We start from the raw sequence: 72089 nt of genomic DNA, 5'->3' as shown, positions 1-72089 counted from the left end.
TGACAATAATTAAACACACACACAATACAGCTACTCTCTATATTTTATGCAACATGACGTCTACACAGATATATCGAATGTAGATTCAAAGGTTAAATAATGAATATACTAGAGTGGTAAGGAAAGGAAGGGAATTAGGAGTGGAAATGGAGGAGGAACCACATTGAATAGCCAGTGATATTGTCCCACGTTGGAGCCTGTGGGCAGTATTACTGACCATGTCTCATCAGGCAGGGCCACTGCCCATGGGGCTCCAAGGCACAAGTACTTTGTAAGTGTAGGCTGCCTCTTCTTGATTCAAATGAATCTGTAGCCTAGTGTGCTCCTCTGTAATCCCATGTATCAGTGAAAAGCAGTGAGGTATCTGGGTTGCCAATGCAATTCTCTGAAAGCAGGAGGGTGAGCCTAGAACATGCTTTTATAATATCAAAATGTATGCTAAATTCTAATTTTTAATGGTAGCTCTCTAGTGGGCATCCCTTTTTCTGGTGATCAAGGAGAGGCTGCAAGGAAGATCAGACAGGCTCTGGAAAACCCTGCTAGACCCCTTCCATTTAGCACTTTGCAAATGATCTACACTGCAGGGACCTCTGTAGAGGATGATGGTGAGAAAATACACTGGGCTTCAGCTCCAAAATTCCTCAGGGACCCATAAGGCCAAGATTATGTAGCTGAAGCAAAGAGCAAGATTCAACAATTATACAGGTTTTTGTTTTCCTGGTAGTTTAGGAAGTCTAGGTGAATATTTTAAACAAAATATATGCGTTGATCTTTTTCTATGATCGAAAGAATCTTACATCAACCAAACCTTTATCTAACCCTTTTTAAAGATGAGAATTTGTCCCTGTGTTGATCATTTCTCAGCCTCCTACTTTTCCTTCAGTGTGGAAAACAATAGCATAGAGCAGTTAAATATGCAGGCTCTGAAGCCACACTGCTTGGGTGAGACCCCCAACAAAGACTATTAGCCCAATACCATGGTAGCAGAGAAGTGACTACTTGAAAGAAAAATAATAAAAGGAGAGGTGTCTTAGTCCATTTGGGAAGGCTGCTATTATAGAACCCAATAGAAAGAGTGGTGTAAAAACAACAGAAATTTATTTCTCACAGTTCTGAAGCCTGGGAGGTCCAAGATCAAGATGCTGGCAGATTTAGGGTCTGGTGAGAGTCTATGTTCTGATTCACAGACACTGCCTTCTCACCGTTTCCTCACGTGGTGGAGGGCTCAAGTAAGCTCTCTGGAATCTCTCTTAGAAGCAAACTCTAGTTGAACAATATGGATTGGAATTTTGTGGGTTCAAATCACTCATGCACAATTTTTTTTTCAATAAATACATACTACAGTGCTACACAACCTGTGGTTGGTTAAATACTTAGTTGTGGAACTATTGATATAGAGAGATAACTGTAAATTTATATACATATTTTCAGTTTCTAATAAATTCTCTGGACTCATTCTTTCATCTTTATTTCACTAAGTTGTGAGCAAGTCCATATAACTACCATGTAAAACAATTCAAATCCAAGGGCTGGTTTTTCTTGATCGCAGACTTGGGTGGCAAATTACAGCTGTGAATGTGATATTTTATTTCCCATACCAAATCCTTCCTCTTGACCTCATGTAGCTGAGTATTTCTCTAACATCTCTCTTGATACTTGCTTCCTCTGATTTTTTGTGGTCTTTTACAGTAGAGTACCTAGGAGAATGGTCTTTTAGAGTTATAATTTAACTATTAAATTTAAAACAAGGTGATAAACTTGTGTGGTTCATATTCAAAACGTGTAAAATAATAGGCAGTGAAAATTGTCTCTCTATTCCTATTCCATCCCCTAGTTACCCATTTACCTCCTGAAGGAAGCATGAAGCAGTATTATTGAGTTTCTTATGTATATTTAAAATATAAAGGATGCATATACAAGTAAAGAAGTCACACACACATATACACACATATGCAGATGCACATATTCTTTGTTATTTTTTTTACATAAATAGTAGATACCATACGCCCTCTTCTGATCTCTTATTTTCTTCCTTAACTAAATATCTAGGAAATTATACCATAACAATACATAAAGATTTCATTTTATTTCTACTTTTTAAACAGAAGTAAAATATACATGCTATGTATGTACGTATATATGCACAAATATCATAATTATACAGTTCAGTGAATCTTAGTGTGAATGCATATGTGCTATCAAAATTTGGATCAGGAAATAGGATATTATTGATGTTAACACACTAGAAGGCCCTATTAGCAGGTATCCCAATTACTGCTATCTCTTCTACCACTGTATCTGTTAGATACACTCCAAAACTAAGTGGCTTCAGACAACAGTCACTTAAAATTCTGTGGGTTGGCAATTTGGGTTCAGCTCAGCTGGGAAGTTCTCTTGATCTGGATATGGCTCAGATAATCTTAAAGGGGCCATGGAGATTTGTTTCTGCACCAGAAGGTGGCTGCTAGATTGCCTGGGGGCTGGTTGGCTAGCATGTCAAGGTTCTCCTCCATATAATCCCCACAACAAGCCAACTGAGGCTTGTTCTCCTAGTAGCAGAATTGCAACAATAGCAGGAATAGAAGTTGCAGGATTTCTTCAGGCCTCAGCTCAATACTATGGGCTTCCCCAAAAGCTCAGCAGGTAAAGAATCTGCCTGCACACAGGAGAATTGGAGATGCCAGTTTGGTCAGTGGGTCAGGCAGATCCCTGGAGGAGGAAATGGCAATCCACTCCAGTATTCTTGCTTGGAGAATCCCATGGACAGAGGAGCCTGGTGGGCTACAGTCCAAAGGGTTGAAAGAGTCAGATACGACTGAGCAACTAACACACACAGGCTCAATACTGATACCACTTTGTCACATTTTATTCATCAAAGCAAGTCACAAAGCCAGTCTGGTTTCAAGGGGTGAGACTCTACCTCATAATGCAAGGGTCTTCAAAGTACTGAAGTCATTTATTTTACTATTTTTTACATTGGAGGATAATTGCTTTACAATAGTGTTGGTCTCTGCCAAACATCAACATGAATCAGCCATAAGTATACTTGTGATCTTCCTCTTGAACCTCCTTTTCCCATCTCCTACCCCATCCCACTCATCTAGGTTGTCACAGAGCACCAATTTGAACTCCTTGCATCATACAGAAAATTTCCACTGTAAAGCTATTTCTATAATCAACCAAAATCACCATTAATAGGTTTTGCCGGTTTTTTAATTTTATATAAATGAAATCATATATTATGTACTTTTTTTTGTTTTTTTTTCATTCAATATTTTCAGTTGTTGCGTGTAGCATTAATTTGTTATTTTTTATTGCTGTGTAGTATTTTTAAAGAATATACTATAGTATATCCAATCTACTATTGCTGGACATTTGATATATTTACCTACTTTAGCTTATTAAGAATAGTACCAATATAATATTTTTGTCCATGTCTTTTCGGGAACACATATACACATATTAAGAAGCCATTTTCTCTGTGTAATAACTCCTTTGTATACTTCAGATCAATTCATGAAACAAAACAATGTAGTTTTCTCAAGCGACGAAGCAGGATTTGGTTACTAATTAAAATGCACAGAGTAAGTTTTGTCTGGCACTGTTAATAGAGGAAGAACCCTCACACACATGGCTTCATGCTCTATAGTATTGTACTGTTGGTGGTTGACAGAATTCAGCAGAAACAATTACCTGCTCAAAGTTTTATAATTTGCCTTTTAGGGAGAAAGGTGCCAGGTTGAAATGAAGACATTGAGTATTTTCTCCTCTTGCCAAAAATTTCTTGATTGGATCTTCTTCACTCCCCTCACTACTCATTCATTACTTTTCACCAAGCACCCCTCTCTTAATGCATGCTTTCTCTCAAAAAAAAAAAAAAAAAACCAAAAACCCAGGCAAGACTCTGCCAAACTCCCCTTATCTGAATGCATTATGGCGCGTATACTTTACAGGTAACTCTGACAAAGGCCAGGGAGCGAGATGACGAATAAACAAATTGGCTGAAAAATCAGAGTTGTTGTAAAATTGGCAGCAGTAACATAAGCAAGCAGCAAAAACTGGCAGTGGTTAAGTAAGCAAACAGTCGTGTCGAAATGGCTGGGCTCAAACTGGCCTCCTTAGAACTTTCTGGCTTTGTGGACAAAACCAAATGAAGGACACTTCTTGTGGGATTTAGTCGTAGGACTAATGTCAGGGAAAGTTTCATGTGTTTCTTGGTTGGGTTTTGTCGTGTCTTTGCGTAGGTCCTACCCACATTTTTTAATAGCACTCACTGATTTTGCATATGGTAAAAGTTAAATAAATGGTCAGTCAGAGAGTCCCTGAAAGAAAGATTGTCATTCCTCGTGTCAGTCGCTCCATAGTCCTCCTTGTTCTTCTTCAAGTGTACAAAGCACTTTCCCATCTTAGTTTGAACATTTTTTTCTCTCTGCCTAAAATAACCTTCCCAAAATACTTAGAGTGTTTTTACCCCTCATTTATTTGAGTTTCTGTTCAGAGAGGTCTTCCCTACTGCCCTTTTCGAAACTATTTCACAAAACTTACTATCCCATTACCCCACTTATTCTTCTTCATGGTTCTTGATTTTTGCTGCTGCTGCTGCTGCTGCTAAGTTGCTTCAGTCGTGTCCGAGTCTGTGCGACCCCATAGATGGCAGCCCACCAGGCTCCCCCGTCCCTGGGATTCTCCAGGCAAGAACACTGGAGTGGGTTGCCATTTCCTTCTCCAATGCATGAAAGTGAAAAGTGAAAGTGAAGCCGCTCAGTCATGTCTGACTTGATTCTTGGCACTATGTTAAATGTTTATTGATATATTTATCTGTTCACCAAACTTTGTTTCAAGTTGGGAGTCTTATCTTTATGCTTTGTTAGCACCTCTCTGGTGCTACTTGCGGAGAAGGCAATGGCACCCCACTCCAGTACTCTTGTCTAGAAAATCCCATGGATGGAGGAGCCTGGTGGGCTGCCGTCTATGGGGTCGCACAGAGTCAGACACGACTGAGGTGACTTAGCAGCAGCAGGTGCTACTTGAAACAATCAGGACATAGTATGTTAAGCCTCTAAAGTTTCAAATGCCAGACACTGGCTTGTGAGGAAGGCACTGAACTCTTGACTGTTGCATCTCAGATACACATGGAGCCCCTTCTGTGGGCCAAGAACAACTCAGGGTGTTGGAAACAAGCTGCACCTCCCTTCTCTGCTTTGGTTTTCTTCATAGCACTCCTTACTTTCTAGCATATGTTATGGTTTGTTTACTGTCTGTCTCTTTCCCTATCTCCCAGAATGTAAATTCCACTAAGGCAGATATTTTTCTCTCTTTTGTCTGCTGTCATCTCCCAGAATCTAGAATTGTGCCTGGTATGGAGAAAATGCTTCAGTTCAGTTTGTTTCAGTCGCTCAGTCGTCTCTGACTCTTTGTGACACCATGGACTGCAGCACACCAGGCTTCCCTGTCCATCACCAACTCCTAGAGCTTGCTCAAACTCATGTCCATTGAGTCGGTGATGCCATCCAACCATCTCATCCTCTGTCACCCCTTCTCCTCTTGCCTTCAATCTTTCCCAGCATCAGGGTCTTTTCCAATGAGTCAATTCTTAGCATCAGGTGGCCAAAGTATTGGAGTTTCAGCTTCAGCATCAATTCTTCCAATGCATACTCAGAACTGATTTCCTTTAGGATTCACTGGTTTGATTTCCTTGCAGTCCAAGGGACTCTTAAGAATCTTCTCCAACACAACAGTTCAAAAGCATCAATTCTTCGGCACTCAGCTCTCTTTATAGTCCAACTCTCACATCCATACATGACTACTGGAAAAACCATAGCTTTGACTAGATAGATGGACCATTGTCAGCTAAGTAACGCCTCTGGTTTTTAATATGCTGTCTAGGCTGGTCATAGCTTTTCTTCCAAGGAGCAAGCGTCTTTTAATTTCATGGCTGCAGTCACCATCTGCAGTGATTTTGGAGCCCAAGAAAATAAAGTCTCTCTCTGTTTCCTCATCTATTTGCCATAAAGTGATGGGACCTGATGCCATGATCTTAGTTTTCTGAATGTTGAGTTTTAAGCCAACTTTTTCACTTTCCTCTTTCACTTTCATCAAGAGGCTCTTTAGTTCTTCACTTTCTGACATAAAGGTGGTGTCATCTGTATATCTGAAGTTATTGATATTTCTCCTGGCAATCTCAAGAAAACACTTGGTAAATATTTATTGAAGAAATGAATGGGGATGAGTTGAACCTCTGTGCTTTTTTAAAAAGATACTTCTCTATATTCAATAAGTTAATATTATTCCATCTGGTATATTTTTCTCATTCCTTCACAAAATTTAATTTTTTTTGCTTTTATACTCATTTCTTATAGTTTTTAGCTTCTCTTCTGTTCAAAAGAAAAGAGCTGTTACCTAAAAATGTGTTTTAATTATCTTCTGATATTGTTTGTAGCTAAACCAGCTTCATTAAACCACACATGGGTATGCGCGCACGTGCACACACACACACACACACACACACACCCCACCATCACCAAGCAATGCACTGGAGTTTTATAGCAATTTTTGTAGTTTGTGCCAGGAAAATAACAAACCCCTGTGATCAGAGCTTTTTTTTTTTTTAATGCTCAGCCGTCATTAACATAAAGGTCTCCTGATTAGTTTTGTCAGTTTAGTATTAGATAAGGAAAAAGAAGAATGGGATCCAATTTCAACTTATGTAAAAATTAGACATTTAAATTAAATCAAATTGAATTTTTTTCGTGCGTGTGTATAATCAGTGGCTAGTTGTGGTTTTACCAGAGATCCCAGTATTTGGGCTTGGCGGACTAGGAGATCTGTCTGTCATGCATATTGTTCCCTTTACAGGTCCCAAATGAGAACTGGAGCTCCCTTTACTTTACCCTTATTTCCTTTTCTAATTTATGACATGTTTTCTTACTCCTCCATGCACTTCTCTCCAGAAACCTGGAATGCTGCCTACTTTTCAGCAAGAAAAGTTATGTAGCAATGTCCTATTTCTCTTTTTGTCATGGCTGCCAAATTAGAATTCCCAAGTTGAGTTTAGAGTTTGTGAGTTTATGCATATCAATGTTTTTGCAGTTTCCTTTTTTCTGTAGTCTTAGTTTTATTCTTTTTTTCAGTGATTTTAGTTACATACTAATGTAAAGTCAAAGGAAAAGACACAAGTTATAAATAAGCAAAGTGGGCTCCAAAATTACTGTGGACCATGACTGTAACCATGAAATTAAAAGACGCTTGCTCCTTAGAAGAAAAGCTATGACAAACCTAGACAGCATATTAAAAACCAGAGACATTACTTTGCCGACCAAGGTCCATATAGTCAAAGCTATGGTTTTTCCAGTAGTCATGTATGGATGTGAGAGTTGAGCCATAAAGTAGGTTGAGTGCCAAAGAATTGATGCTTTCAAACTGTGGTGCTGGAGAAGACTCTTGAGAGTCCCTTGGACTGCAAGTAAATCAAACCAGTCCATCCTAAAGGAAATCAGCCCTGAATATTCATTGGGAGGATTGATACTGAAGCTGAAGCTGAAGCTCTAATACTTTGGCCACCTTATGCAAAGAGCAGACTCATTGGAAAAGACTCTGATGCTGGGAAAGATTGAAGGCAGGAGAAGGGGGTGACAGAGGATGAGATGGTTGGATGGCATCACTGACTTAATGGACATGAGTTTAAGCAAACTCTGGGAGATTGTGAAGGACAGGGAAACCTGGAGTGCTGCAGTTCATGGGGTCGCAAAGGGTAGGACACAACTAAATGAACAACAACGACAGGAAATTATAAAATTTGAGAGTACATGTATGGGCTTGTCACTGTAATATTCACAAGGGGTGAGGAGGAGGATCCAAGTAAAATATAAGACCTTTGGTGCTTTTGAAGCATTTACACTAATATTTGTTGAGTGGAACCAATGTGAACCCAAGGAGCATGAATGTACTCTTGATCATTCATTCCCTGTCTTAGGATTTCAGAAGCCATAATGGCTGTCAGCTACTCTGAAAATGAGAAGCTTACAGCCTTTTCAAATATGAGAAGTTACTTTTCATGTCATATTTTCATACTGTTCATGGCAAGAATACTGAAGTGGTTTGCCATTCCCTTCTCCAATGGGCCACATTTTGTCAGAATTCTCCACCATGACCCGTCCATCTTGGGTGGCCCTATACAGCATGGTTCATAGTTTCATTGAGTTAGACAAGGCTGTGGTCCATGTGATCAGATTGGTTAGTTTTCTGTGATTGTGGTTTTCAGTTTGTCTGCCCTCTGATGGAGAAGGATAAGAGGCTCATGGAAGCTTCCTGATGGGAGAGACTGACTGAGGGGGATACTGGGTCTTGTTCTATGGGTGGGGCCATGCTCAGTAAATCTTTAATCCAATTTTCTGTTGATGGGTGGAGCTATGTTCCCTCCCTGCTATCTATCTGGGGCCAAACTATGGTGGAGGTAATGAAGATAATGGTGACCTCCTTCAAAAGATCCCACGTATGTATGGCTACACTCAATACCCCTAACCCTACAGCAGGCCACCACCAACCCACACCTCTGCCAGAGACTCCCGGATACCCACAGGCAAGTCCAGTGCTGTCTCCTGTAGGGTCACTGCTCCTTTCTCCTGGGTGCTGGTGCACAAGGTTTTGTTTGTGCCCTCCAAGAGTCTATTTCCCAGTCCTGTGTAAGTTCTGGCAGCTCTATGGTGGGGTTAATGGTGACCTCCTCCAAGAAGGCTTATGCCATACCCAAGTCTGCTGCACCCAAAGCCCCTGTTCCTGTGGCAGTCCACTGCTGACCCAAACCTCCACAGGAGACACTCAAACACAGTTCTGTCTCAGTCTCTGTGGGGTCCCTGGGTTCTGGTGCACACAAGGTTTGTCTGAGCCCTCTGATCATCTCTGGCAGGAACGGGGTTTGATTCTAAACAAGAATTCACCCCTCTTACCATCTTGCTGGGGTTCCTCCTTTGCCTTTGGACATGGGGTATCTTCTCATAGCTGCTCCTGCGCCTACCGTCTTGTTGGGGTTTCTCTGACCTTGGACGTGGGGTATCTCTCACGACTGGTTCAGCAAAGCTCAGCTGCCACTCCTGACCTTGGATGTGGGGTATCTCCTCTCAGCCACTGGCTGCTCCAGCACCGCAATTGTGATTGCCGGGAGAAATAGAAATAGCCTCATATATGCAGATGACATCACCCTTATGGCAGAAACTAAAGAAGAACTAAGAGCCTCTTGATGAAAGTGAAAGAGGAGAGTGAAAAAGTTGGCTTAAACCTCAACATTCAGAAAACTAAGATCATGGCATCTGGTCCCATCACTTCATGGCAAATAGATGGGGGAACAGTGGAAACAGTGACAGACTATTTTCTTGGGCTCCAAAATCACTGCAGATGGTGATTGCAGCCATGAAATTAAAAGACGCTTACTCCTTGGAAGGAAAGTTATGACCAACCTAGATAGCATATTAAAAAGCAGAGACATTACTTTACCAACAAAGGTCCATCTAGTCAAGGCTATGGTTTTTCCAGTAGTCATGTATGGATGTGAGAGTTGGACCATAAGGAAAGCTGAGCGGTGAAGAATTGATGGTTTTAAACTGTGGTGTTGGAGAAGACTCTTGAGAGTCCCTTGGACTACAAGGAGATCCAACCAGTCCATCCTAAAGGAGATCAGTCCTGGTTGTTCATTGGAAGGACTGATGTTGAAGCTGAAACTCCAATACTTTGGCCACCTTATGCTAAGAGCTGACTCATTGGAAAAGACCCAGATGCTGGGGAAGATTGAAGGTGGGAGGAGAAGAGGACAACAGAAGATGAGATGGTTGGATGGCATCACCAGCTCAATGGACATGAATTTGAGTAAACTCTGGGAGTTGGTGACAGACAGGGAGGCCTGGCATGCTGCAGTCCATGGGTCGCAAAGAGTCGGACATGACTGAATGACTGAACTGAACTGACTTGTCATGCCAAAAGATGCTGGAGACTCTGTGCTAATCAGCATAGGCTAGGGTAAGTGATAATAACAAACAACTTTAGAATGTTAACAGCTTAAAGCCACCAATTTTATTTCTGGATCAGGTCATCCAGAAAGATCATTCTGAATCCATGATGGCCTCTGATCATCAGGGTCACCCTGGCTGACAGGCTGATAGAGCAGCCATCATCTCTGATTACAGAAGCAGAGGGAAGAGTAGAGCTCTGGAAGGTGTCCCACTGGCCATTAAAGCCTGGTTCAGAAGTGACAATCATTATTTCCTTTCATTCACTAGAACTAGTCATATGCCACCACAAGATTTGCAAACCTAGTGTGGGCTGAGGAGAGAACTGGAAATATTGGTAAATAGCACTAATGATTGCCACAGATGTGCCTGTACAACAAGGTTGTCAATTTTTAATATTTGTTGTTTGTAAAAATGCATAATGATAAAAAGTTGGTATGCATTTGAGTAACACTTTAAAATTAATTTGTATTACATTAATCTTATTAATATCTAAGGAAATGTAGCAAGACCGAGACACTTTTATCTAAGAGTTAGGCTAGGAACAAATAGCATTAATATCAAGATTATTTCTAGGGAGACAATTCTCTTTGGGAAAAGAGCCTGATATGTATGTGGGGACAAAGGTGGAATGTGGAGGACAGGAGAATAGGTTGGTGTGAGAAGTTTGGAGTTCTGGGAGGCAATACAAGAGGATGAAAAGAAGGAGGGATGTAGGAAAGAAGGCAGAGGTGGAGGGGTAGGCTAGCAAATGGGGAAATGGATTTGTTCCCTGCAATGACTCTCTCCCTTGGACCTTCACCCACTCATCCACAAATTTCAATAGTTTAATAAACTCAGAAATGCATGATGTGAAGGAATTTTGGTTGCAAACATTGAAGAAAGAAGTTTCATGCTGGATTGAAGCCTTAAACATCTTAGACAGTTAGGATGCAGGAGAAGACTAGAGAATGCAACCTGCTCAGAAGTTTGCAGAAGTCTTAGAGAGAGGTCCAGGTGGCCTGGCCAATTTTATGTACTTCTTGAAGGTTCCTGGCTGACATTTTTGTTAGCTAATACTATTATAGTTAATTGATACTATTTTTAAATGCACTAATCCACTTGTACCTTGATTTATTCATTTAATAATATGTGTTGAGTACAAACAAGATAATGAATAACATCATAAACAAGGTTCCTGTTACCCATAGAGATTACTGTCATTCAGGAGTGGCAGAAATTAAACAAATACGTATGGAAATAAACCTGTTTATTCAGTCTAAGACAATGGTTACAGATACATAGAATCCCTATGGATTATAGGGTCTGTGAGTTGAGAGCAATAGTACTAGGAGTTCAGGATATTCTTTAACATGGAAAGAACTTAACTACAACAAATTTAAATACTTCTTTTTTTTCTGAAAGTGTGCAGAGATTTCTTAATTTTTAATGCCATAACTGATCCATGCTAGAAAGTTAGCAGATATATTAGAGAGAATTTACATTTGAGGAACTAAAGAAAGTATCTCAATTAGAATCAGGAGGAAGAGGAGACTCGAACAATCATAAAATTGATTAGAGAGTTAATTAGATGAATATTTACCATTTAAAGTATCATAACCCAGATAGCATAGACTTTGAAGAACATATTGCTTCACAATCATTTATCTGCTGCTATGTCGCTTCAGTTGTGTCCAACTCTGTGTGACCCCATAGATGGCAGCTCACCAGGCTCAAATGAAAGAACAAAAACTTCCTAAGTCATTTTCATAAACTAACACAATATTGATATTGAAATCTGATAAGATAGACTGAATAGGAAAACTAATGAATTAGTGCACTTAAATGTCAATGAAATCAATTATGAGACTTCCCAAATGGGAAGTGATAAAGAATTCACTTGCCAATGCAGGAGATACAGTTAGATCCCTGGATGAGGAAGATCCCCTGGAAGAGGAAATGGCAACCCATTCCAGTATTCTTGCCTGGGAAATCCCATGGACAGAAGAGCCTGGCAGGCTACAGTCCATGGGGTCTCAAACAGTCGGACATGACTGAGTGACTGAGTACGCATGCACACAAGCAACTATACACTGGTTCTTAGCCAAAAGGCCAAGAAGTGATCACACAAGCAATTATAATTAAAATATTTCCAAATCAAGTAGAGCAATCCATCACAGTAATAATACAGCATAGTTAGGCTTTATTCCAGAAAGAATAGCTTAGGTTAGAATAGTTATTAATTCCCTTAATCAACAGATCAGAGCAAAAAAACCCATCACCATAGATGCTTTATGTAAGCATTTTAAAATATTCAACATCACTGATTAAAAAATTCTTAGAAAAATTAGAAATAGTGGCAAGCTTCTTTTACCTCATTAAGAATATTTAAAATCAATAATAAGACAAAAATTCTTATTTCTACGGTGGTGCAAGTGTCATTGCAGTTTTTGCATTGTGAAATTTGCCATTTGATATTGGAATACATTCTTAATAAATATGACTGTTATACATAATTTTAATGTGCATTTCTTGTTTTATATATATTTTTGCTAATGATTTATTACATGCTGTTTAACTTATGTTTATTTTAGACTCTAGAAATGATGCTAGACAAAAAGCAAATTCAAGCAATCTTTTTATTTGGGTTCAAAATGGATTATAAAGCAGCAGAGACAACCTGCAACATCAGCAATGCATTTGGCCCAGGAACTTCTAACAATCATACAGTGCAGTGGTGGTTCAAGAAGTTTGACAAAGGAGATGAGAGCCTTGAAGATGAGAAGTGCAGTGGTTGGGCATAGGAAGTCAACAAGGACTAATTGAGAGCAATCATTGAAGCTGATCTTCTTACAATTACATGAGAAGTTGCCAAAGAACTCAATGTTGAGCAGTCTATGGTCGTTCAGCATTTGAAGCAAATTGGAAGGGTGAAAAAGCTTGATAAGTGGGTGCCTCATGAGCTAGCCAAAAATCAAAAAAAATTGTTTTGAAGTGTCATCTTCTCATTCTATGCAACAAGAATGAGCCATTTCTTCACTGAATTATGACGTGCAATGAAAAGTAGATGTTATATGACAACTGGCAATGACCAGCTCAGTGGCTGGACTGAGAAGCTCCAAAGCCAAACTTTCCCCCCAAAAAGGTCATGGTCACTGTTTAGGGGTCCACTACAGCTTTCTGAATCTCGGAGAAACCATTACATCTGAGAAGTATGCTCAGCAAATCAGTGAGATGCACCAAAAACTGCAATGTCTGCACCCAGCTCTGGTCAACAGAAAGGGCCCAGTTCTTCTCCAGAACAAAGCCCAACCACACTTTGCACAACCAAAGCTTTGAAAGTTGAAGGAGCTGGACTAAAAAGTTTTGCCTCATCCACCACATTCACCTGACCTATTGCCAACTGACTACAACTTCTTCAAGCATCTCAACAACTTTTTATAGGGAAAATGCTTCCACAACCAGCAGGATTCAGAAAATGTTTTCCAAGAGTTCACTGAATCCCAAAACACAGTTCACTGAATCCCGAAGTACATAACATTCCTGATTATGCTACAGGAATAAACCAACTTACTTCTCATTGGCAAAAATGTGTTGATTGTAATAGTTCCTATTTTTACTAATAAAGATGTGTTTGAGCCTAGTTATAACAACTTAAAATTCACAGTCTGAAACCACAATTACTTTTGCATCAACCTAACTATTATCTAGCAGTTTTGGGGAAGTCTAATCAATCAGTAGATATGAAATAGAAATAAGATTATTACAAGAGAGGATATAGAATACTCCTTATTTGTAGATAATATGAACTTCTACCATCAGAATTGATGAGATCATTCTGAACCAATATATTTAAATAATACAACAAGTGAAGAAAATAATTATAGTAACTTTCCTCTGTACCATCAATTGTCAGTAGAATATATATGGGGAAAATGGCCCTGTTTAAAATAGTGGAAATGAAAATTACCTAGGGAAAACACTAAGAAAATATTTAGGACTTTTGTGGGGAAAATCATCTGAATTGAGTCTACTTCTCCAAGGTATAAGAAGGACTTTTTGAAACAATCAGGGAAACCTGAATGTTAAAGACAGAAACATCTCTCAAAGCAAGGTGTAAGTTTACTGCAACATCAAATGAAACTTACTATGAAATTTAGGGGAGTGGTATCTGGGTAGGACCAATAAAATTATTTTTAAGATAGCGTAGAGGAATTAATAAGTACTAGCTGTCAATAGCATTTCTGGGTTAAGCATTTTTATATATTACTTTATCCTCACAAAATTTTAACTTTAGACTTAGGCTCATAAAGGTTAAATAATTTTCGAAGGGTTACACAGCTGAGTGGAATCGGGACTCCAACACAGGTCTAATGGCCTTATTCCAGAAGCTGAGATCTTTAATACCCATGTTATATATTGTAAGAGCAACAGCCATTTAAGTTTTTTGTGTAATGAATCATGTCTAGCCTATTTGAGGAAGAAGCAGTTTCCACTAAATAGTGTTACTCACATTCCATTTACAGATTATTCAAAAAGGGATATTCAAAGTCTTTCCTTACCTACACTTAAAATAGTAGTCTTATGGAAAGCTGTTCAAGATATATGTTTAAATGAAAAAAAAATCTCAAACCCCAAAGTACATTGCAGTGAAGAATGATCCACTTTAGCACAAAATATCCTTTTATATATATATACATATACATATACATATATATATATATATATATATATATATATAGAGAGAGAGAGAGAGAGAGAGAGAGAGAGATCAAACCAGTCAACATTAAGGGAAATGAACCCTGAATACTCACTGAAAGCACTGATGCTGAAACTCCAGTATTTTGGTCATCTGATGCAAATAGCAGGTTCATTGGAAAAGTCTCTGAAGCTGCAAAAGATTGAGGGCAGAAGAAGAAGAGGGCATCAGAGGATGAGATGGCTGGATGGCATCACCGAAGTAATGGACATGAACTTGGGCAAACTTTGGGAAATGGTGAGCGACAGGGAGGCCTGGCGTGCCGCAGTCCATGGGGTTGCAAAGAGTTGGACACGACTGGGCCACTGAACAACAACAGCCAAATGCATATATTCCTTTTATATAAATGACACGATATTATTATTCTAAAATGTTAGCAAAGACTAACTCAGAATAATTTTTCTTCTTTTTGTCTGTATTTTTTACAGTCAGTTCTTTTAAAAGTTGTAACACTTCCCAAAACAAAACAAATAAACACCCCCCACTCTCCAACCCCAGCTTTTTTAAAGTGGGAGAATGCAGGGAACTAAATTCATTCCCTAATCTAGGTTCACAATGATCAATAGTCAGTATTTTTTACCTTCAGTCTAAAAATAGTAGTATTAATAAAGTTATTCTGGGGGTTTTATTTGTGAAAACTGTCAAGTCCAATTAGCTTGATCTTTACCCATTACCTAAGTATAAGGTGAAAATAAATAACAATTTTAGTATGATAATCAGGTGAAATTATACTGTGTGTTTATCTGAGAAATGGGTCTCGTCAACTTCCAAGGCAGTTATCACAAATCCTGGTTTTTGTGCTAACATCAGATTGTGGTCCTGTGATCCCAGGGTTTCCGAGCCCCTCCCTTTTCCCCTTTGCAATGCCTGCTGACTGGTGTACCCAGGGACACTGCATCGCTCCACTAATAAGCAGTATCCCTCTCACAGTCATGTTCTGCTTGGTTGTTTGCAAATGTCCAATGACTCTTGTTCTCACCATGCAATTCTACATGTTAACATGCATCTTAGCAAGACCTTTAATACTGACTTTCTAGCAGCCGCATTTCAGCTTGCACTCTCAGTGTTTCCTTTTTGTTTGTTAGATATAAAACTGAGCAAATGGGACTGAGGGACTCTGGCACAGTTCCAAATCAGAGTGAAACGCATCCTGAATTGGCCCTTTGCCCAAAGGTATAATTTTCAGCTGTGAGTTGTCGTTAATTTTGAAAATCATTTTTGTAGCTTCAGATTTTTCAGAGGAGTAGAAACATTGTGTCTGCTCTCCAGGCAACCAGCATTCAAAAATCAAACCAAAATCGCAGTATTTTGCCTTCAGATAAGACTTCTTTAGCTAAAGGATTCAACAGCATTCAAGTGTAAATTATATAAGTATCTTGTGCTTGCCAGCCATACACACCTCCATAATGTGCAGATTTCTTTAGGTTATTTCATCTTGGAACAGATCATTCTTTTAAGTTTGATACCTGAGGTATTTTAAAACTATATTTCTCTGCCTTTATACACAGTAAAATTACTTAGCATCAGTTTCAATTATGTTAGTGTAAATAACAAATTATTCTGTGATTAAGGATAACAATTGACAATACATGTATTTAATAAACATGAGTGCCAGTGTGTATAAAATATCTACAATATGCTAATACTATAGAGCATAGGGACTTGCCAAACAGCAAGTTGATATTTATTTCTTTTGTTCTATAGATAATGTCTTCTAACATGTCTTAAACTCCATCAGGCATGAATTTGTTGTCCTACTCAATAGAGATCTTTCCTTCTTTGAAAAGATCATGCCTGTAAGAACTTGAAGAATTTTTGTAGCTGCCATTTTGCTTTTTGTTATCTGTCAGAAGTAAGATGTGTTATTTTTCTATTTTAACAAATGCAGCTTACAAAGTTCAGGTTTTAAAAAAAATCTATTGAACTACATCACCTGATCTTCTATATCTTTTACCTCCCAAATTGAAAACTAAATGCACAAAAAATAAAAAGAATTGTATGCTATTTCTATCATTAGTTCTGCGACAAATACAAACCACAGTCTTTGGAATCAGACACGCCTGATTTTCTAATACTCCAGTAAAAGAATTAAACCTGTGCAGAAGATACCAGTTGCTGCCAACGATCTGACTCTTATTCTTTTTTTGAATCAAGGCTTCAATTTCCTTAACTAAAAACATAAGAAATTATGCCTTTTTTGTAAGACTGTTGTGAGGAGTCAGGAGATAATATGTGAATAGATTTAGCACAGAACCTGACAAAATTTAAGAGTTTGATTACTGTGTGTGTGTATGTGTAGATGTGTTGTTTTAGATTATGAAAGGACTTTAAGTGTATTATATAAAATAAGAAATCAACATTACCACACCATCCAGTTTTTTGCTGGCCTTTTCCCTACCATTGTTTTGTAGTTGAAGTAATACTCACTATAAAATTTTAGATTCTGCCTCTTAATTCAATGTACTTTATAACACCAACATTTTCTCATGTTATTACAAGCTCCTCATAAATATCAGTTTTAGTCTCTGCATAGTATTCCATCATGTTGTTTATTAACATTTTCCTATCACCAGATAGGTTATTTCCAATGCCTTGTATTGTGAATAGTGCCATGATAAACACCTTTGCTTCTAACTTTTGTATTTCAGATTATTCCTTCAGTATAGATTATATTTATCTGTACTTTGTTCCATGTTTTTACCTTTTCTGTCTTCATGTGATTAGTTTTTCTGTGATTCCACTTTATCTCTTTTATTAGCTCAGTAAGTCTTCCCTGGTATCTCAGTGATAAAGAATCTGCCTGTCAATGCAGGGAACACCAGAGATGTAGGTTGGATCCCTCGGTTGAGAAGATCCCCTAGAGAAGAAAATGGCAACCCACTCCAGTATTCTTGCCTGGGAAATCCCATGGACAGCAGAGCCTGGCGGGCTACAGGCTGTGGGGTCGTGAAGGAGTCAGACAGAGTTAACAACTAAACAACAAAAAATAATACTCTGAATTGCCTTGCGGTAAAACTCTGCAAAGTATTGGATGGTATAAACCCAACCCACCACTGCTACTCCTACTGCTACTTCTCCTCCTTCTTCTTCTTTTTAAATATCCATTTTTAATTGAAAAGTGTTACATGTGTGTTTGGTAAAAAGCATTTGATTAACATGAAAAGTTCAAAGACACACTTCAAAACCCACTACCCAGAATCACGTGTTATCATTTGAACATCACTCAGTTTCTCTAAGGACACACAGAAGAATGAGTAGAAATACTTTTATAGCGTTTTTGTTATCTAGCTTTGTAAGTATTCTGTATTATATATCATTATATGATAATATAAATGTTGTAATATAAATGTTATCAGATCTTTTAAAAAGTGTAAACAATTTCAGCAGTTTGACATTAAACTAGTGTGTGCTCTGAAAAACTCTGACATTATGTTTCTAGGTCCTTCTCATACGTGCTTTCCATCTCAGCCTAGGGAGTATGGACATAATTGTAGATGCCCTGTTTCATGCTTCTCTGTATTCTTGGATATACCTAAATAGTTCCTTATTATTATAGATAATCTGAGTATATTTTCCACAACCTAAGAGCATGGAAAATGAACCTAATTTACTATACCTATTTGCCTCTTGTTAAACCCTATCTAGCCACCTTTGTGTAGTTTTCTTATACAAAAAGTAGTCATTCATGATTTATCACATATACTGAATACATATTTATTACAAGGTATTTAAGAAAACTTCTTAAAAATCGTGAAGATAGTTTTATCTGGAACTAATCTGGATAGTTATAGTAAAGGGGAAATGATAAAAGTATTCTCCATTTTATTAAGAAACAATAATATTATCTATTGTCATCATTATTTTCTAAACTTTCTGAAGGTTCAAGCAAATGTCACAATACAAAAAATAAAGTAAGCAGTAAAAATATTGGAATATAAAAGAAATTATTAAAATATTAGTAGTTGATATGATTATATAGCTACAAATACAAGAACATCAGTTATGAAATTATTAATAAAGCTAAAAGATTTATTAAATTAATAGAGTACACAAACACACACAAAACCAAAGCTCTCCCATTTTCTAGCTATAACTAGCAAAGACTGAGATGAAAGAATAAGATTTTATTCATAATGAGTATAGAAACTATAAACTACTTGGGAATATATTTAATAACAAAAATCTACATAAATAGAAATATAGTAGAATCATATCATATGCCTGTTAATCATACATGAATTTTAAATTAAACTTACTCCATGCTGCACATACTTCATTTTTCTAAGTTATGTCTATTTCATGCAAGTCCTATACTGGGTGTTCAACTTAAGAAACAGCAATCTGTTTCAATACGGGGGGAAAAGCTGACTGTGTTGAATTTATTGTAAGATGTTACATCTATATAGTGGTTTTCAGGGAGCAATTTAAAGGCTTTTTAAGGATAATTTTTGACTATAAGCAATAGTCACCTTGAGTGCTGGTTTTGGAAACCAACCCTTGTGTACGAGGAGTTGCCACTGTGGTATGCAAGTTTTCTAAAGGAGGTAAAGTAAGACCAGAATAAATGGAGTTTGAGGTTATAATAGTATTAAACATTTGGTTAAAATGTACAGAAAAATCAAAAGAATCAGGAAACTGTCAAACTGTGCTCCCTCCCCCAACTCATTCTTGGAGGCCAAATGCTTTGAACTACTAGACATCTGCCTTTGTTTGATGCTTTTCTTCCTGGCTGAGTTAGAGAATCTCCATTACTAAGGAAACAAGGCTGCCTGCAGACTTTCAAACCATTGCATACCTCCATAAATAAGACTTCAGGTAGTAAACGTGAAGCATGCTCGATTTCCTTGAACTAGTTATGTCTATTGAGAATAGTAGAAGCTAGGTCTGAGTTCCATAATGGCTGCTAATGTGTGGATTCGTTGATGTATGAGTTATGAGATCATGAAGGTGTAACGGCTCACAAAATTGGAGAACTCCTAGGATGAAGTGTTGAAGAAAGTCAAAGTTCTCCTGAGACACAGCTCCGCTGTTCTGCCTCCTTTTGTGGAATATTCGTGTATTATACTGGGAGAGGGGTGCTACCTGATTCCCTCTGTCTTACTGACTCATTGGAAAAGACCCTGACGCTGGGAAAGATTGAAAGCAGGAGAAGGGGCAATAGAGGATGAGATGGTTGAATGGCATCACCAACTTGATGGACATGAGTTTGAACAAGCTCCAGGAGTTGGTGATGGACAGGAAAGCCTGGCATGCTGCAGTCCATGGGGTCGCAAAGAGTCGGACATGGCTGAATGACTGAATTGAACTGAACCTCTCCCATGAGTATAACCAAAGCCCCTAAAATTTGTCAATCAGCTGAATTAGCCTGGGGAGGGTACCATAGCAGGCAAAAATGCAGTGACTATGACTGGAAACAATGTAATTCAAATGCTGATCTTTCCCAGATGAATATTGACGTATAATGCAATTACAATCAGAGTCCCAACTGCATTTTCTATTTCCTTGTCTCTGGATCTGGACAAGCTGGTTCAAAATATATGACAATTGTCAAGAGAATTTTAAAGAAGAGCTAGTGGGAAGCATTTACTCTATCAGCCATAAATAGACACTAAAAATACTGCAATAAAAATCCTGTGGTACTGAAACAGAAATAGTTAATAAGTTGTGAAAACATAATAGTAAAGACCTAATTGCAATCATTCAACAACAAATAATTTATTGGACATGTACTAAGTGCCAGAGGCTATGGCTGTGAACAATATTCAGCCACTTGCCCTCATTATAAACTGAATATTCCCAAAGTCTGAGAAATGTCAGGGAGAATAAAAGGTGCTATGAAACATAGAACTGAGTGATGGATCCCAGTTGAGATCCAAGGGAAACCTCCTTGAGACTGAAATTCTGTTGAGTCTTGAAGGATCATCCAAGTTAGCTATGTTAGGGGGGCTGTGGCAGGAGGATATGGCTTGGCGAAAAGTACCCCATGTGGGAGCATTCTGGCATGTCTGAACATAGGGAAAGCTTGTGACTGGCATGGAAGAGGGCATCAAAAATGAGTCTAAGAGCACATCATGCACAAGACTTCCCTGGCTGCCCAGGGGTTAAGACTTCACCTTCCAATCCAGGAAGTACAGCTTCTACCCCTGGTTAGGGAACTAGATCTCACAAGCCTTGTGGCCAAAACACCAAACCACAAAACAGAAGCAATATTGCAATAAAAACTTTAAAAATGGTCCACATTAAAGAACAAACAAAGAAACAAAGAATCTAAAAAAACAGATAATGCAGAGCCAAGGAGAGGTTGAAAAAACTTCTAATTTTACCTTAAGAACAATGGAAAACCCTTGAAGGTTTTATATAAATTTTTTTGTTTTTCAACTCAAGAGGCTATATATATTTCAATACAATATTGATTGGTAAATGATATCTCTGTATCTCTAATACAGAATAACACTTTAATATAAATATCAATAAATATTGCTTATCAAGTAGAAATGAACTAGTATCTTTATTATCAATGAAAAACATACATTTTCTTTGATTTTTTTCCTTCTTTTCTTTTTTTGAGCTAGCTCTTGGGCTATAGTTTGTTGATTTGATTTTAGTTTTGTACCAAATGTATTGGAATTTAGCTTCGTCTTTGAGCAACCAGAATTTAATAGTGTTTATAACACACCTTCAAAAATAAAAGAACATGACTATGCTTTTACTTACCTTCTAATTGCATTCTCCCAATTATTTTAATAACCTAGAGTTCTAGTTTCAGTTTATTTTGACATGGTATCTTTGACATTAAGTTTTTCTATATTTTAAAATAATTTTTTGTTGTGGGCCAGTTTTTAAAACTCTTTATTGAGTTTCTTACAATAATAATATTTCTTCTGTTTATGTTTTGGCTTTTTTGGCCACGAGGCATATGGGATCTTAGCTCCCTGACCAAGGTCTTAACCACTGAACCAGCAGGGAAATCCCTAAGTTTCTTTTCTAAATGACACCATTAAACTTTACAATTCCATTAACTGCAATTGTTTAGGCTTAGTATTAAATAGTTAAGTAGTTACATTGCCTGTCTCTGTATTTTTCTTTTTCTTCTCTTGAGCTCTGCAGAGTCATTTTTGTTGTTGCTGTTGTCGGAGTGATTGAATATATTATTTTCCTTAAGACTTGATGTTTTTTCCAGAAAATGAACATAGGTGGTACATATTCAATCTTTAAATGCCCACAAATGTCATACTCTCCCTCTTGTTTGAACAGCAGCCTGTCTGAGCACAGAATTCTAACAGAAAACTCCTGTTTCCCTATAACTCTGTGAACATTTCTTCATCATCTAGTATTTAGTCCAGTGCTCTTCTGGTTCACTTGTCATTTATCTTTGGTATTTGGAAATGTCATTATGATATGACTAATGTGTGGTTTCAATATTCCTGTCCAGGACCTTTTAGATCTGATGACTCAAGTCTTTTTCTATCTTTCTATTTTTGAACTTTGTTTCCCCTTTATGCACTCAAATTCATCTTTCTAGAACTCCACTTACAGGGATTGTATAGGATCCAGTGTGTAGTTAAAGGCTTTGGAGATGCCACTCCTTTTGTGGGTCTTCCATGGCCATGTCTGTGTTTTCTGGCCTGGATCTGCCCTGGTTATCCAAGGTTGGTCACTTGACCCCAGCTGGACCAATCAACATCTTTCTCTAGGATTTTTCTTTTCAACCAGAATGAAGGGGAGTATGTTAGTTCTCCTGAGTAGTAAGAGAAGCAAACTGTAAAGTTTTTGGCTTGTAACTGAACTACTTTCTGCCATGAGGAATATCCCTATTTGCAGTGAGAAAGAGTGAAGTTCCAAGAAAAAAGGAAAACAGATGGTGGTATTTGGAAACCTGGTTCCTGATGTTTCACTTTTAAGAAGAGTGTCATTGATTTTAAATGACCAAACTGGCACCAAGTAGAGGGACCAAGAGAAAGGAGGCAAGGAAACCAGTTGAGATGATATATTAATAGTTCCCATGAGAGGTGATTATAACCTTTTTTGAGTCTTTATTTACAGAGATGAATTGAAAAATGTCACCGGGAGTTATAGTTCATAGACCTGTTCATAGGTTAGATGTGAGAGTGAAAAGAAAGGTGGGGGGCTAGGATGTGCTAAGCTTTCTTGTTGTGTGCTCGACAAATACAAGGAGGAAGTAGACACACATGTAACAACCAGATATAAAGAAGCACATACTGTATGATTCAGGCTATATAAGCACAGTGCTAGGCAAAACCAATCTATGGTGTCTGAAACCAGTTTGGTAGATGGAGGGTAGCAAGATGGGCCATGAAGTGGCTTTGGAGGCCACTGGTGATGTTCTGTTTCCTAACCTTGATGCTGGTTAAACACGAGTGTTTATTTTATGAAAAACAATATTGAATGGTATATGGACATGTTTCTGTATGAACTTATTACTGCAGAAAAAAATGTTAAAAGCAAAGGTAAGGGAGATTGGGAGTGAAGAGGATGATTACTGTTTGAAATATTCTGAATGTGAGGTATCTGTGGGACAGTGGTTCTCAAAGTGTGGTTCCCAGGGCAATGGCAGCATCACTTAGGAACTTGCTAGGAAAGCAAATCCTTGGGCTTAATATCAGTTGTATTAGGAGTCAAACCTGCTGGTGGCAGTGGGAGAAATCTGTGTTTGAACAAGCTTCCGGGTGATTCTAACATACACTAACACTGGAGAAAGGATACTCTAGGATATCCAGATGGATCTGTTAGGTGTATAGTTAAGTATGAGTCTGAAGTTAAGTAGAAAATGGTTTGGGCTAGTGGTATAGTTTTGCCATTGCATCATTTTTTAATTTTATATTGGAGTATAATTGATTAAAAATGTTGTGTTAGTTTCAAGTGTACAGCAGAGTGATTCAGTTATACATATATATGTATCTTTTGAGCAATTCTTAAAGTCATGAGAATAGATGAATTTCCTCAAGGACAATACATACAGTGAAAAAAAAAAGAAAGAGAGAGAGAGAGAACCATAGGGAACTGAAGAATTTTAGGGGTAAATAGGAAAATAAGATACTGCTTGAAATGATAGCATATACATGCAAATAGTACTCAGCTTTAAAAGACAATGGAAAAACACATTCACATGGAAAGATTTTTGTGATGTATTTTAAGTGAAAGAAAATCGACAATAAAAGGGCTCAAAACTTACATCCCATTGGCATACATTGATTATCTTTGAAGTGTGCAATTAAAACTCTTTTTATTTTCTTCATTTTGCCTATCCTTTCTAATTTTTCCTAATGTGATGACGTCTTGCCTTTTGTAAATAAGGAAAAACAGACAATAAAATTGTTTTCAAAAGAGAAAAGATATCTTGTACACATGGAACTAGATAAAACAGACACAAAGAAAATGCAATTTTAAGACTTGAGAAGTCTATATGAAGATGAAAATCGCAATTGCAAAACTGTAATACAGGCAGAGAATTGGGTGCTTCAGAAAATTGAATTACATTAGATGAGTTCAGTGAATTCTTTTGGAATGCAGAAGAAAAGAATATGGAGGAGAATGTAATGAGTAAGATATATAAAGTATAGACCCAAGAGAGAGCTATGCCCCTGCTTCCATTGCTGTTTCTCCCAACAGTTTTCTACACAGTAGCTTAGAATGATCTATTTATAGTAAAAATCAGACTTAAATCCCCTCAGAGTCTTTCCATTGCATTTCAAATGAAATACAACATTCTCCACTGGCTACAGAACTGTCTGCTCTCCTCTTTAGCTATCTTCTATCTTCATGCTCCCAACACTTCAGCTACACTGACCACCTTTCTGTTCTATTGAGACCAAGTTCTTTCTCATCTAAAGGGCTTTGGGAATGCTGCTGCCCTCACTAGAAATATTCTCATTTTCATTCATTCTTCAGGTCACAGCTTAAATTAAACTTCCTAAGTGGTCCTCCTATGCTATACTTTTCCATGAAAGTGTTAGTCACTCTTTCATGTCTAACTCTTTGCAACCTCATAGACTGTAGCCTGCTAGGCAACTCGGTTCATTAAATTCTCCAGGCAAGAATACTGGAGTGGGTAGCCATTCCATTCTCCAGGGCATCATCCCAACCCAGGGATTGAACCCAGGTCTCCTACATTGCAGGCAGATTATTCACCATCTGAGCCACCAGGGAAGCCCCATCTGTCATAATACATAGTTATATTATTTCTACATCTTCTAGTATAAGATAAACTTAGTAAGAGCAGGATCCACATCTAATTTATTCACCTTTGTTAGGCTGCGCATAACAGGGTCTCTAACACACAGTAGGTGCTCAATAAATATTTGTTAATAAAGGTCCATATAGCTTTGAGCTATGGTTTTTCTGGTAGTCATGTATGGATGTGAGAGTTGGATCATAAAGAAGGCTGAGCACCAAAGAATTTATGCTTTCGAACTGTGGTGCTGGAGAAGACTCTTGAGAGGCCCTTGGACAGCCAGATCAAACCAATCAGTCCTAAAGGAAATCAATCCTGAATATTCACTGGAAGGATTGATGCTGAAGCTGAAGCTTGAATACTTTGGCCACATGATGTGAAGAGCTGACCCGTTGGAAAAGACCCTGATGCTGGGAAAGATCGAAGGCAGGAGGAGAAGAGGGTACAGAGAGTGAGATGGTTGGATGGTATCACAGACTCAACAGACATGAGTTTGAGAAAACTCAGGAAAATAGTGAAGGACAGGAAAGCTTGGCATGCTGCGGTCTATGGGGGTCGCAAAGAGTTAAACATGACTGACTGACTGAACAAAGCAACAACAAACTGATGGTTGCATAAGTTCTGCTATTGGTGTGCTTTCAGGCTGTTTAAAAGAGAAGTTTGAAAATGCATCCACTCGCATCCATGTTTATGCTGTCATCTTATACAGACATTGCAATTTGTGAGTATTTAACTGCAGTTCCATCTATAATATAAACTGATTTCTAGAAGCAAGCTAACTAAATCTTAGAAGCTATGTTGTCCATTTGGAGTTTCCATGTGAGGTGTCCAGATGGCCTGGAAGAATGAAAATGGCTTCAAAATCTGCCTAGCATAATCTCAGTGAGTAGTTTATGCATCAATAGACTCTAGTTCAATAAATGGTAGGGGCAATCTTTTAATTATGTTGTTTTCATTCTGTCATCTAAAGTAGTATTGCACAAATTGTACGTATCTTATACATGCTTATTGATTTAATCTTAAGTCAATAACTGTGTTTTCTTGCACAATGATAACTTAGTATTTCTTAATGTAGTGATCATTTCCTATTGCCAAATGGAACTCCCTTTCCTACCAAACTGATTAACTCCCGAAATAGGAAGATCTAACTCCTTGTTGAAAACAGTAATTGAAATCATGATGTTTCCAAATATTTCTAGCAATATTATGTGTTTAGCTTCTTTTCTTCTCATAAAATTTATGTTAATTATTTATTGCTATATACCAAATTACCCCCAAGTTTAACAGCTTAAAATAAAAAATTTGTACCATATCATAGTTTCTATAGGTCAGGAAGCCAGAGCAGCTCAGCTAGTCCTCTGGATCAGAGTCTCTCACAAGGCTGTGGTCATCTCGAAACCTGATTTAGAGAAGATTCCTATTCCAGGTTTACTCATGGCTATTGGCAGATCTCGGATCCTCCCAGGCTGTTGGCTGAAGACATCATTCCTTGCCATTGGGCCTCTCCATAGGGCAGCTGACAACCTGGCAGCTGGCTATTCCCAGAGGGAGAGCAACAAGAGAAAAGAGAGAGAAACAAGTGATAGTGAGTCAAAAGTCTCTATGTTCCCTAAACTCAGAAGTGATCTGCCATCACTTTTGCCCTATTCTGTTCATTAGAAGTAAGTCACTAGGTTCAGCCTACACTCAAGGGGAAGGGAACACAAAGGTGCAGGTACCAGGAGTCAGGGATATTTGGAGCATTTTTAGGAGTTGCCTAGAATAGCATTTTCTCTTATTACTTAATACCTGAAATTGTGTCTTATTTTCTTATGAAAATTGTAAGAGTATAGAATAAGGTGTCTTATTTTCTTATGGGAAATAGTAAGTGTATAATAAGCAATCATATATCCAGAACCTAACTTTAACAATTATTAACATTTTGTCATACTCACTTCATTAATTTTCTTGTTTCTAATTAAGTACTTTTTGTTAGTTATGGACATCATGACATTTCACCTAGAAAAACTTCAATAGTCATCAATGAAAAAGGGGTCTATGTTCCTATGTAATTTTTGACAAAATCATCAATAATTCTCTACTATAATACTCAGCCCATTTTCAAATTTCCCAAAATGTCTTTTATAGCTGTTTTGTCTAAGTCAAGTTTCTGTGACCCTCACTCCTCTTTGAACTGAGATCTTTGGCCTACAGCTCTGTATTAACTTGTTTTTCTATTCAAAATTATAGTTATACATCTGTGTCTCAACAAGAAGCACAATTTGAAAGAATTCAAGTAGAACATAATTCAAGGATTCCTAAGTATGCCATTTATAGATTTTGATCAAACTCCTCTAAATTACACACATACTATGAGATTTAAATATTTCTGACCCCAATCACTTTCAGGGTAGCAGGAGAATGCTTTTTTATTTCCCAAATTACATGCTGTTACTTTAGTTATTTCCATGTTTTAGTCACACGAATTATTACTCTAAAAGTGTTAGACATGTGAAATTATCACCAAATTCACATTAATATATTAAAAGAGGAAAAAAAAGTGAAAAATGAAAGTTGCTCAGTTGTGTCTGACTCTTTGCAATGCCATGGACTGTAGCCCACCAGGTTCCTCTGTCTATGGGATTTCCCAGGCAATAATACTGGAGTGGGTTGCCATTTCCCTTATCCAGGAGATCTTTCTGATCCAGGGACTGAACCTGGGTCTTCTGCATTGCAAGCAGATTCTTTACCACCTGAGCCACCAGGGAAGCCCCAAAAGCAATGGCATTAATAAATTCAATACCGTTTTATTATTTAAGGAAAACTTTACAAGAGTTCCCTCAACAGCAGGAAAAGGCAAGACTGTCCATTCTCATGGTTTTTTATTTTAGCTTGTTTTGGAAATTCTAGTTGGTGGACTAAGACAGGGAATAAAAATTAAGTCATAAAAATTAGAAAAGAAGAAACAAAACTATCACCATTTGTGGACAGTAGGGCTGTTTCTAGAAAACACAAAATAATCTACAAATTATTAGAAATTATAAGAAAATATATTAAAGTGTTTGTATTTAAGATCAATACACAAAAATAATAAATGCCAGCCACAGTTTAAAAATGCAAATGAAGATAAGTAAATATTATCTTTTTACCTTAGTTTAGGCAAAATGTCTTTTTGACTTTTTTAGATGAAGCATAAAAATAGTGTCAATACTAAAATGTAAAATTAATTCAGAAACACTATGTGAAAGTGAAAGACAAGTCACAAATTCAAAGATGCTGCTGCTGCTGCTAAGTCGCTTCAGTCGTGTCCGACTCTGAGCGACCTCAAAGATGGCAGCCCACCAGGCTCCTCTGTCCCTGGGATTCTCCAGGCAAGAACACTCGAGTGGTTTGCCATTTCCTTCTCCAATGCATGCATGCATGCTAACTCGCTTCAGTCATGTCCGACTCTGTGCGACCCTATGGACAGCAGCCCACCAGGCTCTTCCATCCACAGGATTCTCCAGGCAAGAATATTGGAGTGGGTTGCCATTTCCTTCTCCAATTCAAAGATATATAACATTTAATTAGTAATGTTATACATGTGCATATATTTCTATAAATCATTGAGAAAAATGAAACAAAAGACATAAAAACATGTATTTTAATTTTATCTTTGACAAAGATTTTAGAAATTAATAGATAATATCCCTGTTGCCTCAAACCTTAGTTTGACCCATCTTATTTCTTAATTTATTAGAAATCACATGAAACTTTGTAACACATCTTGAACCTCTAGATAGTTTGGAAGTAACTTTTTTTAATTGTGGTAAAGTATACATGCCAGAACATTTACCATTTTAAAATGTATTAATTCAGTGCCACTGAGAACTGTAGCCATTATCTCTATTTCTAAAACTTTTTCATCATGCCAAACAGAAACTTTGTGTCCATTAAGCAATAATTTCCCATTCTCCCCCTCTTCCTGCCCTTGACAACCCCTACTCCACTTCCTATCTTTATGAATTTGTCTATTCCAGATACCTCATATTAGTGGAATCATATATTTGTCCTTTTGTGCCACGTTGTAACATGTATCAGAATTTCATTCCTTTTTATGGCTGAGTAATATTCCATTGTAGGTATATACCACATTGCATTTATTCATTCATCTGTTGATGGACATTCAGGTTGTTTCCACTTTTTGGCTATTTCAAATAATGCTGCTATGAGATCTGGTGTACAAGTACCTAAGCCCTGGCTTGCAATTCTTTTGGGTATATACCTAAGAGTACAATTGGTGGGTCATAAGACAATTTTATATTTAACTATTTGAGGATCCATCAAACTGTTTTCCACAGAGCCTACACGTTCCCACAAGCAATGCACTATAGTTCTAGTTGGGAGTATCTTTATGTTACTCTATCTTATTTTTAAACAAACAAACAAAAAAACATGCAAAGATTAATTTTCACCTAGAGGTGAAAAGCAATAGTTAAATAGCAAAGCTATGAGACATTAAAATCTGAAATTTGTGGATTTCCTCTTGTTTGGCGGACTTTTCAGGAATCCGCAAGTGTTGCTGGCACAAGCTTCTTTGTCAGTAGGTAATGTGAAAATTGAATTTGTTGTTGGTGATAAAGTTCACGTCTGCTTTCTTTGGGGGGACATTGATTTGGGAATATAGTTTACTGTAACCTGGTAATTTCAGTAATGCAAATGCAACAAAATGTTACTTAAAAACAAAACATAAATTCAATCGGGGGTGGCAAGGCAATTAAGGGGAGCTCTCTCCATTCGGTTGTCCTTCTGGGGCATTATGGCAGCTGCAGCCAATATTGAACAGGGAGCTGCAGCTGTTTACAGATGCATTAGGAAGGAGAGATTTTGGAACTCAGTTACAGAATTTCTCCTGTGCAAAAGAAAGGCCAAAATTGTAGCAGAGGGAGGATATCTAGGGATATAAGTAAAGTTAATTTTCAGCAAGAGCTCGGGGTGCTAACCCCGAGCCTTACAGTTGTAATGAATCAAAACTTTGGTTTTGAGTGGTCACAAGAAAATTTACTAGGTTCAAAACAGTTCAATCATGCCTTTATCCCCCCATGTATCCATTACTCTTACACAGGCCCACAAAAGCATACCAAAGTATCTTTCATTTAGAGTATTAATATAGTTCCTTATGCTAAACAACTGTTAGCCTTCCAGTCATCCATAAGTTGCAAGGCTATCCATTTATACCACAATAAATTCAGTGATTATAGACAGGTACTAAAGCATCATCTTCTGATATTTGATTATTGTTAACATAATAATCTTTTGATAACAAAAAGATTTTTGTTGAAAACAGTGTAACTTCAGAATGGAATCATGGGAGCATTTGTAAACCCATGGCTCTTGATTGTGACTTGTGACTGGATGCTTAACAGGTGGTCTGCCACTTGGCCTTGTGACTCTGGTGACATCATCTCTTTGCCGAGATGCTGAAGCTGACTGAACACACACCCAGAACAGGAGCTACTTCTGTAATTTAACAAATTATATTTATCATCTCGTCTGGCTATATCCAGTTGCCCAGGAGTATGACTTTTGGTCATTATTCTTCACCATATATGTGGTTGTCATGTAGAAAAGCCAAACAAAACAGTCACAAAATCAATTTGTTTCCAGGGAAGAAAGGGGGCTTAAAGGCATGGAGAAGGACCCTAATCCCTTTGGGAAAAAAGCAGAAAGGTCAATTTGGTTTATTAAAGAGCTGATCTTTTTAGGTTCAGGATATAATACACTTCCCTTAATGCCATCTAATAGGAAATCAGAAACAGTCCAAAAGCATACTATTCCCTGAGGAAGAGTCAACACAAAATTAGTACCATCAGGCCAACTCCAGCGCCTTCTGCAGCCTTAAGCACAGAATCCTGCAATGCAAATGTCATTTTAACTCCTTGAAATCAACTTTAAGGTCTGGTGTATAGAGGTGTTCTGGTAGGCGCATATATATAAATAAAGTAAGGGCACATAAAATGTACTTTAGAATGGTCTGGTAGATTTTTGATAAAGCTTAAAAAACACAGATAAATGTATTTTTCCTATAAACAACACATTAATGAACATACCCTAATTGGTACTTACTATTTCCCAGCACTCATAAAGGTAGGTTACCTGAGAAGATTCCTCAAAGGATAAAGAGTTGGGTTCCAAATTAGGGTCCGAGGACCAACATGAGCCAAAAAGGGGCTTACCTAAGGTAGGACACCTGGTCAGAAGTGTGGTTCATGAGGGCAGGCATTCATCAGGGAAGTCTGTGGTTAGAATCAAACCTCAAGGGCACAGAAAGAAGGGGCAATGATTTGAACTGGATGATAAACTGCTGGTGAAGAGTAAGAGTGCCTGTGGCCTCCATGGCTGGTGCCAGCTGTTCAGTAAGAAAGCAGTCACAATGGCTTCAAGGCACCATGATTGTGTGCTGATGCAGATGGGTACAGATATGTGCAACATGAAGTTCTTCTATTCCGAGAACTCCAGTGTAGCTGGGTTGACTTGATCCCATGTGAAGCAACCAGAGAATGATTCAAAATAGCAAATGATGAAGGATATTTATTGGGTTGCCAACTGACTGTGTGATATTCAGAGAGGATAGTCAGGGAAATCTTCACAGAGAAAGGAGCTCAAGCAGGCTTCAATAAGCTTAGGGGAAGGAAGACAGATTGAGGGCATCCCAGGCAAAGTGGTGGTATGTGCAAAGGCCCTGAGGTTGAAGGAACATGGCAGCTGCATGGATCATGGGCAATAGCCCATAACAAACATAGCACTGCATAGACCAGAGGAATCCGGCCCCAGTGGAGCAAATGGTACACTGTGAGAACCAGTGGGAACTCCATCTGAGTGAAGAAGCTTGAGGACCAGCGAAGGTTAGGATGAAGTAGGAGACAGAGAGCCCCAAAAGCAACGTGAAAAGAACAGAAATAGGGAAAGAGGGAGAAGGAAGAGACAGAGCCTGAGGAAACCGCATGGCAGCCAGGTGATGAAGTGGTTGAGCCACAATGCCCAGTTTAGAACCTAGAAATGGGACAAGGGAGGAAAATGATACATGTCGGGACATTTTAGAAGGAAAATCAACAGGTTTTGTGTTTTGACTGTACATAAAGTTTAAAGAAGAGAAGAATTGAGAAAAGTCCAGAATTTCAAGTCTGAGTGAAAGGAAGGTTGGAGAAAGGAAACTTTGCACGTGAATTTGGTTTTGGAAAACTGACAATGCATGTAATATTGGGCATACTGATGTTAAAGTAATATCTGAACATCTGAGTGGAAGTCCAGTAAGCAGTTAGAGAGATGGGAATAAAGCAAAGATATAATGTAGGACAGGAAATACAGCTTGATCATATGCAAAGTAATTCTCAGTGAGTTGTATGTTCATATATTATGATCCTAAGAGGAACTATTTTCTGTATTCCACGTGGAGTACGAATTTATGTCCTGGAATTAACTGAGCACAGTTTTCCCTTTATTAGCAGAAGCAGTAAAATAAAGCAATCTTCTTGGTACCAGAAGGGAGAGGAGACAGGTCTGCATACAATCTAGAAATCTAGTAATTCAAACTTAGGTCAGCATTTTAAGTGTTAAGATGCTTTAACCATTATTTGAAGGTAAAATGAAACCCATCAGAATGCTCATCAACATTTTAAAGCTTCTGCTGGAAAACTCAACGTAACAAGCCAGAAGTAATTTTTTTCCCACTGAAGCCCAGCATCTTGGTTTGAGTATCACTTCCTTATGGAATAGAACTACTTTCATGAAAACAGGTTGCTTTGTTTCCTTAGTGTGATGTTCTCTTCAGAGAAATCTGCTGTTTAGTGTATACAGGTTGTTTTGGTAGAATGATATTTGTGTGCGGTGTTATGTAAATAGAGTTATAGCCCGTCTTTCTGATAGTAAAATAGGCTATAGTTAGGATGCATGTGTATGTAATGATGGTGTGTGTGTGACTGTGGGTGTGCATGTGTGTGTATGTGTATGGGCGCATGTGCATACTGAGAGCAGGGGGTATAGAGATGTGTAAGCAAGTCCGTGTTAAAGTTCTTGATGTAAAGAAAGTCGCCAATTCACAAAGGACTTTGATTACCTCTATCCATTATACACACACAGTGAGTGAGCGTGCTACTCACCATCTGTCATCTATTTCATTTGCATCACCAGCACCTGGCCTGTTTATCTGCTACATTCGTTTCTTTGCTGAATTCTTACACTGCTTTAATAAAATACAGAAATGTTATTGTTAAAAACCAATTAATTTACAATCCTCTACAGAGATAGTATTACTTATAATTCAATTTGGCTTCTAATGATCTGCTTTCTTGCAAAATGACTTAATTCTTGTGTCAAAGATTAGTTATTAGATATTACCCTGCCGTACGAGTCATGTACTGCTGAGGTAGGCAAAGCAGCTTGGAATGTCCCTGGCCATTAATCAGAAATCTGAAACATGTTCTTGTTTAACTCCTTCAAGAACCTGGCTGTAGGCATCATGCTTTAACTATTCCCCCGACCAAATGCTCAGACAGTGTGCTTCCTACATTAGGTTAAGTCTGGTACATGGAGATTTGGAATTTCCAGGGAAAGAGTTTGGTCATTAAGAACTTGAATAAACATACATAACTTGAAATTCTCTCCAGTTCCATGTAGCCACATACATTTTTTATTTGTCCATTTCTTACAATTGCCTTTCCTCTTCATCCATGTTATGAGTGAGATATGAAAAGATTGCCTCCTCTCCTAAACCCAGACTTTGAAGTGACTGTGGTTAGATCTCTCACACAATGACGATGCTGGGTGTCATTTTCCTTATTATTACAGTGTTATCCACACTCATCATGCAGGCCAACCTGCTCACACAGTGGCAGTCTGGCAGCTCTCAGCCACCTTGTCCACACATTTCAAGAATGAAATCACTAAGCATATGGCTATCACCAGCACATTCTAGAAACATCAGCTTGGCCCAGGAGTATCTGAGAGAAAATTTATTCTTGCAGATTAAAAATCCTTACATGCCTTCAAAACATTTTTTTTCAGTATAACATTCTCAAGCTGCCCATGTCTTTACTTTTTTAATCTTCTGATATAACCTAGAACTTGGTGTGGAAACTATTTCCTCTCTTGATTTAATTTTGATTGTATTAATAACACACGGCAAGTGATATATCCTAACAATGGAAAATATATATACCTGTATATTTTTGTATTTTATTTTCCATAGGTACAGAATTTTACATTTAAAATTATGGCTATATAGGACTTCCCTGGCGGTCCATTGATCAAGATTTCACATTCCAGCGCAGGAGGTGCAGGATCCATCCCTGGTCAGGAAGCTAGGATCCCACATGCCTTGCAGCCAAAAAAGGAGTAAAACATAAAACAGAAACAATATCGTAACAAATTCAATAGAGACTTTAAAAATGGTGCACATGAAAAAAAATCTTTAAAGAAACAATTAAAAAATTAAAAAAAATAAAATTATGGCTATAAAAACTAGAGTCTGTCCTGAGAAAAATAATGAATTGCTATGAAAAAATGAAACCACAAAAATAGTCATTGGAGATTAGTAATAACTGAATAAGGATACTTCTCAAATCTTGAAATAACTTGATTTGCCGAAGCTGAAGAGAATTCAATAGTACAGACTGAAAGGAGAATACATTTTGATGTGAAAAGGGGAAACATCTTTTTTTGTGATGTCAATTAGCTAAAAAGCCAGCATTCTACATTTACAAAAATCTATTTTTTCAGTGATGCATTTGTTCTGCTGATACATTTTTAGCTCTATGAGACACACTTTCCTCCAGCTCTGGAACACGTGCACACATGAAAACTACAGGGGGCTACAAAGGTAGTGACAGTTTAGTGTGACTTCTTCTCTGGATGGAACCACATTCAAAGCATGAGGTGCTCATTATTTCACAAAAGCAGAGAAACCAGCCTTGCGATCCAGACAGGCAAAACTTGAACAGCTGTCTTACAAGAAGCCTCTCTTTTTTGTACATTTATAATATCAAGGGAACTGTGCCTAGCTCCACACACTTTGTCTTATATAACAGGCTTTGTATAAAATGATCAGACTCATTGGTAAACCCCAGAAGATCATCTGATTTCAGTTGTATGGCTCATCCTGAACGCCACTCTCTGGATACTCAGTCCATTTAGGTGTTATTTTAACTAGCTTGTCCTGTCTATTTATACACATGTTTTACACTCTTCTACTATTAAAACTAAACATGAAAGATGGTATTTAATATGAGTTTGTCCTCAATCTTGGAAGACGTAAAAATTGGATTTGAAGGGGGCAAAGGGAGAAAACTACAGGAATAAAGATGGACAAATGGTCCTCAAATCTGTTCCCTGGAGACTTTGGCTCAGATTGGTATGATTTAAAAACTTCTTTTGGAATAACAAACACTTCAAGTCCCTGAACCATTGCTCTATGTGCAAAGGAGGGATGGGAACCAAATGCCAAAATATGTGCCCCCCCCAAAGAAAGATTCCCAAATAACCGTATCCTTCAAAGTTTATTCTTCAGATTCAGACAATACATCATCAACCTCAGAAACAGGAGCTGAGCCAAGCAAGCTGCAATCTAATATGGAAATATGTCCTGGCCACGGCACTGTGTCATTCTTCTGAATGGGATCACCTGCACCCATCTCTCCTAGGAGAAAATTTCAAACAGAGTTAGCTTCTTAAACCTTCTAATTAAAATGAGAAATCCCCAGGCTTCCATGACTCAGCCTCAGAAAAAGATTATTAGGAATTTAATAGGGAAAATATAGCAGCTCAGACCATCTGTGACCCAGTGCTCTGTGAGAATTTAAAGAAAACTGGAGGGAGGCAGCGCACACTCCAATGCACGCTCGAGGAGTACTTTGTAGGAGCTGCAATAAATCAACATAGTTAGAGTACAGCCTTTTTCAGATTTAATTACTGTTACATAATTATTAGCAAAGCATTCTCCTCTGAAACTGTAAAACTCATTACATCAAAAATCCCCAAGCTCCTGATGGAATTTATGAACTAGTTACTTTCTTTCTAGCTCTGGGAAAATAGTGGAAGAGAGTCCAGATTTGTCTCCAGCTTTTCAGAGGCAGAGGAAGATTTTTTTCCCTGTTTTGTGTCATTTTAATAGGTTTCTGAATTAATTTTCTATGAATCGTCCTCTTAGACATCTATTGTATATTTTTACCTAAATACCTGTTTAAATGAGCTTCATTCAATGAGAAAGGGTACTGAGGAAGAAAAGTTCATAGTATATGGATAAGGAGCTGACCGACTTTCAAGAGTGAAGGATAAATAATTTTTAAGTATCTGATTTTTTTTTTTTGATGATTCATGAAAAGTCAGAAAAATCATAGCAAGTCATGGGACTTGTGTTGGAAAGTCCAATGTCAACATGGAAATGATCTGTAGGCAATTGTTCACTGGCTTTGGCTGGGCTTCTCTTCCCAATACCACGTACAGGGACATTGCACTAAGAGATTGAAATAGGCAGTGGTGGGGTATTCATAATACAAAATCGGCAAATGATACCATCTAGGCATATTCCCTGCAGAGTCTGCTGTTAAACACTGACTGTTACAGTACTGTTACTGTTCACCAATGACACAAGTGTAAATGCCGTCTCTATTGTCTACACTACTCTATCCTAGGATAAATTTCTCTCACTGAAACACTGTTTTGATCAAACATCAACAAAAATAGGTTTATTTAAAGTCTGACTTGGGTAGGATGTTTGTTCCCAGAAGCAGGAATACTGTAAGTGGGATTCCTTTGAAAGACAGGTAAATGCCCTCACCTGTGTCTAATTAACTTCTTATTCTAAAGCATTACTGAGCTTAAGATGGGGACATTCCTTCCAATGTGGGTCAGGCAGCCTCCCTGGATTCTCAGCTCCTTACCTGCAGAGAACTGCAGCTGCTAGAAAACAGTTTGCTCTTACTCCTACACTCAGAATAGCCAGCCAGATGTTTTCTGTTGTATTTGTAGGCTCTCCTGGGATTAGCTCTCATCAGAGTGAGAGGAAGATAAAGGCAGCTGAGGCTTAACCAGTCAGCTGCCTTGGACCTGCTCCCTCTGTTGCTACATTTCCGTTTCTGACTCTTCGCCAGCCCTGGGACAACCTTCGTTTCTCCCTGACGACCTCCTAATCCCTGCTTCCAGCAGGATCTCCCTCCATTCCTGCTACTCATAACTGACTTGTGGCCAATGCCAAATGACTCCCTGCCGTGAACATGTCCTATGGCCTTCCATGCTATTTCTTTCCTAATGGAAGAGATGGTGACTAACACTGCTTGAACATTGTTTTGTTTTAGAGTTCTGTTTTGATGTTCAGTGTGTACGTTGTACACTTCAGATCATCTATTGATTTTTTTCCTAGCAATCTGCTTTAACTGATAAGAGTTCTTACTGCTTATTTTTTTATAGTAGCCTGCTATTTCTTTTTAAATGTATAAAAATGATAGCTTTACAAATCTTTTGGAGAGTAACATACTACCAATTTTCTTTTGTTTTCAGCATTTCTTCTGTGATCTCTGGGTATAGTTCTGTGTGCTAAATATTGTGTCTCTTTCATGCTGGAGATTTTCTTGGATGTTTGGTGATTCTTTGTGGTCTGTTCATATTATAGATGAGGATCTAATTTAAACAATGTTATTAGGAAGAGTTATTTCCTCCACTCAATTGAAACGTCCTATCTCTCCCTGAATTTGGGTTCTGATTTGGAAAGCTTTGCTTCTGCTGGCTGGATAGAGGAAGAGGACGTGGTGGTGCAGGTCAAGCTTTCTTTTCAGGTCTATAGGTGGTTTTCTTGCAGGTTATGAAGACCATTTTCTTAGTGACCATGTGTTTATTAAAATGTTCCGTGCTTCTAGAGCCCCATACCAATCACTGGGTGTCTCCAGTCAGAATTCTGAAGTCAGAGAAGACTCCAAAATTTAATCCATAGCTAAATGCCAAATCCAGAAGCACTAAGTGATAGAACTGCCCTAACGTTTTTATTGCCACTTAATTCATTAACTAGCCAGTCTCTCTTGTCTTCCTTCTAGCCTCTGCTGCTTCTGGGTTTGGAATTATTAGAGTTTCTGTTGGGAAACTCACCTGGACACAGAAAATTCTTTTACTTGAAATGGCTGTAGGTTTTTCAATTGTGTTTTCCCTTTTTCTATTACATATTAGAGAAGACTTTCTCTGTTCTGATCTGTTGGTACTATACTGCCTAGCTTTTGAGCGCCCTGTGTACTTCATTCTTAAACTTCTTCCTGCAGTTAAGTGGAATTTGGGGAGAGAGTGGTCAAGTGAACTTGAAATCAGCCTTCTTGAACTAGAAGTCTCCCTCAGTTCTTTTTTAAAGTACTTATTTCTGGCTCAGTTTTAACTATATCTGTAACTTCACAAAATAGCATTTAACTGTAGCACCATCCACACTTGTGACTGGTGGTTTGCACACACATGTTTAATGAAATAACATTAATCAGATAAAATACTAGGGGTCTGTATTTTAATTAGGATACACAACTATGGACCTGCCCATCTGTTCCACATTTCCTGACTCATCATTGAGGAAAATGCTACTTTTCAATCTAAGCCTATCATGAGGTACAAGGCATATTAAGAACTACCCAATTCTTATCTCTTCTTTGTGTCTGAATATGGTTTAAATTACATCTATTAATTTCTTTAGTATTTTAGTAGGAAAATGTTATTAAAAAACCCACGAAAGCTTATGGTGCTAATAGTCTTTTTAAGAAATTTTTGTGCAATGAACATCACATGTTATTCTCTAGACAGTCATTGAGTCTATGGTTGAAAAATACTGAGCCTTTTGCTTAATGCCAGCATTTATCGTTTCTTTTTCTAAAACATCATTATTGTTGTGGGTCCAAAGCTAATTTTTCAAGGAAAGGAATGTGTTTTAAAGATAAAGAGAAGAAATGCTAATATTTTCCTACTATAAGTTGCTAATTTGCAGTAGAGTTGCATTAGACCAGAAAATTCTTAAATATATATTTGTGAATATCAGTTACAGTACCTGGAATTTTATATTATCATCACATGGTGAATTTGTTTCATTGCTATGACAATTAACCACTTAAGATTTATTCTGTCTTTGTAATTCTTTTCTATATTTTTTCAGATGGATGAAGTTGCTTGGTGTAAATCTAGAATTCAAACATCTGACTGAGAGAATAAATGCTGTGCTTTAAATTGGTCAGCATAGCAATGCGGAGAAATCCTAGAGGGTTACAGATGATATCAATCACTTGCTACACTCATGACTAATTTAATCTCCTTCTTACCATGTTCTCCCATCAGCCTAACACCACATGACCTGTCAAAGTCTCTGCCACAGTGTGACTGGGCCAGAGATGAAACAATTTGTTCAGCCAAACCCATTTGGCTAATATCCGATTTGGTTTTTACAATAACTCATCCTGGCTTGTTTGAAATGAATTTTATCATGGACTGTAAGAAAGTGTTTGATTAACAAGATACTGCTGCTGCTGCTGCTAAGTCGCTTCAGTCGTGTCCGACTCTGTGCGACCCCATAGGCAGCAGCCCACCAGGCTCCACCGTCCCTGGGATTCTCCAGGCAAAAATACTGGAGTGGGTTGCCATTTCCTTCTCCAGATACAGGTGACATGAATTCAGCACTTATTCTGGGTCAGAAAACAGCATTTTACAAGTATCACCTCATTTAATACTCACATCAATACTGTGAGGTAGGTGCTATTGTTGGGTTAAATGTCCAAGCAAGAAAACTGAGGGTCAGAGAGAGTAAGTCATCAGCCCAAGTCACACAAATGACATGCAAGGGATACAGGATTTACATCTACATGGGGTGAATCTACAGGCCATGTTCTTATAACCTTTTGCTTTAAAAAAAAAAGTTAGTTTTTGTTTATAATTGTAGGACTGTATATTAACTATCTGTATGTAAATATAATAAATGGCCCTAAAAAAAATGGATTATATCTGATTAACTGAAGGATTTGTATACTTAAGGGCTTCCCTGGTTGCTCGGTAGTAAAGAACCCATCTGCCAATGCAGGAGATGCAGTTTTGATCCCTGGGTTGGAAAGATCCCCTGGAGAAGGAAATGGCAACCCATTCCAGTACTCTTGCCTGAGAAATCCCATGGACAGAGGAGCCTGGTGGGCTACATTCCTTGGGGTCTCAAAAGTCAGACACAACTGTGACTGAGCATGCACACATGCAAGTATTGTTGTTGTTCAGTCGCTCAGTGGTGTCCCACTCTTTGCAACCCCATGGACTCCAGCACGCCAGGCTTCCCTGTCCATCACTAACTCCTGGAGCTTACTCAAACTCATGTTCATCGAGTCGGTGATGCCATCCAACCATCTCATCCTCTGTTATCCCCTTCTCCTCCTGCCTTCTATCTTTCCCAGCATCAGGATCTTTTCCAATGAGTTGGCTGTTTGCATCAGGTAGCCGAAGTATTGGAGCTTCAGCTTCAGCATCAGTCATTCCAGTGAATATTCAGGATTGATTTCCTTTAGGATGGACCACTTTGATCTCCTTGCGGTCCAAGGGACTCTCAAGAGTCTTCTCCAATACCACAGTTCAAAAGCATCAATTCTTCAGTGCTCAGCCTTCTTTATGGTCCAACTCTCACATCCATACATGACTACTGGAAAAACCATAGCTTTGACTAGATGGACCTTTGTTGGCAAAGTAATGTCTCTGCTTTTTAATATGCTATCTAGGTTTGTCATAGCTTGTCTTCCAAGGAGCAAGCATCTTTTAATTTCATGACTGCAGTCACCATCTGCAGTGACTTTGGAGCCCAAGAAAATAAAGTCTTTCACTGTTTCCATTGTTTCCCCATCAATTTGCCAGGAAGTGATGAGACTGGATGCCATAATCTTAGTTTTTTGAATGTTGAGTTTTAAGCCAGTATTTTCATTTTCCTCTGTCACCTTCATCAAGAGGCTCTTTAGTTCCTCTTCACTTTCTGCCATAAGGGTGGTATCATCTGCATATCTGAGATTATTGATTTCTCTTCCGGCAATCTTCATTCCGGCTTATGCTTCATCTGGGCTGGCATTTCACATGATGTACTTTACATATAAGTTAAATAAGCAGGGTGAGAATATATAGTCTTAACATAATCCTTTCCCAATTTGAAACCAGTCCATTGTTCCATATTCGATTCTAACTGTTGTTTCTTGACCTGCATACAGGTTTCTCAGGAGGCAGGTAAAGGTGGTGTGGTATTCCCATCTCTTGGAGAATTTTCCACAGTTTGTTGTGATCCACAGAATCAAAGGCTTTAGTGTAGTCAGTGAAGCAGAAGTAAATGTTTTTCTGTAATTCTTTTCCTTTTTCTATGATCCAGTGGATGTTGGCAATTTGATCTCTGGCTCCTCTGCCTTTTCAAAACCCAGCTTGAACATCTGAAAGTTCTTGGTTCACATACCATTGAAGCCTGACTTGTAGAATTCTAAACATTACTTTGGTAGTGCATGAAATGAGTGCAATTGTATGGTAGTTTGAACATTCTTTGGCATTGCCTTTCTTTGGGATTGGAATGAAAGCTGGCCATTTCCAGTCCTATGACCACTGATGAGTTTTCCAAATTTGCTGTCATATTGAGAGCAACACTTTAATGGCATCATCTGTTAGGATTTGAAATAGTTCAACTGGAATTCCATCACCTCCACTAGCTTTGTTCATAGTGATGCTTCCTAAGGCCCACTTGACTTTGGACTCCAGGATGTCTGGCTCTAGGTGAGTGATCATACCATTGTGGTTATCTGGGTCATTAAGATATCTTTCGTAGAATTCTTCTGTGTATTCTTGCCACCTCTTTTTATATCTGCTGCTTCTGTTAAGTCCATACCATTTCTGTCCTTTATTGCGCCCATCTTTGCATGGAATGTTCCACTGGTATCTCTAATTTTCTTGAAGAGATCTCTAGTCTTTCCCATTCTATTGTTTTTCTCTATTTCTTTGCACTGATCACTTAGGAAGGCTTTCTTATCTCTCTTTGCTATTCTTTGGAACACACAAGTATACCTAGATATTTTATTGAACTGATTGAGCCCATGTATGGACTTGAAAGAAAACAAAGCACATTTCTATTAAATTATCTGTTAGCCAAATATTTTCTTAGTTTATATTGACTTTTCCCTTTTATTAGTCTGAATTATTTTGACTTTTACTCAATGTTCATACCTTCTAATCTGATTTAAAGAATATCTTCCCTATCCCTTTAAACTCTCTGCTTGTCACTGACTTTCTGGATTTAATCCTACCTGCAAGGCTGAAGACTGCTCGCCTTTGCTGATTTGTTCCATCCCTGAGTCCAGAGGCAGACCTAAGTTTGTAGAACCTGAAGTTTATATGATGCGGGTGAGGGTGGGGAAGAGAATTTTTAACATAAAGAATGCAAAATAAAAAATACACACACACACACATACAATATTTTTAATAGTTAACTGGAGTGCATGCTAAGTTGCTTCACCATGTCTGACTCTGTGCGACCCTATGAACTGTAACTCGCCAGCCTCTTCTGTCCATGGGTTCTCCAGGCAAAAATACTGGAGTGGGTTGCCATGCCCTCTTCCATGGGATCTTCCCAACCCAGGGATCGAACCTGCATCTTTTATGTCTTCTCTATTGGCAGGTGGGTTCCTTATCACTAGTGTCACCTGGGAAGGTTGACAATGTAAAAATACCTTTCCCCTGACAATTTTTTTTGCTCCATATTCACTGACGAATCCTTCATATAACAACAATTTAGTAATACAATTTTTAATCGAGTAGTAAGCTAAGCCAGTCTTTCCTCTACCATAATTGATCATAATATCACTTTTGTTTAATGGTCCATTGTTTTTATCCAAATTGCATGTGTGCATGCTTACAAGTAAATTTAATTATTAGCAAGAAAGATGCACTTCACATATATTTAGATCAGGATTTTTTAACTTCACACTTGTTTTATTCAACATTTGAAAATAGCTTTACAAATGGCAGTAAAAATGATATTCTTTTTAGCTCTATCTATATTATTGCATCAAAAAAGGGGATTCATTTATACTTGAATATGCTGCCTTATCAGAAGCCTTCTTGATAGGAGAGAACTCCATTTGGCCAGATCTGGATGAGGCTGAAAGATCCACTTACGATTATACAGATCTGATAATTGGAAGGATTTCTCACTACCAGCTTCCAGCTTCTTATTTTCCCCCATTAGCACAATGCTAGGTGCTATAGAACACACTCTATTGTGACACAGGCTTCCCTGGTGGCTCAGTGGTCAAGAATCTACCTGCAATGCAGGAGATGTGTTCAATTTCTGGGTCAGGAAGCTCCCCTGGAAGAGGGCATGACAACCCACTTCAGTAGTCTTGCCTTCCATAGTATTGCTCAAAAAGTCCTGGTAAAATCTAAGCTTCATGGTTTTAGTAAAGTAATGGTAAAAGCTTGCTTTAAGGATGAGACAAGTACAACTTGTATATTTCTAACCATGTACCATAATATTATTTGTGCTTTATGATTTTAAGAATATTTTACAACTTTTAAGAATATATTTCCTTGAAAGTTTCACTATGAACCTAAATATTTAAAATCTTTTCAAATATTATAAACCTGTTTATCAATTTGAATAGACTCCAGACCATGGAAAGTACTATTCCTTTGTATAAGATTTGAGGAATCACTGACCAGTTTGGGAGAATTATTGTTGGAGCTGGGAAAACATTAGGAGAAAGAAAATCTGAATCATGGATTCCCTCTGTTCTCCTCAGTATTCTCCCTCTTGACTTTCTGGGATGTTTACTCCATCACCTGGCTATATTGTATTTATTCACTTTATGAACTTTAAGAATTCTATGTACAAGTAGACCTCCATATCTGAGGGTTTGGCATCTTGTGGGTTCAACCAACCGTGTATCAAAAATATTTGGGAAAAAATTCCAGAAAATTCCAAAAAGCGAAACTTGAATTTGTAGTGCACAGGCACCCATTTACATAGCATTTACATTGTACTAGGCATTAGACATGATCTAGAAACTATTTAAAATATATAAGAGGATGTGCATAAGCTGTATGCAAATACTACACCATTTTATCTAAGTGTGTTGAGCATCCATGGATTTTAGTATCTGCAGGGGTCCTATAGCCAATCACTTGTAGATACTGAGGGATGACTGTATATCTATGTAAAAGCATATGCTCTATAAAATCGTAAGTCTTGGTCATATTGTTGACCTCCACAGCACTCATAATATCACTCGTTACGGTGTCCGGCATACAGCAGGTACTCAATAAATGTTTAACTGGATCCATTTATGTTGTATGCAGAAAGTACTCTATGTGTTTACCAAGTGCTAATCCTGCCCTAGAAGGTTAGAATGATTAAGTTGTGTTTAGTATCAGTTGGAAATGCTAATTTCCTGGTTTCTGAATATCAAGCATCCAGGTCACCATGTGGACCCAGACATAGAGACAGTGAAAAAAGGCACCCCACCACATGAATAAAAGACAATATTTTGCGTGTATTATTTTCTCCAGGAGACCTCAGAAAAAAAAAAAAAAAACATCTTTTTAAATATCTTTTTATATGTTTAGAAAAAGCAGGCAGTGCCCCTTTAAGAAATCACTTATGTCAGAAGGTTGGTCAGAGGTCAGGCTATAAAACTACAAGATTAGTGCCAAGTACTCAAGAGTGCGCTTTCCCGGTTGGTTGTTAACGGAAGGAAAGACTCAGCTTCAAAGGGTGGAAAGCTAGGCAGGAAAATAATGAGGTGGAGGAAAATTACTCCCTTCTGATTGGAAAAGCATCATTAGCAGGGAGTCACACTGAGGAGCCTAGTGGGGCTCTGATCGCTCCCTTCCCATTTCTCCTGAGCAATGTGGGGCAGAACACCACGTGGACCTGAGAGCTGAACAAAATGCCAGGCCCACTGCCTCTTTTCGCAGAGAGATAGGGGCCCTGTGTTTGGATAGAGAGCACTGAAGAGCAAATACTAGAAAGAGACGATCAAAGCTGCAGGTTCTATCATCTACAGGGAATGCTGGCCTGATCACCCTCAAGCCTGGATGTTCAGGACAGCCTATTAGAATTTAAAACTGTGGGGCCTCAACTCCTTCTGTCCAAGTCTGGACACAGAAGGAGACAGAATCGGGGTTTAGGTTAAGATGGGACCAACGGCAAGAAGGAAATGGCAACCCACTCTGGTATTCTTGCTGGCAGAATTCCTTGGATAGAGGAGCCTGATGGGCTACAGTTCATGGGATCGCAGAGTCAGACATGATTAAGTGACTAACACACACGTTCCATTGTGTATATGTAGCACAACTTCCTTATCCATTCATCTGCCAATGGACATCTAGGTTGCTTCCATGTTCTAGGTATTGTAAACAGTGCTGCAATGAACACTGGGGTACATGTGTCTTTGGAACTGGTTTTTGAAAGACTTGAGTCTAAGTTAAACTCTGTCACTGCTAACTGAGTTTTGGTGCGTCACCTAACTTCTCTGCTTTTCCATATTCAAAACTAGCAATTACATCTATTTCCTGCAATGTCAAAAAGTTTGTTGTGATAATCCACGTAAAATAACACTTAAAGGTATTGTTCAGATGAAAGACATCACTGTTAGAACAAGCTTTGAAATAAGCTCTGGATAGAGTTTGGTTCCTGTTTCCCTAGCTGTTAACAGTTATCAATGCTGTGTTTATAATTTTCTGCACTGATCTTTATAGAATATTTCTTCTCTAGTTTCTCTACTTTTTCCTAGCTTAGGATCAAACCCCAGAAGTCTTCTACAGAGACATGCACCTTTACATTGGTTCGAGAATAGAAACCCTTTAGAAACCCTTTGGGATCGTTACCTCACATAACCGTGGTCTCCTTTCTGGAGAGACAATACAAATGAGAGCCAAAGTGTATTGCCTTTTTGCATTCTCAGCTCCTGTCTTCCACCACCTCCATCATCCACCCCTCCTGTAAATAACAGAAGCAAAAAGGTGCAATTGCCAAATATAAAGTTGAGAAATCTTTGTCGCTATTTTTTCCCCTGAATCATAGGTTTCCCTCATTTTAACTTTTAAAAGTGGCAGTAGAACAAATTTGGCAAGACTTGGAGAGTGAAATGGAGTGACTAAAGCAGAGACTTCACCATGATGGATGAAGAGATCCATTCCAGGATAAATTCTGGGAGAAAAGTGATTGATTTGTCTGATCTGTTCAACCAGCCTTCATGCTGGGAATGATGAAGGAAGAAAAACAGTTACCCACACAAAGTACTCTGAGGGGCTCTGTGGAGACCCAAGTTCCCAAGATAACGAAACACTAAAGGAAAATACAGGTGAGAGACATATTCCCTACTCTTTAGGCTGATTGTTCTCTTTTAGGCTTGAGACATGAAGTACAATTATGATGTTTATTTCTCATTGAGAATGATGCAAGTTGTGTATCTCATTCATTAGTGAACTTGAACTCCTTTTAATAGAGGCATGAACTCTAGTTATAAAACCCAGATGACATATCATTCTGGTAGGATCATGAAGAAGAAGGTTTAAATTCTGAACAATTATTTTATGTCAACTTTCTTTAATAAATCAAATAGGTGTGTGTGTGTGTGTGTGTTTCTCCTCCTTCTCCTTCATCCTCTAAGGAAAAACAGCTAAAAGAAGAAGAAAGCTGAGAAATAAGAAAAGCAGATGAGCCTTGTTTAGCATTGGAGATTGTGTGCTTTTGGTTTTTCTCCATCACTAAATCTCTTAGTAATAATAAGCCTATATATTTTAAAATATATTTGTTTAATATGATAAAGATAAGAAATAAATCAAACCTTTAATTCCATAGTTTGAAAGTCAAAGCTTCATTGCTTAGTTCAAGTGCCCCCTGATGAGACATGCTGGGCTCTTCTGTAAATGATTCAATGGAGTGACCAGAAACCTAAAATTGAAGCCATATGGAAACTTACTGTGCATATTAAATTGCATGTAGCAGTGTTAACAGCATCTTGATTTGTGGCTGCAAGTAATAAATGAATTATATTAATTTTGTAGCTGCAAGCTAATTTCTTCAGAATTACTTTTTAATAACCAAGCATCATGTTCACTGGTAAGATTTAAATACATTTAGGAACAAATTTGTAGACTTTTAAGTAATGCTAGATTATCATTTTGAAAGCTTAAGAGTTCATTTACTATTTCTCTTAATACCAAATTTTTAGAGAGAAAACAATTTTGCTCAAGTTGGATAAGTGGGTTGATAAAGAATCGCTGTGTAGTAACAGTCAGTAGCAGTCAGTCTCCTGGTTTGGCCAGGTGGGAACTAAGTTGCTGCAAGTGTTTTGTCCCCTGTTTTACAGGTGACTTGTCTTTATCATATTGCTTATCATTTTTCTCTCCTCTGCTGGATTGAAACTAATCATACTTTCATGTCAGTGCACAACTTTGACAGTTCTGGTTAGTTGTCTTATCTGAGGCTGTTTAGTTTGGTGTGGAGAGTGTGGGGTCTGGAGGCAGACTCCCTTGGATCCAATTCACCCCATTACTTCTCATCTGTGGGATCCTGGTTAGTTTTTGTGTTTCAGTTTCCTGAGGGATCTAATAACAGTATATGCCCCCTAGGTTGTTGGGAGGATTAAATGAGAAAACACAAGAGAAGTGCATACATGAGACCTGCCTCAAAGAAACATCATTAATTGAGCTACTGTAATTCTCTGGGGGAGAATGAGGTTCATGAGGAGACTGTGAGGCTGCCTATCAGAGAGACCTGGGTTGAATTCCAGGTCCATCATTCATTGCTTGGACAAATTGCTTCACTGCTCTGAACCTTAATTTTTGGCTGAAAAATGAGATTCTCATAATAAACTCATCTCCTTGCATTATTGGGAGGAATATATAAAATGAACTGTAAAGAAGTATAACATAGTGCTGGTCCTGTAGTAGTTTCAATAAACATTCATTAATATTCATTTGCCTTCTCTTCTGTGGGAAGTAACTTCATCTCTATTATTTGGAGTGGATGGTGGGGTCACAGCTAAGTCAGATGGCCTCATTCCCTGCTGTGTTCCTAGGCTCCATATCAAAGGGAACTTCTGACAATAGGGAATAGTGGTATGAAAAATCTATATTCACAAATAGCACAAAAAATGTTTATATACGACTTTAAAAATGTATTGTTTTGGCTACAGATTTTTCTTCCTAATTATATTTGGTATCAGATAGTATTACAGTTATCTGGCTTTCCCAGCATAACATAGACTAGCAATGAAAGGAGGAGATAGAAAAGAGAAATACTAGCTTGTACTTAAAAAAAAAGTACTATGAGTAATCTGCATGTGAGTAATTGGAATTCTATCATCTAAATGTTCAGCTACTTCACAAGTAATAATACGATTATTTATTGAGCACTCACTGTATGTCAGTCATGCTGAGTAATTTACATACAATATCTAATTAAATCTTCCCCTAAGTGCTACCAAGCAATTGTTATGGTTCTCACAATTGCAAATAAACATACTGAGGATTAGAGAGGTTTAAAAAAATACTCCTGTCACTTCCTAAACTGATTGTTCAGCTTAAGTGATAGAATGGTATAAGTTTTGGCCTCTCCTTGTTACCATAGGATTTCATGACACAGAACTTTACAACGAAGAACTTAAAAAAAAATTAGGAACCATGTTTTAATTTTTCCGCATGGTCCTTATTAATCCTATCCAGAAATCAGAGGCCTGTTTTGGTCCAGTTGCACTACGTGTCCTACAGCAGTTTTCAGAGGAATCTGGGATAATAACTCCAAATGCAAGCAGAGAACTTGTCCTGTGGCATATTTAGCACTGGAGGGGGCTGTGCTTAGAGAAACATTATCAATGCTCTTGTCTTACTCCTGTTTTCTTTTCAGAACCCACACTCTGGGTTTACGTCTATTCATGCCCCTAAGTCTAGAGCTGCAGCTCAGACACTTCTTCTGAGCTCCAGGCTTTTTTTTTTTTCTGCCATGCTGTGTGGCATGTGGGATCTTGGTTCCCTGACCAGGGATCGAACCCACATCCCCTGCATTGTAAGTGAGGAGTCTTAGCTACTGGACCACAAGGAAAGTTTCCTGAACTCCAGACTTAAAGAGCTGCCATTGAACCATCTAAACATAACTGAACCATGACTGTCCACAAGGCATTTAGTCTCAACAAGTCAGAAACTGAGAGCTTTCTTGTCCCAGCCTGCCTGATCCAAGTCACAGATGTGTAACTATTTTTCCTCAGTTTCCGGGTCCAGGAAATATGTACTATGATTTCTCTCTATTCATCTCCCTTTAGGTCTCTCCCTTCCTTTCTATCCCATCGTCGTCTTTTATTAGAACTATTTTCTGATTGGTTTCTGAGTTCCGGTTGCGCCTCTCACTTTGTAACCACAGCAATAAAATGTAAATTTGCTGATGTGTTCCTCTGTGTAAGATCCTTCAGCAGACTTCCCTGGCAGACCTGCAAGGCTTTCTGTGCTGTGGCCTTGGCTAATCTAGGCTCACCTCAGACCGATCCTTCCTTATTCCAGACACCCTCTTCAGACTGACTTGCAACCTGAAAGAGATTTGCACTTCCCCTCTCCAGGTGAACATTTCTGCCTGATACTCCCTTCTGTTAGACTCTTGGGGGGGGGGGGGTTCCCAATAAGTAACATCCGCTTCCCCTTCAAATCCAACTGCTTAATAAGATAAGAAATAAGGCAGATGGAAGCCAAAGATCAATTCTATAATTGAGAAAGTTAAGGTCAGAAAATGTTGCTCAGAGTGTGAGCTAAATGAGCTTGCTAACTCAACCCTAGAAAGGGACAGTCTGTTCCTAATAATCACAGAAGACCCTGGGCCTCTGCAGGCCCCCCAACAGTTCCTAACTGGGAACTCCAGGGAACACACAAGAACAGGCTGCCTGGAAAGAAGAAGGAGCTGAGCCAAGAGCATCCAATGTTCTTTTCCAATATCTTCCAATCAGATTAAGACAGTTCTTTTCCAGAGAGAGGGTTTAGGAGGTTAACGAGAGGCCAAGGATGCCATACCTCCATATGGATGGAAATGTAACAAGAGGAGAAGCATCACTACCTAACACCTTCTCACACTGGTCCACCTATGAAATAAATGTCTCTAACTCACTACAGCCCAGCTCAAGTGTCTCCTCTGAAAAAATTCATCCTGCTGCCTGCATAGCTCTGCCATGGAGGCAGAGTGGATTATGCCTCCATTTGTGTCCACTCTACTAAAGTTTTTCATTTACTAATTTATACTCGTCTAAATGTCTGTCTTCTGACTTGGACTCCTTGATCTGTTCTTGGAGAGTGGTGGAGTCTTTTTCATTTCTATGTTTTCCACATCAAATGCAGTATCTGAAAAATAGCAGTTGAGTAATAGATATTTGTTGAGTGAACATGTGCCCTTTTGGCCTTGATTAGTCAGGATCCAAGAGAGCAAGGACCACACCTAGCCTGCTCACCGCTGTGCTCACCCTTTTCATGGCCCCCTCTTAGCATCACATGGTGCCAGGTGGCACTGCTGAACAGGCTCTTAACTGGGTGAAGGACACATGGGCATCCTGACCACACCAGAAGCTCCATGAGATCAGGGAGCTTGTCCCGTCATGTGTCACTGTATCCTCACTGCCCAGAGCAATGAAGAACTCATCAGAGCAGGGACACAGTCAGTGATTATTGAATAAACAACCCATCTCATTGAATCCTTCATTTTTCTCCTCTTGTTAGTACAGAAAAAGGTGAAGGCCAACATCCACTATATTGTTTTTTGTTTGTTTTTTTAAAGTAGTTGGCCATAGGACCTAGTAAATGACATGATCCTCATGGAATTACTATATCCTAGTAAACAGTGCTGAAATGAAAATCCTCTTTAATAAGTAAACCCCACTTATATTTTTGAAATATTATACTTTTCTGAGCATTCACTGAATGCTTATGAGCCTTTCAGTTATCAAACTGTAATTGTGATTCAGTTTCCTTTTATATTCAGAATGTTTCCAACCATGCAAAGTTGTTTACTTGGCAAAATGGGGGACTGTGTTATGATGGTGTTATAATTACTAAATCATCATCTAATGCCAGAAGCATCAACAGTTAGGATAGAATCTTGAAAATGTTGTAAATGACACACCCTTGAAAGGTTCAAATATTAGAAGCAATTTTTCACAGACATTCCTTTAAGGAGCCAACAGCATTGATTTGCTGAATTAAAGAAAACCACTACAATATTGTAAAGTAATTCAGTTCAGTTCAGTCACTCAGTTGTGTCTGACTCTTTGCGACCCCATGAATTGCAGCACGCCAGGCCTCTCTGTCCATCACAAACTCCCAGAGTCTACCCAAACCCATGTCCATCGAGTCAGTGATGCCATCCAACCATCTCATCCTCTGTAGTCCCCTTCTCCTCCTGCCCCCAGTCCTACCCAGCATTAGGGTCTTTTCCAATGAGTCAACTCTTCGCATGAAGTGGCCAAAGTATTGGAGTTTCAGCTTCAACATCAGTCCTTCCAATGAACACCCAAGATTGATCTCCTTTAGGATGGATTGATTGGATCTCCTTGCAGTCCAAGGGACTCTCAAGACTCTTCTCCAACACCACAGTTCAAAAGCATCAATTCTGCGACGCTCAGCTTTCTTCACCATCCAACTCTCACATTAGCCTCCAATTAAAATAAATAAATCAATTTAAAAAAAGAAAATGAAACCTCTAGGAATTCATAAATACGCCTTTTTTAAAGGCATAGAGCTATTACAGAAGTGTTGCCCCAGTGTTTTGTAAGGAAGCCTGGCAATACTTCTATTCCTCTCTCCATTGGCATTGAGTCACATACTAATTGAAATCTATGTCTACAGAGTCCTGAATATACAACAGGGAAGGTGAGATTCTGGTACAGTTTCCTTTTTTTGACTACAATTCCAGTTTTCTGCTGGTGCTGGTCAGTCTACACTCCTGTCTAGATCCTCTTTGATATGACATGGGACCCCCTTGCATGGTTACTCAGTGGGAATCTACAAGTCTCCAGATGCAGTAAATACTAAAATTTTAAAAATTGGTTGGGGAGATAGCTGTTTTACTTTCCAAGTCCATGAGACAGTCTTGGAGAACATGCACAAAGACCAGTTTATCCATTATGTGCATGTGTGCTAAGCTGCTCAGTCATATCCAACTCTTTGCAACCCTATGGACTGTAGCCTGCCAGGCTCCTCTGTCCATGGGATTCTCCTGGCAAGAATACCGGAGTGGGTTGCCATTTCCTCCTGCAGGGGATCTTCCCAACCCGGGAATCGAACCTCCGTCTCCTGCATTGCACGTGGATTCTTTCCCCCCTGAGCCACCAGAAAAGCCCTATCCACTCGGATAAGCCCACAATCTTTTAAGATACTGCTATGAGGAAATCTGTATTTAATGCTCCTGTATGTAATGCAAGTCTGTATTTTATCACAAAAGAGGAGGGACAGTCTCAGGTCAGGATCCCTGTGGATGTCCTCTGTTATCTCGGGTTATGTCTTAAAACAAACACACAAAAAAATCCTTCATGACTAATTTTGCTTCCATTATATTTTGAGAAGAAATAAATACAGAATGTTCAGCAAGGGGGATTTAAGAGTACATGTATTTCAAAAGTGTACCAGGAAGAATGTCAAAATAGTTGGGTACCGTTGCTCTCTAATGACTTATCTCAGGGTCTTCTACATGTTTATATAACTTTTTGCCTAGAGTGCTGACAGCTCAAAAGTTGGAAAGAAAAACAACCTTTGTGTCTCAGCAGATCACACACCTGTGATATTCCTGACCAATGCTGGTGTCAAAGCTGAGACTCATGTTGGAACTGCACTTTCTTTCTTCTTTAACGCAAACACTAATGTTGTTGTTCAGTTGCTCTTTGTGACCCCATGGACTACAGCACTCCAGGCTTCCCTGTCCTCCACTATCTCCCAGAGTTTGCTCAAGTTAATATCCATAGTGTTGGTGCTGCTATTTAACCATTTCATCCTCAGCCACTCTCTTCTCCTTTTGTCCTCAATCTTTCTCAGCATCAGGGTCTTTTCCAATGAGACGGCACTTCGCATCAGGTGGCCAAAGTATTGGAGCTTCAGCATCAGTTCTGCCAATCAATATTCAGGGCTGATATCCTTTAGGATTGACTGGTTTGATCTCCTTGCTCTCCAGGGGACTCTCAAGAGTCTTCTCCAGCACCACAGTTCAAAAGCATCAATTCTTTCAATTCATCAGTTCAGTTCAGTCGCTCAGTCGTGTCCGACTCTTTGCGACCCCACGAATTGCAGCACGCCAGGCCTCCCGGTCCATCACCAACCCCCAGAGTCTACCCAAACCCATGTCCATCGAGTCAGTGATGTCATCCAACCATCTCATCTTCTGTCGTCCCCTTCTCCTCCTGCCCCCAATCCTACCCAGCATCAGGGTCTTTTCCAATGAGTCAACTCTTCGCATGGGGTGGCCAAAGTATTGGAGTTTCAGCTTCAACATCAGTCCTTCCAATAAACACCCAAGATTGATCTCCTTTAGGATGGATTGATTGGAACTCCTTGCAGTCCAAGGGACTCTCAAGAGTCTTCTCCAACACCACAGTTCAAAAGCATCAATTCTGCGGCGCTCAGCTTTCTTCACCGTCCAACTCTCACATCCATACATGACCACTGGAAAAACCATAGCCTTGACTAGATGGACTTTTGTTGGCAAAGTAATGTCTCTGCTTTTAAATATGCTATCTAGGTTGGCCATAACCTTCCTTCCAAGGAGTAAGCGTCTTTTAATTTCATGGCTGCAGTCACCATCAGCAGTGATTTTGGAGCCCCAAAAAATAAAGTCTGACACTGTTTCCACTGTTTCCCCATCTATTTCCCATGAAGTGATGGGACCAGATGCCATGATCTTAGTTTTCTGAACGTTGAGCTTTAAGCCAACTTTTTCACTCTCCTCTTTCACTTTCATCAAGAGGCTCTTTAGTTCTTCTTCACTTTCTGCCATAAGGGTGGTGTCATCTGCATATCTGAGGTTATTGATATTTCTCCCGGCAATCTTGATTCCAGCTTGTGTTTCTTCCAGCCCAGTGTTTCTCATGATGTACTCTGCATATAAGTTAAATGAGCAGGGTGACAATATAGAGCCTTGACGTACTCCTTTTCCTATTTGGAACCAGTCTGTTGTTCCATGTCTAGTTCTAACTGTTGCTTCCTGACCTGCATACAGGTTTCTCAAGAGACAGGTCAGATGGTCTGGTATTCCCATCTCTTTCAGAATTTTCCACAGTTTATTGTGATCCACACAGTCAAAGGCTTTGGCATAGTCAATAAAGCAGAAATAGATGTTTTTCTGGAACTCTCTTGCTTTTTTGATGATCCATCGGATATTGGCAGTTTGATCTCTGGTTCCTCTTGCCTTTTCTAACACCAGCTTGAACATCTGGAAGTTCATGGTTCATGTATTGTTGAAGCCTGGCTTGGAGAATTTTGAACATTACTTTGCTAGCGTGTGAGATGAGTGCAATTGTGCGGTAGTTTAGCATTCTTTGGCATTGCTTTCCTTTGGGATTGGAACTAAAACTGACCTTTTCCAGTCCTGTGGCCACTGCTGCATTTTCCAAATTTGCTGGCATATTGAATGCAGCACTTTCACAGCATCATCTTTCAGGATTTTAAATAGCTCAACTGGAATTCCATCACCTCCACTAGCTTTGTTCGTAGTGATGCTTTCTAAGGCCCACTTGACTTCACATTCCAGGATGTCTGGCTCTAGGTGAGTGATCACACCATCGTGATTATCTGGGTCGTGAAGATCTTTTTTGTACAGTTCTTCTGTGTATTCTTGCCACCTCTTCTTAATATCTCCTGCTTCTGTTGGGTCCATACCATTTCTATCCTTTATCGAGCCTATCTTTCCATGAAATATTCCTTTGGTATCTCTAATTTTCTTGAAGAGATCTCTAGTCTTTCCCAATCTGTTGTTTTCCTCTATTTCTTTGCATTGATCACTGAGGAAGGCTTTCTTATCTCTCCTTGCTATTCTTTGGAACTGTGCGTTCAGATGGGAATACCTTTCCTTTTCTCCTTTGCTTTTCCCTTCTCTTCTCTTCCCAGCTATCTGTAAGGCCTCCTCGGACAGCCATTTTGCTTTTTTGCATTTCCTTTCCATGGGGATGGTTTGATCCCTGTCTCCTGTACAATGTCACAAACCTCTGTCCATAGTTCATCAGGCACTTTGTCTATCAGATCTAGTCCCTTAAATCTATTTGTCACTTCCACTGTATACTCATAAGGGATTTGATCTAGGTCATACCTGAATGGACTAGGGGTTTTCCATACTTTCTTCAATTTGAGTCTGAATTTGGCAATAAGCAGTTCATGATCTTAGCCACAATCTGCTCCAGGTCTTGTTTTTGCTGACTGTATAGAGCTTCTCCATCTTTGGCTGCAAAGAATATAATCAACCTGATTTCGGTGTTGACCATCTGGTGATGTCCACGCGTAGAGTCTTCTCTTGTGTTGTTGGAAGAGGGTGTTTGCTATTACCAGTGCGTTCTCTCGGCAAAACTCTATTAGCCTTTGCCCTGCTTCATTCTGTACTCCAAGGCCAAATTTGCCTCTTACTCCAGGTGTTTCTTGACTTCTTACTTTTGCATTCCAGTCCCCTATAATGAAAAGGACATCTTTTTTGGGTGTTAGTTCTAGAAGGTCTTGTAGGTCTTCATAGAACCGTTCAACTTCAGCTTCTTCAGCATTACTGGTCGGGGCATAAACTTGGATTACTGTGATATTGAATGGTTTGCCTTTGAAACGAACAGAGATCATTCTATCGTTTTTGAGATTGCATCCAAGCACTGCCTTTCGGACTCTTTTGTTGACCATGATGGCTACTCCATTTCTTCTAAGGGATTCTTGCCCACAGTAGTAGATATAATGGTCATCTGAGTTAAATTCACCCATTCCAGTCCATCTTAGTTCGCTGATTCCTAGAATGTAGACGTTCACTCTTGCCATCTCCTGTTTGACCACTTCCAATTTGCCTTGATTCATGGACCTAACATTCCAGGTTCCTATGCAATATTGCTCTTTACAGCATCGGACTTTGCGTTTATCACCAGTCACAAATACAGCTGGGTATCGTTTTTGCTTTGGCTCCATCCCATCATTCTTTCTGGAGTTATTTTTCCACCGATCATCAATTCATCAATCAATCGCCAAACACTAATGGGCACCCAGAATTCTTCCTCTTCTTAGTTCTTTTCCATCGTCTGTATCCAACTATCTTTCTGAGAGTTGAAAAGACATTTCAGCTTTTCTTTCACTCATCTTTACCTAATATTTGATGTCATAAAATACATTGTACTCTATGCGTGAGAGCGCGTGTGTATATGAAACAAAGTTTCAGATGAACTAGTACTTACTTTTACTATATGCTAGGGACTCTATTTTTTATTTTATTAACAATATATTGATTAAGTTCACTATACTAAATTTGTATCACAATGTGCAACCTCAGTCAAACTTGTACTTAGAAAAATATTCATACTGTTCAAATTTAGCAGAAGTTAATATGTTTTGGGGGGCTTCCTGGTGGCTTACACGGTAAAGAATATGTCTGCAATGTGGAAGACCCGGGTTTGATCCCTGGGTCAGAAAGATCCCCTGGAGAAGGAAATGGGAAACCACTCCAGTATTTTTGCCTGGAGAAACCCATGGACAGAGGAGCCTGGTGGTCTATAGTCTGTGGGGTCACAAAGAGTCACAAACAAACCATACCAATGTCTCTGGTACTGGCATTCCAGGGACGTATGTGGACCAGGTGATGAAGTAGCAAAGGATTTAGTAAGCAGAGGTGAAACCTGAGAATTGGCGTTCCAAAGAATGATCTCCGGGTGATTTTGATGCTTAGAAAAACTTGCGAATCCTGACCTCCAAATCTAGGACTTGATTGGATTCTTGTAGGCAATTCTGATGAGTCCTTTAAACTTTTTCTTTTTTGGTTCCTACTTTATGCTCCAATGTAAATTCTCTGAACTTATTTGGGTCTTCCTCCCCTTCCTGATATTAAAAGATTCTTCAACATCTCTTCCTCAGAGTTCTCATTACAGTACTGCCTTTTTCAAACTTTGGAGAGAAACAAGATATAAAAATATGCTTATATCATATTTGTAATAGAAATAATAGCAGTTTCATCAGCTGCTTGTTTAATTTGAATCAGGAAGTAGGCTAAACACTTTTCATAAAGATCGCATTTTATCTTCACAACCCTATGACATATGTGTTATTCTCACTTTAAAGGTGAAAAATCTGAATCTTACATGGTTGCTCAGTGTCAGTTGTTGAATATGAAAGGTTTGTGCTATTTTGCCTTTGAACTGAGGTTATTCTGTAATAAAACTAGAGCTTATAGCACTAATTACAATCAGTGAATCAAGAACTTAATGAGTGCATGCCCCATAGATACACAAAGAGGATTAAAATATTGCCCCTGCTCACATAGAGTATACAATCTAGTCAAATCTCTAACTTAAATAGCAAGGCATGTTTACATGTATATGTATGGCTGAATCCCTTTGCTGTTCACCTAAGACTATCACAACATTGTTAACCAGTTATATCCCAATACAAAACAAAAAGTTTAAAAAAATAGCAATGTATGACCTAAATGAGATTTTGATTATAACATGATGTCCAGACAGTGATCATTTAGTTGACAACTATGTGATCCAAACAATAGAGCTGTGACTTCAGAGCAGCATGATATCACTACACACTAGAGGGAACTGGGAAGCTTCATGTAGGTGGCCTTGAAGGACACATGTGTTTGAAATGATAAAGAATAGAAATGAGGATGTCTAAACAGCTGGAGGATCAACATGCAGTAAACATGTTCAACCAAGGATGTATACCTGTAAGGGCTTCCCAGGTTGTGCTAGTGGTAAAGAACCTGCCTGCCAATGCAGGAGACGTAAAAGATGTGCGTTCGATCCCTGGGCCAGGAAGATCCCCTGGAGGAGGGCATGGCACCCCACTCCACTATTCTTGCCTGAGAATCCAATTGACAGAGGAGCCTGGCAGCTACAGTCCATGATGTCACAAAGAGTCGGATACAACTGAAGCAACTTAGCATGCAAGCATGTATGTCTGTAAAGTAGAGGCTGTCTAATCTTGCTCCTCAGATATATCTCAGGAGCTAGGGCAGGGATGGGGAGTGTCTTGGTTCTTGACTCTCCACACCTGTCTTTACCAAGGTCAGAAACATTTTCATGTGTATACTAGCTTCTAAGAAATCATCTGAAAATAAAGGGTACGGACGCTTTAAAAAAAAAAGTGGGTGAAAACCATTTATATAATGAAACAGGCTATCAGGTTGAAAAAGAGGACATGAGACCTTGCTGCTGCTGCTGCTAAGTCGCTTCAGTCGTGTCCGACTCTGTGCGACCCCATAGACGGCAACCTACCAGGCTCCCCCATCCCTGGGATTCTCCAGGCAAGAACATTGGAGTGAGTTGCCATTTCCTTCTCCAACGCAGGAAAGTGAAAAGTGAAAGTGAAGTCGCTCAGTCATGTCCGACTCTTAGCGATCCCATGGACTGCAGCCTACCAGGCTCCTCCATCCATGGGATTTTCCAGGCAAGAGTACTGGAGTGGGGTGCGATTGCCTTCTCTGCATGAGACCTTAGGTGCCCGACTAAGGGGCAAAAATCTGAGAACTGGCTTTGTCTATTTAACGTCTATGGACTCTGTGCCCATGGATGAGTGTGATATGACTTCGCTGATTCTGTTTCCAGTAAAATAAGAAACATAAGGATTATTATCTCATGATAAAGTTCCCAGGATTAAATAAGCTGAATACGTGAAACACGCTTTGTAAATTCTAAAGTCCTATATGAGGTCAGCAGTTGATTTAACTTTCAATATGGAGAATTTAGACAAATGAAAAATTTTTATCATTTATCAGATAGAAAATGAGAACTGTGAAAGATGTTACTCCAAGGGCTTTGAGTGTTAGAGTAGTTTGGGAACATTAAGCCGACCTTGGGAAATTGGCTGGAAGGAGGAAGGGTGGAGTAGGGGTGATTAGCTTGGCTGTGGTTTATTCGCTAAGTCATGTTCGACTCTTATGACCCTGTGGACTGTAGCCTGCCAAACTCCTCTGTCCGCGGGAATTTCCCAGCAGGAAAACTGGAGTGAGTTGCCATTTCCTTCTCCAGGGGATCATTTCAGACCCAGGGATCAAATCCAGGTCTCTTACATTGCATGCATATTTTTTACAGACTGAGCCACCTGGAAGTAATTAGTTCGGAGACTGGTAAATTAGTCTAGATGTGAAGGGATAAGGGGAGTCAACAGAACCTGAAGACTAACTCAAAGGGCAATGGCCAGAAAAAGAAGGAAAAGTAAGAAATATTTAATTTTTTTTTTTTTTTTACGAAATGTTTTTCACATTCGTGCTCATTTAAACAAAGAAGGCTCAGAGACTTTATTCACAGGAAACTTCAGTAATGTTCTGGATAAGGCTGGCAGGAGTGGGTAGTGTTTTGGAGGGGGAGTGTTTGGGGGTAGCACTTCATTATAGTTTGTTTTAGAAGACAATGGATATTTCAAGTGAAGATATTTGGTGGACTTAAGTGCAGATCTTGTAGTTTTCATATAGAGGGGACAGGAGGAGAAGTGGGGTCTACAAGACAAGGAAGAGGTGCAAAGAGCTGAGGAAAGGTAGGAGGAGGATGGGCTTGGAAAGCAGACAGAAGGATAGTTAATAAAGTGAGAGGAAACCCACAATAGCTTGGGAGGGCAGGAGCAACCAGAGAGACAGCAAAGAGAATAAGGATTGAATGAAAATCATCGAATATCAGTAAACTGTTTCTTCGTATGAACCTTATTTTATCAGAAACTAAGAATCTGCAATATCATGCGTGTTGCTTGCCCAGGGGTGCAAAGTTAATGGAAGTAACTGAAAAAGCTGGGCCCTCACCCTTAACACCCTTGGGTGATCGTCAACATTCCCCACCTGGCCCCCAAGGCCTTGTATGATGAGAGCTCTAGTCATCTTTTCCAGTTTGATATCTCAATTCTTTTTGTCAGTGGTTTTTACACACTCCCCACCCCTCTTCCTTTTTCTTATTTATTTACCTATCTAAATAAACCCTCTCTGGTCCAGGATGTCCACCTCCCTCCTTGGCCTGCAGTGCCCAACTAGCATGTGGAGCCACATCCTTTTCTCCCAGCCTGCCGCCTCCCAGAGGGCACTGCGCTTGCACCAGGGATGGCTCACTGGCTGCTAAGCCCGCAGCAGCTTCTTGTTAGCTGGGGCACAGTTCTTTCCTTGAAACATTAATATGCTTTGTTAAAAGGATATTTTAGGGGTAAATATTAAAATACATGGAGCCTCAGGTGGTAGAGACAAAAGAAGGGCTAAAGCAGATTAAAGAAAAAAGGTGCTAAAGAAGGTGAGACATTCTGGAGACAAATACTTATTGAAGAACTTTGGCTAGGAAGGAAAGAGGGGAAAAGTCTAGGCGGGAGCTTTACAAAGATGAACAGTCTTTTGTTGCTGCTTTGGTTTGATTCTCCAGTTTGGAAAGAAAGCCTTATATACATGGTGCTTCCCAGGTGGCTCAGTGGTAAAGAATCAGTCTACCAATGTAGGAGAGGCAAGAGAGGCAGGTTCGATCCCTGGGTCAGGAAGATCCCCTGGAGGAGAGCATGGCAATCCACTCCTCTATTCTTGCCTAGAAAATCACACGGATAGAGGAGCCTGGTGGGCTATAGTCTGTGGGGTCACAGAGTCAAACATGATTGAGCATACCTCATAGACATAGTTGGGTTTCTGCCTCGGTTAGAGTATCATGTTAATATACTTTAGTATAAGAGTACAGGGTATAGACCTTCCCCTTCCTATGCTCCTGCTATACAGCTACTCACAGGAAGAATTTGAACCTTGTCCTATTTGGGGTTTCTACTAGAAGCCTGATTAATAAATAGGATCCCTGTTGGAAAGGGAGGATACCCCACACATATGGAATGTCTCAGATGCATTGAAGACAACTCAGTATCTGGTCCAAGGCGAGACAAGCTGCAGTAGCTTTGAAAAAACAGGAGGCCATGTTTGAACCTACCCAGACCCATCTCCTTTGTATGATGTGCCTTGGGACCAAGAGAGCTGGGTCGTTAAAGCAAGAGACCCTTATCAGGAACTCAAGAGCTCTTCCCTCTCTTCAAAATATGAACATATTTTTCCTTATAAGCCAGAGACCCACATAGAGGTGAGAGAGAAGGAAAGCAGTTTCAAGGAAGATCACAAATACTCAGAAGACATTTGATGGGGGTCAAATGTGGGTCGGTGACACCAGGTGGGCTACACAGTATAACTTCAGCCATATAATGCTTCATTGGAGGTGGCACCAGCATAGGCAACCTGTGCATGGGGGCATGACTGGGAAAAGACATCGGTAGTGCCAGGAATGGTAGATGAAATCCTCTCCTTACATGCTTTCAAAATCCAGAGAGCAAGAGACTGGAGGTCTTGCATTTTGCAAAGAGAGAGGAGGAGGACTGGACTTAAGAACAAATCTGCTTAGAATCTGTAAGCTAGGGAAGCCAAACAAACCATTTGGTAGCATGAATGTATGTAGTCAAAGAGGAAAGAGATAGTAGAAACAGAAAAAAAGAATACTTAGGAAAAGTATAAGATCTCAGAGAGGAGAAGAGGGAACTGGTGAACAGCAGAGGTAAAGACATTGGTCTTGGAAAGAGGTAAGCAAATCATACAGCTGGGAAGGGATGGGGCTCACTGTACTAAGCCTCTTATCTGGCAGGCTAAACTCTTGTGAGTAAGGCAGGTGATGCTATGGGTGGCACGAAAGTGTTATGTTGGAGGCTAGGAGCAGTGCAGTGTGGGGATATAAAGGTCAGTGTGATTCAAGACATTCTCTCAAGGGATACTGATGAAGGATGGATGTACTGCATCAGTGGTCCGGTGGAGGTTTGATATGCAGTGTATCTTATTAGCACACAGATGGAAGACATGTCCTGAAATGTTTCCCTCCCAAATCATTATGAGGATTTTTTAAACAACTGAAAATTATAATGAATACCTATGATGTTCAAGGAAAACTGCTGAGGAGGTCCTCACAGTGTATAAGGTGAGGTTCAAACCTCGAGGCCTTAGAATTTAGAGGAGACACATGGCAGAGATTGCTAGATACTAGATGCCTAACCAACATTCATTTTCTCCTTTTTGTTTTTCTTATTCACAGGACCTGAATTCATTCCAAGTGGCAATATGTTCTGATGAAAAGAATGTATTTTGCAGCTTCTCTTAAATCTAGAAGTGGTCAGTGAAATGTAATAGAGTCATTGGGGGTGGGCTCCCATAAATATTCTCTAAAGGGATCTGATCAGGTAGCTGGCATATCCTTTCGCCACCCTCTTTTCTGCTTCTTAATTGGAATGAGGATGCAATGACTAGAACTCCAGCAGCCATCTTGGGCCATGAGGTGAACTTGAGAATGAAAGCCCCATACTAAGTTTAGTGGAATAGAAAGGGAGATGGAGCCTAAGCTTCTGGTGCCTTTGGACAGCCACACAGGTCCTACATTACCTACTGCTTCTCTTATATGAGAGAGAAATGCATCTTTACTTTGTTAAGACCACTTATATAGATATACATGTATATTATATAATACTATAATATATTATATTATAATATTATATTATAATTATATATATTTCTCCTGTTGAAGGAGGAAAGACAAAATTTTGGAAAGTTAAATATGGGAGTCACATAACAGCTCAAAAGGAGAGATGCTTAATCAGTTTGAAAGACAGTAAAGACCTCTCATTCTGGGAGGTAAGGAAAGTATGAGGTCAGGAAGTGAGCAAGGAGCTAAGGTATCCTGACCTTAAGCCTCCTGGGTGCTATGTACCATCTCACTGCAGTTGCAATAACAGGTTAGCAGTTAGGCAGAATTTTGACCCAATCTGTCTGTTTCCAGGCCTTCCTGATCCTAAACTGCAGTCTCTGTTCTATACTACTTCCTTTTCCATTGGAGTGATACCATAAAAGTATCACTTAAAAGGATTCTGCAGGGCATTGCATCTGTGATGTTGGTGTATGAATGAACAAATCATATGACTTCTTGGGGTTGCAGTCAACAGGGAACAGAGATGGCCCTACTAAGGAAGAGAACTGATACTCTGCTCTTGGTGAGTGTAAAGGGGGCAACTGGGTGATTCCAGGAGTCATCAGTGAGATCTGAAGGATGATTAAGTTACAGGAATCAGTCCCACACACCCTGCTCACACACAGCACAGTATCCTGGATTCCATCAGTCCACCGAAGGAGAGAGCACACATCAGATTTGTGCATCCAAATTATGGAAGAAATTTCATTATCTCTGGGGTCTTTACCTACAGTCCCACTCTTTCTTAAATTTCATGAGAAGAAAGCTCTCAGATGAGACGCTTTTTCTGAATTTTTGCTTCTTCCCCAGACATTCAGCCAGCTGCTTTTCTTCGTAGCTCTCCCATATTGCCAGAAGGGAGACAAGAGAATGCATCTCCTGTTGCAGCCTCTACTTCCAACATGAGTTTGTGACCGTAGAAACACTATACAGTTTTCAAAGGTTTTCTGGACCAACAAGACACTGAGAAGGCTCAATGCGGGTCACCTTGGAGAGAGCAAGGGTAGGGGGAGAGACCGCACCTATTCCGCTAAAAGCTAAACAGAACTGCCTGTTTTAAAAATCAAACACAACAGATTCTTCTAGTTTCAGATGCTTCCTCACTTTCGTGCTCTTTGCTCAGACAGGGTGAGCAATGATCAGACTCAGCGTCTGGGTGGCCATAACGAGGCCAGACAGTCCAGGACACAGTCCCAGGGAAGGGCAGGTGTGCGAGGATGCGAGGAAGCAACGGCCAGTCACTCCTGCGTCTGTGACATACAGGGGACAGGCGACTGGCTCTCTACCTCAGGCAAACTTCTCTGTCCCTGAGGGGCTCTCGGCTTCCGCTTTCCCGGCTCATTTGCCCCTGCCTTTGAGGGGTTGGTTTGAAGGGGCAAGTGCTTTCATCACCCGTCCAGTCCCGCGCCAGCAACTGCTGGCACCCTTGTCCCTGGGAGCGCAGCGGCCGTGCGCGCCGTGAGACGGGGTGCTTAAGGCAGGGGGAGCTTGGGGACCGGGAAGCTGCGTCTCTCGAACTTGGCTCAAGAAACCCCGCCAGCCGTGGAGCGGCAGGACGAAGCAGGTCTTTAGCCGAACTTGGGCAAATTGGAGCGGTCGCCGCCGCGCGTGCCCATCCGCGCAGGTGAAGTGGGGAACCCTTTTCCCACTTTCCGGGGCCTGGTCGCCAAGACGTCGCCTCCTCCCGGTTCGGGGCAGGGTCTGGCGGGCCCGCCCCCGGCGGTGGTGAAGTCTCTTCCCGGGCCACACCGGTGCGAGAGTCGCGGCCCCAGGCCCCAGGGCGCCCACTGCGGGCCGCACCCGGGCAGTGCAGCCCGTGCCCCTGCGCTCCGGTGACCGCAGGTGAAGGAAAGCCGCCTTCACCCCTCGTCGCGCCTCCCGCGAGGCGCCGTCGGGCCTGCAGGACGCACAAGTGGGCAGCGTGGGCGCAGCCGTGGGCCGCGGACCCCTGCCCCGGCCCAACCAGCCCCGCGCGGTCCTGCCACCCCTGGACCCATTTCTAGTGTCCTCACCAGCCTTCGCAGCTGCCCCCATCTTCCTCTCCGGAGGCAACCTGAGCACAGGAGCATCTGGAGTGAGGTCACTGCCACCTTGATTTTTATTTTGGAAGGGACTTAGTTGTGCTTAAGAGGGTGAGCTGCTTTGCGTTTTTCAAGTAGGGTTTAAACTTACACTCACACAGAATTTAGTCTCTAATCGGCCAGACTTATTTAAAAGCACAGAGTAAAACCTTCCGGTTTTAACACTCTGGTGTTTGCTGGAAATTTGCCACCGAATTTCGGCTCGAGCTGAAGGTTACCAGGATTTATCATTGTTTCCCCAGGATGTTTAACCCTCATGGGCACCTCTTCTTTCATTTAAGATACTTGAAAAAAAAAAATCATGTAAGCATATTTGGCCATTTTGTTTAAGAAATTTGTTTTATCTCGTCTGATTTTGAAATCCAGAAATATTTCTGAAATGGGGAGGAGGGAAGGTTGGAGACAGAAAGCAGCTGTGTACCAGGAAATAATAAGTATCATGCAAAAATATTACAGCTAATAGATGTCCTTTAGGAGTGGAAATATCTATTTAATTGCTTTAAAAATGTGGGTGGAAAAACACAACTATACATTATGATAACAAACCTGTACAGATAATTTCTGAACAATACAAAACAAGTGCTGAAAATTTTTTGTTTAGGATTGAAATAATTGTTCCAAATTATGACACCACCTACCCAAATATCACGTTGCCCCATCTGCAAATCCTTGAAGAGGAATATTTACCAATCCAATGCATTTAGACTTGTTCTTAATAAAAAGAAAATTGCATAGCTTTTTATACTGTTGTACATCCTCAAATGCATCTTCCAATATCATTGTCAGCTTAGTGTTATTCTCGATTTTTTAAATGTTCAATTTTTCAGAGATACATAATATATAAATTCCTAATAATTATAAACACATTTTATTCATTTGATTTTAATAACATGCATTTTCATAATTACTGTACAACTGAAGTAGACATTGAATTATGCTGTGTGCATGTCTTTATTCAACAGTATATTCTTAGACACCTTGCTCAAACAAATTAAATGTATTTAAAAGAAAATAAAACATGAAAAATAAATCTTTCCAGTAGAAACAGAATCACAGTGCTTTACAGAACAAAAGGAAAGGAAAAGAAGTTCTCATAGGAAAAGAGATTTATTATTACATAGAAAATTCTCACAATAGTTGAAACACACTCCAGAAACTAGTAAACACCTTAGATAGAGTTGTGCCAATTATTCAGCCCACAAGCATCTGCTTTGTCTTAATTAGACGGGGGGAGGTGAATGACCACTGTTTATTTTCATTTTCCTCATTAATTATGAAAAACTGCATTTAATTCATCTTGCATGGTGAGAGATTGGCTGCGCAGATGTAAGTCGTAAGGGAAGTGGCTGTCGGTGGGCAACCTGAACATGGCACCCTGCCCAAGGGGACCCCTGGGTGGCACTGCACAGTAATGCATGCCATAATTGTAATTTTTGCCATAGTCCAAGGTTTCTTCTTGCTTCAGGGAAAATATCCCATTATAGTTAATTGGGGGAGGACTTAAGGGACCTTCAAACTGAGGGCTGGCACACTCAGGGGAAGTGCTTTCATAGAAGGATTCATACGCACTGCAATAATTGTAAGGTTTCATGGACTTGGAATTATCAAGAGTTCCATGCCCTGGGGGAGTGGTGAGCTCAGGGCTGTGGTAGGGTGGGTAGAAGGTAGAGTAGGGTGACCTTGTGTGGTGTGCAGCCTCCCCGCCCTGACCCACCAGGAAACTCCTGGCATTGAGCTGTAAGCAGCCTGCCACCAAGTTTGTAGTTGGCTGGGAAAGACCTTTGCATAAGTTTTGGACGAACGTGAGCAGATCAGGTCTCTTGCCGATTCTCAGAATTTCAGAAAGTGCCCAGATGTAGTTTTTGGCCAGTCGTAAAGTTTCTATTTTGGACAGTTTTTGGGTTTTGGAATAGCAAGGGACCACTTTTCTCAAATTGTCCAGGGCGTCATTGAGGCCATGCATCCTGTTCCTCTCCCGCGCGTTAGCTTCCTGTCTCCTGAACTTGACCCTCTCCAGTCGGAGCTTGGTCGTCTTTTTTTTCCTAAGACCCCTCCTTCTGGGCAACCCGTTTTCATCTTCCTCTTCCCTGTCTTCCTCCTCTTCTTCTTTCTCAGTCTCTTCTCCAGGGGCCCTTTTGATGCTCTTTCCTCGAAGGACAATCTGTTTGGAAAAGCTTTCTGGTTTCTTAATTTGCTTCTGGTCCTCGCATTCTCTAGAAAACTTTCTGCACATCTGGGATTCTGGCATTACAACAGACTCATCAAACGGTAGTGTTAACATGGTTCTCTAACCTTAAATTACCTGAAAAAATGCCAGCACAATATTTAAAGTGTTTTCATTTTTAAAGTTTATACACGTAAAACATATTCAATGACTTAATCATAAGAATACGAAAACATAAGAAAAAACTGATTCCAGGACTAATTTTTTTATATTAAATAAAAATTTTGAGTTTGTGCAGCCTAGTAATTATAAAAAAATTGACACATGCAATAGGATTAATGTATACAGGCAAACTATCAAAAGAAAATAAAACATAAAGTATTTATTGTAATACCACCACTACCTCCATTTCTCTTTGATTTTAAACTGATTTTTAACACACAAAAAAGACCATGGAATTCAATCAAATGCAAAACATGATATAGCAATGCAGAATTTCATTAATTCCAATTCCCCTGAGTGCAAAATGAGAAGAGACACCAGTTTTTAAAAGAAAAAGTGCTGCTTCTCCATTAGCTGACAAATTTGTGGAGATTTTTTTCTTTACGAAGAAAATAAGCCTTAACTTTATTTACTGTATTATATAGCAGTGAATTTAGCTAGTAGCTGTAGAAATACACAGATTTAAGGAGAAGATTAATCAGAGTCAATTTAGAAAACTGCTTTCTTTCTGATCAGTAAAGAAATATGTAAAAGAGCACTGTTTTCCCAACCTTAACCAAAAGAAAAAAAAAGTGGGGAGAGGATTAGGCTAATTTGGGATAAACTCTATAAATAAATTTTCAAAATCACTGGCATTATTTTAAGTCAAAGACAATAGTGAGACTCCTTTTCTATTTAAAATTTTTCTCAATGTAATCGTTTCCTGCTATTCAAATCATCCTGACAAAAAACACTCTCGTAGTGTTTTTGTTCTACGAACCACAGAAGTCTCCCTCTAGCTAATATCTGACAGGAAAGGTCCAAGGATTCTGACTGCAATTGTGCACGTGTATTCAGAATCCTGAATGAAAGGGAAAAATAATTTGTGTTTCAAATGCAATTTTGGCTTTTGTTTGGTGAAGCAGCAAGTATTTTCATCTAAAGTCTTCAAACAAATAGGCATGATAAAACAGAGACTTTTTAATTTAACAATCTCTAGCTCCCTCAACACACACACACACATACACACAAACAAACTCTTAGTAATGTCCACATACTTGTAGTTACATAATAGCAGTGAAAGTATGTGATAATTACATCATAAGAATGAAATATGATAAGAAGTTATAGATGACAAAGAGCATATAAATACTATAAGACAGTGACACTGTATCTTTAAATACTTGCATGCAAAGCCAGCATCAATTGAAGTATATCTTTATTTATATTACCTTAGGTTTTAATTTCATTCAATAATCAGTTTTCATTTTGGATCTTCCAAATCTTTTCAGGCTGAGTGTCGCATCGTCTCCTGGAGTCTCTAGATCTGTGTGTATCTGCACTATCTCATTGATCTCTAAAAAGTGACATTGATGCCAACTGCCAGAGCTGGTACCCATGCCATCTGCTAGTGACGTCACAGGGCAGAGAGAACCATGTGATCCTCTCTCTTGGGACCTTCATTCTGCACTGATCATCTGGCATCCCTGTAAGTGGGTACCAGCATTCATGCATCAACACAGAAGGTTAGCCTGATAGGAAAAAAATCTGCACCAGCCTTTCACATACAGTAGGTGCGTTTCTCCTCGAGCTGCTTCGGCTTCACTGGCAATCTGTAGAAATAGCTGTGTTAGTGTTCAGTTTCGCCCTGCCAATGGTACAACTATTAGGGAGTCGTTAATATTCCATTCATTTACAAGATGGGCTTTTGTGTGAGAGAGAGAGGTTTTTTTGTTGTTGTTGTTATTGTTGATGTTTTGTAAAGATCACCATCCCGTTTGTGCACCTGGGTACCCAGGGGAAAAAAAGGCAGTGAAAAGGAGCTGAAATCAGGAAAATGGTCTTGAGATGCTTAACCAAACTAAGATTTGTGTAAGCGAACGGGGATCAACAAAGGTCTTCTGATTTCCTTGTTTTGTTTCATGGCATGAAACTTATGGGTGTGTGTCTGTGTGTTCTCTTATTAACATGTAAGACTTCTGTGCTTCTTAAGAATTTGGAATAAAAGAACAGTTTCTCCATCTGGGGTCTGTGAAAGACATGCTCAGATGCTCCCCTTTCTACACTTGCTGGTATCTTTCAACAACTTTTCAGAGAGATTCTTTGTGTATCTGTGTAAAATGCAGAGACAACTGCAAGCCCACTGTGAAAGATTTCAAACTATATTCTCATGCTCTCTTCCCAAAGTCACAACTTTACTCTCTTATGGTCTCTCTCCTTCACTGACCTGTTCTTCCTCATTTCATTTCATAAACAATAAACATAAAAATGATCACTTAGGTTTTTATCTTTCTCTCCCTGGCATTCTGCTGAGTATTTTAATCAAAGGTTAGCTTTCCTATTTTTTAGAGCTTTCAGATTTTTTTTTCCTTTCTCCTAAAAATCATCCCTTCACATTTTTCCGCTTTAGATCAAAATCAATTTAAATATCTTCTCATCTTTATACCAGTGTCCAGTTATTTTTCTCTGTCAGATTTATTTCATATTTATCTTTTTTCTCCCACTTTTCCCTTTTGGTTTCTTAACAAAAGAAGGGTAGAAACAGTTAAGCAAGGCTGGCAAAGCCTTATGGATAAAACGAACTGTGAAGCCAGAGGCAAACCTTGCCTTCTTCTTTTCTCTGCTCCCCTGCCACCATCACCTCCAACCCCTGAAATAGAGGACCTTTTATTTCAGGATTGCCTGTCACTAAAGTTAAAAGTGCACTTTTAAAAAAATAAAAGTTTAAAAATAGACAAACACAACCTTTGTTGTTTGACAACTGAGTAATCTCTTTCTATAAAGTGAGACAGTATGCTTTTGGTATTAAAGTAATCCCTGGCAGAGTCGTAACTGTTCAATCTGTGTTAGCATTCCCCTTATAAATCCCGGTTTCGAAAGGTTTAAAATTCTGCTGCTTTAATGCATTTTAGTTCCAAATTGGCATCGGGGGCCTCAAGCTAAATGCAGCTTTTCTCCTGTCATACCCCACTCATTTCCGTCTCCTCTCAAAGTTACCTGACTTTTCTTGGACTATTTTAGAAAATATGGAAGAAGTTGACAAAAAGAAGGATCATGCTAAGTAAAGGAGGGTTATTTTTTTCTCTCAATGGTTTGGCTTAAAAATGCAAATTCAAAATAAAAATAAGGCTGTACACGCGTAACTTAAAATAGGTGGGTTGGTTGGCCTAGCTCATTTTTTTTTAAATAATCCAACATGCCAAAGGCATTTCAAAATGTGTTGTTTAAGGGGATAGTCCTGGTAATGGGTGCCTTGAGTCTATTTCCTATAGCTTGTGGTTCAGAAACTGCATATACTTTCTATATCAGCACAGAGAATTTCTATAGGAAGACCAGGTGGAGATTTTGTTTGTTCCCAAATATAGTTTACTTTTCAAATGTGAAGGAGCGCAAGTATCAGAATCACAAGCCGCAGAGCAGCCAGCCTTGTCATGAATGTTGCATATTGCACTATATTCTAAAGTTGCAAAGTCTCCAGAAGCCTCATTGTATTACAGGAATCACAGACATGAACATCAAAATCCAAGGAGCAGATAATATGATGTGTTGGTAGAAAATTATCACCGGTGTAGCTCATCCCAGGGATAGATTTTATATTTTATCTTTGCGATGTGCAGACAAATGAGAAACAGCTTTTCCATGAAAACATTTGGGGCTGTTCTATTTCTGCCTTTGAACATGAAATAAAATCCTTTGGTGGTGGTAGTGATGTGCTGGGGTGGGGGGAATAGAATCTGTGTTGGGGTTTTCTAAATATTAATCTATTGCTTGATAGTCTTAGGTTTGTTTTTTTTTTTTTTTTCCCAAAAAAGAGAGGAAACAAAAAGTTGTTATGTCAAGATTTAGCAAGGATTCAGTATGTTTGTATAATAATCTTTCAGATGAAATTTCATTATGCATTTTCTACTATAGTTCAGATATGCAAATGCCTGTGCTGTTAATATGCATTCATAACATACACCATAACGGCTGTTCTACTCTCTGCTAAGAAAGCATGTTAACACCAATACTCTAAACAGAAATACATTCTGAGTTATAGACACATGCTCAGAGTGTGGGGCATGTATCATCCCCATTTCTATAACTTATTTTCTCATTTTACAGCAATCGCTGCACACCAAAGTTTACATCTATAACTCAGTTCGTTATTAATTGGACTGATATAATCTTTGCTTCTGGGACCATGACATTTTACAATAGATTTTTTTTAAGTGCCCAATGTCTATCTGTCTGCGTCTGTCTTGCTTTCAGTGGGTGAATGTTCATAGTTCACTTATAAAAATGACCCAGAGGAAATTTAGATATAATGTGACTCAGTTGCAAGGCAACAGAGACTGCAAGTCTAAATTAAGGCTCAAGTGTTATTACTTTTAGGTCATTCAGTTGGTACCTGTGTCTTAGCAAATGGGAATTCTGTTGACTTTCCTTTTCACAATCCCCTCATTACTTAAGAGATCAGTTTGTAACATGACAAGCATTTTCCTCAGCTCTCCAAGGGTATAAGGCAACAGAAGAGAGACCTGCCCAGGATCAGGCAACAAAACCTCAGAACTGGAGTTTTTTTCCTCACAAGTAGGGTACTTCCTGAGACAGATATTGGACAATTTTCTCTATTGCCTTTTCTGTCTTTCTTTCTTTTTAAGGCTCTTAGACAAACGCTTCAGGGCAGCCTGGAAGCGTGTGAGCCTGCCAGTGTTAATCCCTAGAGTTTTAACTCTGTGATCCCCATTGCCTTGAAAGAGTTTTATGGCTGTGGCAGAGCATCCCACTTTGGAAAACAGCCCTTGGGATTTAAATAAAGGTATTTAAATTATAAGACAAAAACACAAAACAGTCTTATTTCCCTTGAAGCTTTAGAGGGCTTAAAATATAACTTAAATGAAGAAAGGGAAGGGAGTGTGTAGGGCTCAAACTATGGCCAACAGTGGAATAAAATAAAACACTTCAGTTTCTGAAATACGTTAGAGAAAGCAATAAAAAGAAATACATTTGTCACTCATACCTAAAATAAAAAAAAAAAAAAAGATGTCTTAATAGTTTGTCTACATGTA

At 39.2% G+C, this 72089-nt stretch overlaps 1 protein-coding gene and 1 long non-coding RNA gene across 2 annotated transcripts; both read right to left on the bottom strand.

Moving 5' to 3' along the window:
- Positions 1-36236: 36236 nt before the first annotated feature.
- Positions 36237-57952, bottom strand: LOC145522789 (uncharacterized). Its single transcript, XR_014066169.1, has 6 exons — positions 57814-57952; positions 51343-51579; positions 46741-46847; positions 45779-45890; positions 41784-42260; positions 36237-39541 (listed from the first exon to the last, which is right to left on the bottom strand). It is a non-coding gene; the product is annotated as an uncharacterized LOC145522789 (long non-coding RNA).
- Positions 57953-65940: 7988 nt separating this feature from the next.
- NEUROD6 (neuronal differentiation 6) lies at positions 65941-66954 on the bottom strand. The gene has a single exon (XM_081531118.1). It carries the CDS (start codon positions 66952-66954, stop codon positions 65941-65943), a length of 1014 nt encoding a protein of 337 aa, XP_081387244.1.
- Positions 66955-72089: the final 5135 nt, after the last annotated feature.

This window comes from Giraffa tippelskirchi, chromosome 10, assembly GCF_054371585.1.
Source record: "Giraffa tippelskirchi isolate mGirTip1 chromosome 10, T2T-mGirTip1v1.2.pri, whole genome shotgun sequence".
Lineage (NCBI taxonomy): Eukaryota > Metazoa > Chordata > Mammalia > Artiodactyla > Giraffidae > Giraffa > Giraffa tippelskirchi.
The sequence above is the reverse complement of the archived record's forward strand: the minus strand, read 5'-3'. Positions and strand labels throughout refer to the sequence as shown.

Coding starts and splice junctions, on each gene's coding strand:
- NEUROD6 (XM_081531118.1), bottom strand. CDS start 66,954: ATGTTAACACTACCGTTTGATGAGTCTGTTGTAATGCCAGAATCCCAG.